General features: G+C 39.6%; 4 protein-coding genes across 6 annotated transcripts; 2 read left to right on the top strand and 2 right to left on the bottom strand.

Moving 5' to 3' along the window:
* The first annotated feature begins 27,532 nt into the window (after positions 1-27,532).
* Positions 27,533-29,266, top strand: igfals (insulin-like growth factor binding protein, acid labile subunit). The gene has a single exon (XM_071518669.1). It carries the CDS (start codon positions 27,533-27,535, stop codon positions 29,264-29,266), a length of 1,734 nt encoding a protein of 577 aa, XP_071374770.1.
* Positions 29,267-31,236: 1,970 nt separating this feature from the next.
* Positions 31,237-42,698, top strand: LOC139643488 (dynein axonemal assembly factor 8). Its single transcript, XM_071518636.1, is given in 24 exon segments — positions 31,237-31,323; positions 31,449-31,559; positions 31,731-31,871; positions 32,600-32,754; positions 32,820-33,044; positions 33,493-33,640; positions 33,723-33,968; positions 34,068-34,178; positions 34,275-34,466; positions 34,568-34,681; positions 34,830-35,006; positions 35,072-35,312; positions 36,400-36,554; positions 36,815-36,941; positions 37,153-37,284; positions 37,376-37,540; positions 38,004-38,297; positions 39,004-39,057; positions 39,565-39,713; positions 39,823-40,042; positions 40,151-40,245; positions 40,430-40,487; positions 42,277-42,473; positions 42,609-42,698. Coding segments are annotated over 24 exon segments (3,684 nt in total).
* An 805-nt stretch (positions 42,699-43,503) lies between these two features.
* On the bottom strand, positions 43,504-62,384 carry unkl (unk like zinc finger). 3 transcript variants are annotated; one of them, XM_071518653.1, is made up of 16 exons: positions 62,282-62,384; positions 61,422-61,631; positions 59,007-59,183; positions 57,702-57,835; positions 56,547-56,682; positions 56,338-56,455; positions 55,023-55,107; positions 54,747-54,913; positions 53,267-53,455; positions 52,332-52,382; positions 51,858-52,035; positions 51,654-51,761; positions 51,306-51,542; positions 50,621-50,808; positions 50,250-50,507; positions 43,504-50,077 (listed from the first exon to the last, which is right to left on the bottom strand). In XM_071518653.1, exons 1-16 carry the CDS (start codon positions 62,344-62,346, stop codon positions 49,922-49,924), a joined length of 2,457 nt encoding a protein of 818 aa, XP_071374754.1. In that variant the 5' UTR covers positions 62,347-62,384; the 3' UTR covers positions 43,504-49,921. The 3 variants fall into 3 exon arrangements, with proteins under 3 accessions (XP_071374754.1, XP_071374753.1, XP_071374755.1); XM_071518652.1 differs by having other exon boundaries at positions 51,654-51,743; XM_071518654.1 differs by lacking the exon at positions 53,267-53,455 and having other exon boundaries at positions 51,654-51,743.
* A 6,702-nt stretch (positions 62,385-69,086) lies between these two features.
* Positions 69,087-70,190, bottom strand: gper1 (G protein-coupled estrogen receptor 1). Its single transcript, XM_071518655.1, has one exon. It carries the CDS (start codon positions 70,188-70,190, stop codon positions 69,087-69,089), a length of 1,104 nt encoding a protein of 367 aa, XP_071374756.1.
* Positions 70,191-72,089: the final 1,899 nt, after the last annotated feature.

Below are 72,089 nucleotides of genomic sequence, written 5' to 3'. Positions count from 1 at the left end.
AGTCAGACAGAAGGGCATGGCTATGTCCTGGTGTGTGCAAAATCTTGACTCTGAAGCAATGACATGCTAAAATGGTGCATGGATATTCTTAATGTGATAAATCAGAAACATTAAATAATTGGAGGATTAATAGGATAACACTGGATTTTCACATGGACTAATAAACACCCAATCCATGAAGAAAATGCTGAAGCCATGATGATATTGTATTTTTATATTGACATCTGCACTGGAGTAAAAATGAACAGTATCTCTCAAGTTTTCATTCAAAGAATCCTTTGGGAGCTGACAACTCAAGTCAGCTCATGTTCAGTCCCACTGCATGTCATGATCATTTTCTTTGGTGAAAGCTTCTGTACTGTGGATTTAGTTACTACTCCCCTCTCTAAAGAAGTAACATTATTCCTGTGACACAAAGAAGTGGATGGTTTTAATGCAATAGTGTAACTTTATATATAGAATGAATTAGTTAATAGTCCCAAGATACTTACTGTAGGGAATCTTTCTCTTCTTATCAATGAAATCTTTAACTATAAAATCAGAGAGAGAGTGAACAGATTGACAGAGACATACAGACAGACAGAGAAGCAGACAAGCAGCAAGGCAGGCGCGAATAGAAGAGGCGTCTTTGTCTGGTCCCCCAGTGGCTTTTGCTCCCTGGCCCCCACATGGTTTATCATCGCTGTCGTGGTGTACTCATGCAGGGCTCACATCTGATTCGGACCAAGATGAAGGTTCTGCTCCATTTACTGAAGATTCAGTCCCTTACATTTGGCATCTCTTGGCGTTCTATCATTTCGTTAGACCCACTCACTTTCTGAAATAACCCTCCAGCAGTCTGTCGTAGGTTCACCCAAAGACAAACAACTGTCCAAATATCTTCAACATAAGACATGCTGATATATTGTTTTTCACTTTGGGGGAAAACCTGAGCTCAAATTGGGCCAAATTCAACAGTCTGTGATGGGAGGTACTCCCTTAATGAAAACTACTGACTCTCCTCTGTGCTATTCCTCTGACATCCAAAACAAGTTTCCAAGTAGGAGCTGACCTTACATAGCACAAGGCATTGGGCTCATATAGGAATGTAGTTGAATTGTCAATGCAGATAATGGTTGGAAAAACATTTTTTTTTAGCCATTAACACATTACAGTTGCACTATTTCTTTTTCAGTAACAAGTAGTTTTACTTTTATTTTCATTCCTCCTAAATATGTGAAGGATGTGAATGAATAACCACTACCAAGTGTCTCCTTAAAAGGATTGCAGTGGTCCAGGAAGAGATGAGTAGATAAATCACCTGTCAAGTAACTTAAAGGGGAGGCTATCAATCAGCTGGAGAGGTGGAACTGGAGGAATGATATTCTCAGCACAGATCTACCTTCGGTGGTGTTGTCCATGGTCCTGAAAACTGTGTCAATCCTGTATCTGAGAATTACATGGTAGGGTACAGGTTTGGATTAATTGGACATTCATAATGCTTTCACTACACACCTGGACTGGACTGTGACTTGTGAAACAGCATTATAACACATCCAGGACACTATAAACATGGAATTTTGGTTAATTTTCTGATTCTACCAATAGAGAGGATCAGATGTAATTATCCATTGTGCTATTAAAATACACTGAACAAAAACTATAATGCAACAAGCAACAATATCAAAGATTTTACATCGACAGAACACCCTAGGACAGAGGATGGACAGCAGCAGGACACCCCATTATAGTGGTGGGAAACACCCAAGGCCCTTGGCAGGACATTCCATGACAGTAGCTGGTCCCCCCAGATCCACACCTTATCTGCCTGCTTAGCCATGATCAGACCTACACTTATCTACACATCACATGCTACCTGCAGTTAGACTTAACCTTAGCCCACAACATCGCGCCCAATATTTTCCAAACTTACCATCAATCTCACCAACATTAGGCTAATGGAACAGCTGACTCAAAAAACGTAATTGTATAAAAGCAGTTACACCAGGGGCTATGGATTGTGTATGACAAAACACTCACTCATTACTTTCGTGTATGCATGCACTCAACAATCTGACATATAGCCTAGTTGATATGTAAGAGCATTTTAAAAATAAAATTGACACAAAAATAAAGTTTGGAGAGCAGTATGTGATTCTTGCTATGGAGGTATCCTGCCTATACTGTTGCTTATAAAAGCAAGGATAATAAGTTGCTTCATGAATTTGTGTCATCAGCCAAGGAAAAGAGGGACATTGCAACATACTACCGGAAAACTGTGTTGTGGAGTTGAAAGATTTAGGGGTGCCCTAGCAGTGACAGCATCTGTCGTGAATGGGGCTAAGTTGTTCTTCACTTAAATTTACCCAGAGTGCCTAGAAACTGTAAGAAATTATACATTCCAATGCAGTACTTATCTGTGAGGCCAAGGCTTCATATTCATCCATTCAGTTTTCACAGCTTCATAATTTAGTTATTTGGTAATGGAGAACATTTTACTGGGTGAGTGTGAGTGTGAGTGAGAGATTAAGAAAAATAAAGAGGGGTGGGGGTCCAATATCCTTGTGTGAAAGCTTGTTGTTGTAAATGCTGTAAAGTTTACCACAAATATTCACTGATTTACTGTACCGAGCAAACATTCTGCCACTGTAATCTACAAACATTGTGTAATGCTGCTGTGTCCTTCCTAAGTACTGTAAAATAAATGAAAAGCTATGGGCAAAATATGTTGAGTTGGAAAGCAGAGAAGACATCAATGGTCATAACTCTGACTGTATTGCAATCAAGCTACATGGTGGAAGAGGGAGAAATTTGCTTCACATAAACAGGCACCAGCAGGGCCAGAAGAGGCTGTCAATGTTCCAAATTTGAGTAACATAGCCCAGATCATTGTGCCACCACAAAAGCAAGTGAAGCAGCTTAGAGCAAAATCTGAGATATTCTGAAAGGAGGCACAGAGAGATTAGGAATGCAGAGCTCCTCAGAGAGATGCCTCTATAGTAGACAAAGACACTGGGAAGTTTTTCTTCCTGCTTGAGGCAGGAAGAAAAGGTCATCATCTGTTATCTGGGGATGGAGACTGTTTCCGGGGTGAAAAGTCTGTGATATTCTGATTATCTTCACAGAATAATCACGTCTCACTTTACCGGGTTTATTTTTCTTTGTATAATTAAAGTCCTTCACAGAATAGACTGAAAGGACTATTCCAAGTAAATACAGTTGTGGGAATTATAGTTTCACATTAAGTTGACATAATATGATTCACATTATTCAGTGGCCCCCACCAAACTTGGTGATTGTATTCCTTCAAATTAAAGTTTATATTTTGGTTTAAATTATCTTGTTTTCAGTTTTTGATTTCTTCCTACCCCATTTTTTACTCCATCTGTGAGGAGATCACACTGATGATGAATAGAGATCTCACAAACGGAAAGAAATATTAGAGGTCCACAGGGAGTTCTCTTCTCCAGCTCAAGGCTTTGAGTTTGAAGAAAAAAAGGTTACTTGGGAGGGGGGAATCTTCAACAGTCTCTGTTTCTCTCTGTTTGTGTGTTAGAGAAAGACGAGATAGACTTCAATGTCAATGTCAAGTTGATCTGTGTATCCAAATCCATCATGTAGTCGTTTCATTTATTTTTGTTTATTTGGGTGACCATTGCAGACGTTATTGCAGAGGCTCACAAGGCTGTATTTTTTTATTCACAAATTATGCATCACTCTCAAAGACCTTGTTTATTTCAATATAGCAAGCAAACCTTTACCAACATTCTGAAATTGCTACATGTATAATTTTTAAACATCAATATATAATTGTTTATTTGCCTTAGCCCGCCCAAGGTTTCTTCCAAGTTTTCCTACCAAGGTTTTTTCTTGGGAGTTTTTCCTTGTGTGCGTTTAGGGTCTAAGGCTGGGGTGCCGGGAGGGTTAGGCTATGCAGAATAGGTAGTTTGTTTTGTCTTGCTAAATCTGCTCTTGCCTACCTGTGTTTTTTTTGTTTGCTATGTTTGTCTTACATAACTTTGTTCACCATTGATTGTGTTTAATAGGTAGTTTGTTTTGTCTTGCTAAATCTGCTCTTGCCTACCTGTGTTTTTTTGTTTGCTATGTTTGTCTTACATAACTTTGTTCACCATTGATTGTGTTTAGTTAGACCTAGCTAGACACACTCTCTGTAAAGTCCTCAGAGACATGCTTGTGACAAAGGGCTAAATAAATATACTTGACTTGACTTGACTTGAATTGTAAAATTAATTGTGATACATTGGCATAATTATCGTAAACAAATGTGACCAGGGTTGAAATGATTGCTAATCCCTTTTCTCAGGGCAGTTGCATTGTTGTGTTTTTCAAAATTAAGACTACATTTCCCATAAACCCCTTTGCTTCCTGTCACAAAGACAATGTTACTACTCCTCCCCTCTCCCCTTCTTCAGCTTCACCTTGTGTGTGTTTGTTTTCTGTCTGCCTTTAGTGAAGATGATAAACATGCTGGAAGTGATTATTACACAGCCTCTAATTCATCAGCACATTGCAGTTTCTCAATGCAGTTGCTAGCAATGCATGTAAATTGTACACCAGTGTACAGGTCTGTCTCTATAGACTGAAATAGTTTGTTACGATCAAACAGTGCGAGCACATGGACATGGTTAGCGATAAACTGAAAGCCGGGCTCTGCAACAGCTTTCAGTAGGCCTAGGGCCTCAAGTTTTATATCTGTGCTATGTGTGCGTGTGCTTTCTATTTCGGTGAAAAGCTATGCTGCCCATAAATTTTAAAATGACAGACATTTTGGTAAAGTGATCTGAGTCTTGGCTCTCTTTTATTTCCAACTTTGGGAGAGACGTGCAAATTCTAGATTCAGCCCCATGCTTTCTTTCATTCTGTTTCAAAAGACTGGGCAAACCTGCCCGACTAGCCCGTTACAGAGGAGCAGAGACTTCTCACCAGCTAGCATGGCGTCATGTCTACGTTGGGCATTTGGTGGGAGGGGCACTGGTGATGTGCATCTTAACATTGTGCATAGTAGTGGAATGAGCTAGCCAAACTGACTCCATGCAGAACTACCTCTAAAGCTGTAGATGTTTGCTGCTGCTGTCAGGAGGGATATTCTATTGTAGTGGCTTCAGAGTTGATATTTGGTGAAGAGCACAAACCTGCAGCAAAACTTTCTCCATCATGCTTAGACAGCAACAGCTTAGCGAGCAGATCATGCCTATTTGTTTTATACATATAATGTTAGAGGTAGTTGAATATAATTATTTTTTGCAAACACTTTGTTCATAACACATTGCTAACAAATAAACAATCTTTGCTTCCAATATCTCAATAATGAAAACAGTGCTTTTTTTGATTATCTAAAAGCACTCACAGTTCATGATAAATGATTTCACTTGAACTATCTGTTAAAGATGTGAAAACACAAACTTATGGACTTATGGATATTATTTTTTCCCATTTTTGTTTCAGATGAATAGAATATGAAATTAAATCTGATATGATAAGGACACTATTTCTCTGAGTAATGGCCTCTGTGTCTAAAATCCCTATTAAATAGCTCAATGAAGTAGGAATTTCACTATCTAGGCCATCATTCTACTATGGCCATTTTATTCCCCCTCTCTCTTTTCCTATGGGCCTTTGGATCCCACCATCAGCCATCAGCAGACGTGATTAAGCTTCCAATTAAGCTGTCCGTACATCTTATCGCTGTCATAATAATGCAGGTCTCCGTCAGTCAGTCCCTCAGAGGATACTGACTGTGAAATGTATACTGGGAGTTGTAGCTGGGAGGAATAGCAAATATGGAAGATGAGAGGGAATGTGAATGTAAAATGACCTGATAAAACTGCTGCAGGGAAGGCACTACCAAGGGTTGTTCAACAGGTGAAGCTGGAGATTGGGAAATGAGTCAGACTGAGAAATGTGTAATAGATACTGGAGGCAGACATTGTGAAGAGCAGAACTCTTAGTTTGACCACCAGCTAATCAAGAAATGTCATGGAAAGGGTGAGTGATGGCAGAAAGCGAGCTGATGAAAAGTGAAATCAACTGTGGTTTAATAAGACTCTTTACAGCAGTGTTTTTCAAACACTTGGTTGGTAACCTTAGGGTCATGAGAAAAGGAAAATGGGCCCCAAAATTAGCTTGGAAAAATTGGTGACTTCAAAAACTGAAAACTCTGTAAACTCATACAATATACCCTTAGACAGGGGTAGATTTTATTTAGCAGTGCTGTAGTCAAGACCGCCTCAGTCAAGACCAAGATAAGACCAAGGCCCGGATCTACTAAAGCTTTGCACCACCGCAAATCGCGTTGCGGGTGCTAAAACCTTGTTTTCTGATCTACTAAGCCAGGTTGATCTGTCTGCGCCGTTTTTTGCGGTTTGGTCTAATTGCATATGCATTTGTGGGTGTTCCAAGGCTGAGGCACAAAATAAAGGGAGGAATGATGCAAATTGGCAGTGGACGTGATTTATCAAAAGGCGGTGGCCGTTAACACCTGCTGATTGCGCACGGAATTTAAGACCTGGGAAAAGCATGTCTTATCATTTTGCGCATAGGATAGCTCTGCTGAAACTGTCTCTGGAACCGGCTCTAAGATTGAAGTGACACAATCACCTACACAGCATAACATGCAGTCATTAGATCGCAGGGTTTAAACGAGTATGTTGACTTAAAAATTTACAATTTAAGCCTCATTGGCAGAGTAACAGAATACGCACTCAACATGCAGACTATTACCTAAATATACAAAAAAGAAAAGTTGCAGGCTCTTCTCTGGATTTGCTGACACTGACACCAATGTCTCTGCAGCATTGCCTTGATGAAAACAATGCAGCTAAAACGTGTGCGTAATAACTGTCACGACAGTGGAGAGGTGTGTGCGCGGCTTCTCCAGCTATATGTAACCGTACCTTCACCAGGTCTCCATCCCTCCCACACTGGCACCTGTGTCTCAGGCAGGCTCTCCTGCACTTGCTTGTTAAGGCTCCTCTGTGGCTTTATGGTCAGCATTTTGATTCACCTCCTCATATCATACCAGCGTTTTTTACCTCCACTAAATCGTGCTTGAGGTGCCCAAGTGCATTCACTTAAAGTCGTTCCAGAGTGACTTTTTACACGCTGGCAAATCATCTCTTCTCTGCAGCTCTTTGGGGTTTTCTCTGCCACCAACACTACCAGCTCCACTGGAGAGACATTTGCGCTTGCCCACCATTACGTTGCCGCTAATGGGCTATTTTGCGCATTAGGTGGCCCTTACATTAGCGCAGTCGCAATTCTAATTAATTATCTGCGCCTCCGCTCATTTGCGTGCCCTACTTTCCTAAATACCTTGTGCTGGCGGTACCAATTGCACCCGCAATTGCTTTTGCGCTGCACCAGGAATTGCGACATGTTAGTAGATCCTGGCCCAAGACTTTTTATGGTCAAGACCAAGACAAGACAGAGACTGAAAAAGTACGAGACCAAGATCAAGATTGAGACCGCTCGCAATTTACAATTGTAAATGTAACACCAGGCCATCCTATCTAGCTCTAAACACCATTAAAAATTGGCACACAGCCGAGTGTTTTTCTTTTACGCTGTTCACAAACTCCTTGGTTAGTAAATCCAAACCGGATTATCAGAGAGGACACAGACATTGCTGGCTGCTATGGATACCACCTTCCTGACAGTAAACAGTGCAGAGTGATCAAGCCGCAACACGCAGCAGCAGGTAGAGGTGGTCAGGTGACCGAGCTGAAGCGGGTAAAGTCATCCTTTCTGCAAAATAATAATAATGATAATAATAATTTTATTCACCATTTTGTTCATGATTCAAAGTTTTTATTCATCATTACAGACTAAAAATTGGTCTCGACCTCAAGACAAGACCAAGGCAAAATAGGTCCAAGACCAAGACCAAAACCGAGATCAGGCCTCGCTGGCTTACAACTCTGTTATTTAGCTAAGTTCACTGACATATTTGAAGTGAGTATTGGATTGTTTGTTTTACTCATAAAACGTCTTACAGTTGCTGGTCTTTTAGGATCAATAATGCTGAAATTGCCAGAACACAGTATTGACATGCATCATTTCTGTGGTGGTGTCTGAGATAAAATGTGTGATACATGGATGAATGACCCAACAATGTAACACCCCCTTGGGCCAGTCAGTGTAATTTTGAAAATACCAGAATGCAGTGGTGAGATGCAATTCTCACAAGTTTCCTTAAAGTCTGATAAGTGGTGTATGAGATACTAGATGACCGAATGAACAAACGGATGGACAGAGACCAATTCATAGTAAACCCACCTGAATTCAGTGTGAGGGACAAAAATGCAAAACAGTGCCACCACAGTCTGTATGGGCTAAAAAAAATCTGGTCATAGAAGGTATTAATTCCATTCCAGCTCCATTCTCTTGTCAGTCACTTCATTCCATTTATTGAATGATTACAGCCATTCAAGTCTCACAGACTAGGGTTATAATTTTTCTGTCTCTTTGTGCTTGCAGACTGGCTGGACCTCTTTATCTCACTTCTTTCTTTCATATCCATTCTGTAAGTGGCCTCTCACCTTTGCTTTGCCAACCTCTCAAACACCCTCAAAAGACCAGGTTTAGTTACAAAGTCACATCATACACTGACCAATATAAAGAGTTGAGGCTCTTTTTCTCTTATCTTATCTCTGGCCTAGTACATTAATTCCAAAAAGGCATTTATAAAGCCCTTTACTTCAATGCAAAATTCAAACCAACTGACCTATCTAGCACCACACTGATTTTAGCAACACTATTTTATGAAACGCTATACAATTAAATTTACACTATTAAAGCAAAATTCTATTCTACAAGAATTCACATTATTTCTATGATCTTAGGGGGTGATCACTAGAAATGTGTCGCCACCAAAACCATTGTTTCCCTATGGTATGGCGTGCCTGATGCGCGCTCCTCTCTTGCGATGCGCGCCGCATTTTTCTGGTGGTTTTTAGGCGCGCATAAAAGTTAAAATATCTCCAACTTTTCAGCGCAAGGTGCAGAGTCGCACCGCTCGTCAATGTCACAGTCAATGTCAATGTCATGCATTGCACAGTTGTCACAGCCAATCAAATCAAGCAGAAGGTGGGGCACGCAGCCCTGCTTCACAGGCGCACCAAGCTGTTTTGCCCGACGCGGTCTGCCTAGGTGTTTTTGAAGCGGCTGTGCCTGTAGTGACGCTTCTCGGTGTGATCGCCCCCTTACACAGCTCAGTCAATGAAGCAGTTGTCAATATGAGCAACAAAACATGTAACTGTACCAATGACAAGGAATTGGACATTGACTTTGACAAAATGAAAATGTTCTGCCAAAATGGAATATTATTTTAAACACCTTTGTTATGATCTTTGAAAGGACAATATATCAGTGTCATGTGATATGATTTGCAACAGTATGTCTTTAAAAATATGATGCAGCCCCAAAAAACTTGTTTGGGTACAAAGTCCTCATACCTTCTTTCACCTGCCAGGAAGTTACAGTAACATGATCCCAAAGTTGGAATTTTAGAAAAGATCACCTCCAGCAGCTCCACCAAACTCAAGGTTTACAGTTAGAACAATTAGGAAAATACTGTGTAATACATAAATTCCTTAATCTTTTAGTATCTTTTAGTAAATAGCTCAATAATCTAAAAGTGGCCCCCACCACCATCAATACCAATCTCCTTTTTAAATCAGTTTCAAGAAACATAAAGACAAAAACATGTTATTGCATGACCCTGAAATATGTACAAGAGAGAACAGTGCCCCTAGACTCTTCGTCTGTGTTACAGTAATGGACATCAAATGGACTTATGAGCTGCAAAGATTACGACCAAGCACACTTGCTTCACACTGGTGCACTGTCAGCAGCCAGCTACAGTAAACCATCCTCATTAAGGTTTCATCGAGAGACAGGAGAGCCCCAAAAATGTAGAGATTATAGCCTGGAAAATTCAGATGGAATGAAGCAGCCCTACATCTCTCCAGAGGAACAACACAGCAGTTGCCACTACTCAAATCGCAGAAACAAGACCCATGATATCAGCCATGATGAGTCCTTCTACTGCAAAACTACTGTCGGACTGCTTAATAATTAATTTATCCCTCATCTATTGTGCGTGCTGATTGGGGAGGGACTAGATCTGATCTGATGAAAAAGAAGGGTCTGGTGTTAGTAAACTGATGTGTCCTCTCTAACAATGTGAACATTAAGGAGCCTTTCCCTTTTCCTAAAACAAAGCCCCCCAGCTAGAGGGAATCAGGCCTGATCAATGGAAAAACTGTGTGTGTATTGGGTTGGATTGGATTCAATGTCCCATGTCATGACACCAAGGAGCTCACTCAGCACATGGGCAGTCTGACAATGTATGACCTGGACTGAATAAAGTACCAGCCCACCTGATTCAGCGTTGGAGCACTACTCGTTGAGAAATAATAACTTTTAATTTGCAGAGCACTTTTCTTAAAGGGGCAATAAGCAAGATTTTTAATGCCCCATAGCATAAAATGTCCATAATATATCTCAACAATTACCTCACCAGGTGCTGAGATTTCGGGCATTCAAATTTTGCAGCCCATATTCTATTTTGGAACAAAAACTGCCTGCCCAATGGATTTTTTTTTTTTAGGTCTCATTTCATTATCATAACAAAGGGTAATTAGCAATTAGCAATAATACTGACACCAATCTCCAATCCAATTTAAATAATACAGTACTCAGGTGAAAAAACCTCTAACAATATTGATAACAAATCATTAAAAAAAATAACTTGAGGATGAAAACTTCACCACCGATAACCACTTGCATAGTTAAATACATTTTGACGCATTTGTTCAAACATCATACAATTCATATAACTCATATGGCACACAACCACAGTATTCTTTTAACTAACTTTTTTTTTTTTTTAGAATAACGCACATTGGGGGAAAAAGTTTTTAACAATTGCCTGTGGAAAAACAAAATTTCTTGTTCTTTAAAAAGAGAATATTGCTTATTACTTTTTGTACAGGCTTTGTGGCTCATCAATAATGCTGAAGGGTAAGACAGAGGACATATTTTATAGAATGGCATTCAGTGTGTCAGAGCTAAAAGCGTGATATGTGAACTCACTCCATGAGCCGTTAGAAAAGCTTGTGAGAAGGGACATCTCCAACGAAGGACTTTGACTTTACAGACTCGCAATAAAACCTTGCCAAAGATATAAATGTGTGCTACAATCCCTGTCCAGGAAAAGGAACTATTAACAAAGTATTCCCCTCATCCCACAGGCACAGTGTTATTTTTTATTATTGACCTACACTTCTATCTACATTTATTCTCTGTCTCTACTCCCCTAAATCTGGAGCAGGAGCCCTGGGCCACAGATTGATAACACACAACCACTTTCATCACCTTGCAATGCCACACATTTTTATCTACTTATTTATTACTAAAAATTACGTATTATTTTCTAGTAAATATCTCAAAGGGTTTTGAGGAGGTGGGTATATTTCTTGTTTTACAAATATTCATGGAGTATAAATTAAGACAAGTTCTCAGGAATAATTTGCATGACATTCACTTACAGACTCCGTTTTTGTGCTGCTATGATGTGGAAGATTTAGGGCCCTATTTAAACGATCCAAGTAAGGCGCAAGGCGCAAGGCGCAAAGGGGTTGTACTAAGTCCCTTAATTAATCATAGGTGTGTTTTGGGGCGTAACATGAACTCAACCAATCAGAGTGTCATCTCCCATTCCCTTTAAGAGCCAGGTGCACCTTGGCGCATTGCTATTTAAATGGCGGATTCGGCAAGTTGGAGAAACAAACGGTTTTCTGCTGCTCGTGTGCGATGATCCTATGTTTCTATTTTGCATGGTAACGTTGTGTGGGCGTGTGTTTGAGAGAGAGAGAGAGAGAGAGAGAGAGAGAGAGAGAGAGAGAGAGAGAGAGAGAGAGAGAGAGAGAGACGCATCTTACTATCTGAATAATGCGGCCTTTAAATAGCAGGAAAATACTGCACCAGACTTTAGACCAGGTTTTTGTTGGTCAATGGCGCAATCGCTTTCCGCTGCCTCAAGATAGCAATGCGCCTGATCACACCTCATTTTAAGACCAACACGCCCATGGGCGCATCGATGGGCACAAGTACATTTGCTATTTAAACAACGTGGGCGCTGGGCGTGAAAATGACTGTGTCAGTCGAAAACTAGCAATGACACTTGCGGTGCGCTTTGCGCCGCTTTGCGCCGGGTGTAAGATACGGCCCTTAGTGTTCAAAATTGAAAAGTAAATAAAGTTTTTGTGTGTTGCCCTCATTGTTTTCCAAATCTTAAATTGTATCCTTATGAGGACATATAAGATGATAGTAAATGTAATTTAGCTGGAATGGAAAACAAGGGGGGGGAAATCTGTCTGTGTGCTAAAAAATAGATAGTTCTGCCGAGGAATATTGCTGCTGTAATATTTGAAAATCAGACTGAGGGGCACTGCCTTGCAAAGTAAAACCCCTAGCTGTTGACCTAGATAATCAATGTCCTTCTCCATCAGAAGGAGAACTCACTGTTCAGTATGTATGAAATGGATAGGGGGTAGAACTGACCTGGATAAATCTAGGCAAGAAATTGACAGACCATAGTCATGGAGGAAAACGTGGGTAATGTATAATGTGTAATGTAATATTTGGTGTATGCAGTATCATACAGTGGTATTATAGGCTTATTGTAGCTAAACTAAGACACAATCCATAAAATTAATAGGTATTGCTCAAGCATCTCCACAGAGACCTCTACATCAACATCTTTTCAAGGGTGAAATCAAAGTAGGTTGCATTCCACATTATTATTATACACTTGCTGATTGTCACTGTCTTTCAATTTAATTTATAGAGCCCTGTCAAGTTTGGCATGATGATCTCAAAAAATGATAGTACATTTATGACAACATAATGGAAGTTAAAATGGAAAATCCTCTCATTAACCGTGAGTGATACTGATGTAAAATGTTATATGCATAACTTTAAATAGCTTGTTAATCTAGTTAGAAGTCTTTGCATACAAAGATCTTTGTATCCTCTACCTCTACATTGGATGAGATCATAATACTTGAAACACCAATAGTATCTGAACTGTGTGACCTATGGTGATGCAAGTTAGTATGTAAAAATATGAACAGTCGATAGGGGAGAAAGGGCTAAGGTGAGTTTGTGGTTAAGATGAGCCACCCCTTGTATCTAGGCAACCACACACAAAATGCATCATGTGATCACAGAGTTAGGGGTTAGGAAGAGTAATTAATTCCCCTGAATATGAGAGAATATGGAGAAAGTGGTAAGAGAGTCAGGTCAAAAAATTAGATTTTTGCTATGTCAAGTGATTTCATTGTGGTAAAGATGTCATGATTCTTGTATGTTAATGGAGGTGGATTAGTAGAAGTACTTTGCTCCTGGAGCTTTGCTCCTGTTGTATCCATCCAATCAGAGCCTCCCACTGTGAAAACCAAAAGCTTTTTGTTTAGTTGTTACACACTGTGTTCCAGTGTGGTGGTAAATTAGCGTAGTTTACTTTTGTAACTCTAATCCTCTGAGATAGACGGTTTGGTCTACCCACTGTAATTAACGATCTATACATCTACCTCATACCTATTGTAGTTACTTCTTGCATACCAGTGCTCAATGTTCAACACTCATAATTAAACATTAAAATATAAACCATACCATGTTCTATTTTTTAGGGAAACACATTGAAATACTGAATAATGAAGAGGGGTATTGGAATCAAGGTGTCAGGATACATGAGAAGAAACCAAAATAAAGCTTGTTCCTAAAAAAAGTTCCCTCAGGATAGAAGAAAAAATTGCTCCATCAATCATCAATTTATCATCCATCTATCCATCCATCCATCAAGCACCTACACACAGACACACGCACACACACGCATAGCGCCACTTACTGAGAGTTGTTGTGATAGCTGTCGACCAGGTGGCTCGTTGTAGTGAAAGAATGCTCCAGAGCGTCACTGGGCATGATCCTCAGCGTCCATGTTAGCAGGCTTAAAAATGACCACATCCGCATATTCTGTCTTCTGTCGTCTCTGGGTAGAGCTGGATTTGGAAACAAAGTCAATGGCAGTTCAGTCAAATCCACTTCTTAGCTCATGGAAACGGAGCAAATGAGGACTATTAATTCTTCATTTGTACAAGTAAGGACCACCTTCCCCTACCAGGTCATCCAGACAATTGAAGATGCAGCCCCTACTCTCTTTGGAATGGATGCCTGTATCGTTCTTATACTCCACCGATGTCTAAAACATAGAATATAAATGAGATACTTCAGGAATTCATGTTTTCTCTCTAGCTAGGATCAAACCAGGAGGGTTATTGAATTGTTACTGACGGATAGATTTCTGTCCATTGGGCTGTTTCGGAACGTCAACATGGTGGGGCGCGTTATCCTCCAGACGTGGTGGATGGAGTCTGGGTCCCTGCTGAAAAAAGAGCTGGTTTTGATCCCAGCATTCAGCAGGTGCTCCTCTGGCTGACCCTGCATCTCTGCAATGAATCACATCTAAAGAGACAATACAGCATCACATCAGCCTCCATTCTACATCAAGTGTCAAGGCACAACTAAGTATAGGTATATTAGGTTACTGATACAGGCCATATTCACAGTGTGCAGGGTAGATGTGATAGTCCAGTTACATCGCTGCCATGACACAGCCAAGGGTATCAATGGGGTATCAATACAGACACAGGAACACACTATATCAGTACTAAACGTTGAGAGCACCTGTGAATTACATTGTCAAAGTCAATGTTTTTCCTAGTGGGTACACAGCAAAATTTTCAATGTTGATTTTTCAGTGAAAATTGTTGAATGGACAAGTGTTGAGTGGAGTGTTGTTTGCTCACTCATAGAACTGATATGGCTCTGGGGCAAGATCTAAAACAGTTAAATCAACTCTGATGGTGTGGACTTATATAAACACTGTCATGGTGTCGACTTTCACACTCTCAAGGATAACTTAACTCGGATGACTGTGCTGTGTGGAGAAGATTGACACAACCTCAGCTACTCATTTACAGTAGTGCTACGAAACTGCAAATACACACACCAACAGATGAGCTGTCTGGGTCTAAGTAGAACTCACCTGTAAAAAAGAGGCTGACGGATGCAGCCATACTCCACTTTTGTCAGCTCAATCAGTTGGGCGCTGAAGGACTCTTCAAGATGATTTACCAGCATGATGTTATTTGGTTTTAGGTCTGTACTCACACCTACTGTATGATCCTCCATGCCTTACAAGTGATGCCCAGCAGTATGTACAAAGGTAGAAATAAAGATCACATGACATAGTTGAAAATTAACAAAGGTTTTTTACATTTAATTTTGTTTTTCATGTGATAGTGAGTGAATAATTATGAGTATTAGATATTTAGCTCAATAGATATTTGTTTCCATATGTTGCCATTGCTTGGTAATAGAATTACCAAAGCCACATAGTCTATACCTGCTGGATGATGGGTCTTATCTCCTGTAGAGACAGAGGCTCTAAATCTCTCTCCAACATCAAGTAAAAAAGATGATGGAGAAACATTTCAAAGCAGACAAGCGCATCCTTGAAGCATGAGGCATTCATACCTCTGCAACAAGTTGCACTTATTTGGGCCATGCTGACTCTTTTCAGCATGGCCAACTGGGGGGAGAAGACAAGAAGTTAGATGGGTTCACAGAAAGCTAGCTAACAGGTAACAGGTATCAAGTATCAGGAAACATATGCCACCCAAACTTTCACAAGCATAGTCATCCAAAAGACAGAAAGAAAGAAAATGTTCCACCTGTTAATGGAACATTTTATAGTGTTCTAGTGTTATAGAATCTGGCCTCCTCTGAAGTGTCTTGATAGCCACTGTATCATCTGTGTCCAACTTAAAACCCTGGGTCACTTTTCCAAAACACCTCTCTCCCTTGAAGTGGAAAAATCCTTTGCGCTTTCCTTCGCTCTTGGACAGGCACCTTTTTTTCTCTCTGCACCTATGGTTGTTGGGACAGATGCTGGATATAGAGAGAATGTGTCAAAGCCATACAGTCAACACAGCACATACAAACATATATACAATTAATTATGCCCTTGCATTAAAATGTTTGCTTGTCATGCTAAGACCCTGTGAAGTAGATGAATGAAAGGACTATGAGAAGCTGTGGATTTTCTGTCTCTGTCTGATTTCTCATGGGATTCACCAGCTGCTTTTCTTTCTTTCTCTGACTGGGTGTCCTCCATCCTCCTCAGCCCAGCAGCTCATCCAGACACTCTCTTTATGTGTGTGTGTGTGTGTGTGTGTGTGCGTGTGTGTGTGTGTGTGAGAGAGAGAGAGAGAGAGCTGAGTTTCTCTCATCAGTCCTCCTCCAGGCCTTAGAGGCTGAGATCCTCTGGGTGTGTCGCTCAAAAGCACAAGTAGGACACCAAGATTTGGGTGATGGTAGGCAGTGAGTGGCTGGACACTGTGTATGTGTATTGTCCAAGCCTGCCTTCACAGTGGTCAGGATGAAAGAAAAAAGGGAAGGGGGGTCAATGGAGAATCAAGATAAATAATAAAAGTGATTACAATTGTACTGTTTACCTCAGAAACTGTATGGTTTACTTTCCAGTTGAATAATGAGTTGTTGTATTAAACACTGAGCATTTAGGCAGATGAATACAGGTTATGTAGATGAATAAACGTAGTAAATTACAGTAGGTAGATTCCTCTGTCTCATAAGACTGGAGCAACAAATGTAAACTACGCTAATTTACCACTAAACTGGAATGCCAATATGTAATGACTAAAGATGCAAACAATGCACCTTAACTGTGACATAATTTCAATATATCGGCCTGTTGTGGATTATGGATTAATTACTTGTCCTTACCTAGAGTGGTGTGTCCAGTCGAATCCAATGGTGAATAGGGGCAATATGCCAGTCTTTGTATTGGAATCATGTAAACTTTCTATCTGTGTTGGGTAGTTTTACATATCTCTGATAACTAAAAAGTGTCAAATTACTGTTTGCAAACACTGTTACAAACACATGCAAGGTTGGAGCAAATCGTAGAATTTTAGGTTTCACTTTGGTTTCCACAAAGGGAGACTTAGTAGTGGAAACCTGACAGAGATGTGCAATGGGAATACAGGCTCTGAATGGTCGATTGACAGCCATTATAAATGGTTTGCTTAAAAACTGCAACAAATTACACACTATCAGAAACATAAGTGTGACGAATTCCCTCCCCTCTCAAACAGCCAACCACAATAAGCCATTTGCCTACAACACAACCAATCCCAATAAATATTGGTCAATTGACAGCCAATCATTGACCAATATATAGTGGCTTGTTTCATAAACATTGGGATGAAAAGAAAGTGCAATTACCTTTTAGCCAACAAGTTGGCAGTTGCAGTAGTTTACTATGGCTAAAAATGACACTACTAAAAACACTATTCACATTTGAATTAAGTTGAACTACCACCAAGCTACTGCAAAATGTAGGTAAACTACTAGCTTAAGTACATGCAGTGAAACTTCTCCCCAATACTTACAATTGAAGTGAACAACGTTTGGTTTGTTTGGAGTTCCAAAGAGGGCAAACAAATGGCCTCCAACCCAAACCTCCTGTATTGGCCTTGGCCTCTAGCCTAGTTTGTCCATTACACAGCTTTAGAATAGTTTCTCATTTGAGTCCAAAACACTTTGTATTTGTTACCAGTCTTGAACATTATCTCTGCTACGATGCCCTTCAAGCGTTATCACCAGGAGGGGAGTCCATGCTCAATTATCTTTGTTATCTGCCTCCGACCTAAGCCAGCGCACTCTCGCCCCGCCCCCGAGCCCCTCTAAAGCCATTAGACTCCAGGCCATTTGATTAACTGTGGCCATTGATTCCCACAGCAAATTAGTCAAGTACAACATCACCTGATCAGAGCTGTCAGTTCTCTAATGGGGAGAGCGAGGTTGTGGAAAATTATTGTGGGAGGTATAGAGGCAGAGGGAGTCCACATTAAAGGATAAGGCTGGTGTTTTTTAATGCATTTCTTACCGTCAACAAATCCTATGAAAATAACAAAATCAACAAAGCGTTTGCTCTACTCCCATTACTTTCCGACTTCCCACGTACCCTTTTTAGCCTTCAGCCTGGAAGTCATTGGCTCCAATTGTAAGCTAAAAACCTTTAAATACAGCTCACAAAGACATAGTTTAAATTTTAAAAATATTTAACTGTTACCATGAAAAGTCAGACTATTGTAGTTATTATTACTTTCCTGAGATGGAAAACATATTTACTGGCCCGGTGCATCGCAATGATGAAATATGCTGCCCAGAGCAACGGCATCGCTCTTTGACATGTTTTTAATACAATGGAGTTTAACAGTGAAGGGATGGGAGGTGGGAGGTGATGACATAGCTTAATGTGAAATGCAAACGTTTACACACACACATACAATGTACAATGTAACATGTATTTTTATTCAAACCAATCTCTCTAAAAGGTCACCAAACACCGCCATCCACACAAAAACCTAAAACCTTCTTCATGAAGGTTTTACCACAGAAACATCAATAAATTTTCACTTGCAATGCAAGAACGCAGTGTGCGGGATTACATTTATTTTGTCCAAATTACAAAATAACCTCAAATTCGCATACTTGTTCAGTGTCAAACTCTCAAAGTAGCCTATTCTAAGCTGCTAGGTGATTTTTATGCGCACATTACTGTCTGAACAAATTGGTCAGTGAGTGAATGAATGCGCTAATAATTCAGTTACTGAATCAGATATTGGACAGACATTGTTTTAGTCAGGCCATATACACTTATCAAATTGCCTGTACTGAATGAATTGAGGATACTTGTATACTGTGAGATAACTGTTTTAGTGAGGCTTGAATAAGTCGCGCCATTATACAGTAGGTTGCATGGCTGCTGTCAATAGTTAAAATGAACCAATGCCAAACCACTATGACTGTGAGCACAGTGGTTGTCCGCCAATACAAGGCAAAACAATCTCTTAATTGAGTTTTTGTAGTTTGTAAATACAATAAAGTTTGTAAATACAATATGTTTGAAGTGATTATTTTCTGCCTTAAAACAATCCAGAGCTCAGAGACCCTAAGTCCCAGAGCCACCAAATTTAGCGAATAGGTTTCAAATCTCCACCACTACTCAGGCAAAACAAATTACACCTACTGGCCTGTTACAAGCAACTTTATGTTTTGGCCAACAACTGCTGAACCATATGGTGTACAATCTTTTTTTTTTCCCTTGGGCTCCTTGGCTCAAGACAATCCATTGTACATACTGGTTTTTATTTGCACCATGACAGTATTCCTGCTATTCTGATGTTTATGCAAAATCTATTTTTCGCTATTTCTCCTGTAAAGTTGATCAAATATCGGCAGCACTAAAACACTGCATAAATAAATTACTCATATGAACTTGAAACTTAAAGGAATAGTTCACCAAAAAAATGAAAATGCAGTCATTATCTACTCACCCCCATGCCAGTTGAAACACCGGTGAAGTTTGTTAGTCGTTAGGGGCCGATCTTTAGAGTTCAGAAAAGAGCAGAAACAGAACAGAAAATATCCATAAAATTACTCCATAGAGTTCTTGAAGCAGAGTCCCAAGTCTCCTGAAGCCAATGATCACACAGTGGAAAAAATTATATTGATGCCATTGTTTAGAGCACATCTTCACTCCAGCTCAAAATATCATGACACATTCATATTCATTATACAACGGCCTGAATGATTACTTTATTCTCATTGGCTGGAGAGGTGTTGATTAATTTCAGATAATGCCATGGCTCTGATGTACTCTTCATCACTTCTGAATTAATGCACCATGTTGAGACTTTTTTAGAAGTTGGCCATCACTTCTATATGATATGGCACCAACAACAGCTTTAACTTTTGTCTTAAGAAAAACAAGGATTACACTTAATTTATTTGGCTTTATTAACTTTCTTCATCACCTAATCATCTGAACTCCGCTGGCTTGTCTCCTGTCATCTAATCCTCCCGCCTCCGTTTGGCTCTGTTAGCATAGAGCAGAGCATTCAGAAATTACAGGAACGATGGCTGTCTGCAGGAAACTTTTTAAATGACTATATTCAGATTAACTCAAAGATAATATGATACACCACTGCAACATACAGTATTAAGCTACTGTTACAGTCAATCAAACAACGATTTAACGTTAGCTAGTACATGTTCCTCCACTCTCCTTGCCATGCTAGCTAGCAACCATTTAGGCTAATGTTAACGTTAGTCATTTCAGTTAACGATGGATAATGTGTTAGATAGCCGGTGCCTAGGGAAATGACAATGACAAATCTGTCTGTCTACATGGTAAATTCATTTTTTATTTTATCACTCACACACTGGGTTGAAAATAACCGAATGCACAGTTTCCTTTCTCGATATTTTCACAACACAAGCTGGAAGCTTCGCGGCTAAACCTTCTGCACCTGCACCCGTTATTTGATTGTGCGTTTGTTTAATGTGGCCCCGCTTCCCGGCTGGGTGGAGTTTCCCGTTTTCATTATGCATTGTGGTTGGCCCGAAGGTCCAAACACCGCGCAGCCGGCAAGAAAAGTCGGTGTCAAAAACGAAACGAACTAGTAGCGGGAAAGTGGTGGGGACAAAATCAAGTGGTGGTGGAATTTCAATTCTCATCCTCTTTGGGTGACATCTTACTGTAATACGTCCATGGGTGACATGGATGTCATGCCATGGCAACACTAGTTATGCTAATCAAATCCCCCTCTTACATGAGCAGACTACAGCTAAAATCTGAGTGAATCAGAGAAAATTAATTTCTTCCTCAAAACAAACTGGTGTCTTATAACTGAAATTCTTTATTACTATTCTTTACTGTAAGTATTCTTAAGTAGGCTATATATTACTTTATTTAACAATCAAATCAACAAAGAGGTTATATACAGGATGGTTATATACAGGAGGATACAACAAACAAAATATACTTACATAAATAATAAAAACATCTTACATTCAGTTCAGGATTGCAGAATGCAAAGATTATCATCCCACTCCCTGAGCAATTTGAACCTCATGATGTTAGCAATGGGTTAGCAACAGTATTAGTAACAAGTTAACAGTGAAAATGAACATACTCGCACTTCCGCAGGTGATTTCTAAAATTATCAATCATTGATTTCAAATTTTTTATTCTGCCATCAATGGCTGGATCAACGTCCCCATACTGTCTGTTACAGACCAAACAGGATGTGGCAGCAGTGCATCCCTCTACGGCTAACTGGCAGAACCAAAGGACTTAATTGGGTCATCAGCTGCATTGATTTTCTCTGGTCACAATGATCACAATCAATTAAGACATTGTGGCTGGGTTCCGGTGCCTTCCAGATGTCAAGACAAAGCCGATGCTTTCTCTCTCCCCCTGGAACGCTGTGAGTTGACTGGGAGCTGAGAGCGGTTATTAATAGCCACTGCAGGGGTGTGGAGGGTCTTTGGCTGTCAAAAGTGCTGAGGTGGTGCCAGGGTGCAGAGCAGCTCACAGCCACCATCACCTCAATGGGTGAAAGGCCACTGACTGTGTGCATGAGCTCAATTTTGAACCTCCCTGTTTGAAATTTGGCTCCGTCATAGAAGACATGATTCTCTTTGTTTTGCTAAAATAACTGTGAGGGGATTACAGCCAAACAATCAGCCAGTGGGTGGCAGTGTTGACTGTAAATGACTGAGCATGCTGACATTCAAAAGACAGGAAAGTAAGTGGGGTATTAAGGCTTTCAAATTCAACCTATTCAACCTGTCGTACTTCGCTTGGCTGGGGAAGCTGGATTGTTCTCACTTTACAACTGTGCAGGGACAAAGAAAACAATTTAGTTCAATTAAACCCCTCCGCTGAGCTGATAACAGAGTAAGAAAAGAGCTCCATCCTTTCGCCTTTCTCTTCCTTAGAGAGATGGCTTATGTGTGGGCCTTGTTAAAGTCATCACTTTGGCTCCCATGGCTGTTTCCACTGCTATGCACAACTGCTGGTCCGCTATAACATACTCATAGATGAGCAACACATGAGAGCAACACGTCCGACACTATGCATGTCCAAAGGCCCACTGCACCAGCACAGAAGGTGTGATCTGTCGCTTTATGGCTCTGTTGGTTGTAAAGCTCTTCGCCTGTAAAATATTTCATCTTGACGCTCAGTTTAATGCATTCAGCTGCTGGCTTTTATGTACTTGTTTCACATGGGTTCACATGAGAATGAGTGTGACTGTGGAGTCTACTGGTGTGTTTGGCTGTCTACGGTTAACAAATGTTATGGGTAATGCCTTAATGGATCCTTTAAGCACTTATTTATCACACAGTGTTTTATGTCTAACAAGGTGATGGGGAAAGTTCCTGGCATGGTCCCGAAGGTGAAGCTGAGTACACTGAGTGTGTGATGGCTCTGTGATCCAGCAGTGTGTATTCAACCCACGTAAAGCAATAGTCTTATAGTCTATCATCTCTGAGGTGCTTGATTATCAAGGCGCCCTGAAAATTGGAACTTGAAGGAGGCACTCTATTATTACCACAAACAGCGCATAAATGCTTTGCTTGTATGGCAGCCCAAAAAACCCCAAAACCTGACCAGGTATTATGTCAGTCGCTAGCACACATTTAAACAGGTCCAGTGCAGAAAAGCAGCTGCATGTAAAACATAACAACAACAATAGTAATAATAATGTGATACTCGATTGATCTTTAAAGGGAAATTCTACTTTGCTTGCCTTCCACTGGGAGGCAGGCTCAGATACACTGGCTAGGTAGCCTACTACTGTAATGTCTCAGTCTTTATTATTGTAACGAGGGCATTCTTAAATAGGTCGAGTGCAGAATTTTATGCACATCTTATTGCAGCAATATTACCTAGAACAGGTTGATTCAGTAAGAAAGTAACCACATGTCAACATAACAATAACAATTTAAGCAAGTTCAATAATAATAGTAATAGTAATAACAACAACAATAATAATAGGATACTTTATTGATCCCATAGAGAAATTCTATTTTTGCTTGCCCTGGTCCAGAGGAGGTCAGAACACAGGGTCAGATACAGAACACACACCTGAGCTGGTAGGGACTGTCTTGTTCAAGGATACTTGAGCAGGCTGGATGCCTGCCAATACAGCGGCTTCTACCCTGCTGCTCTGGTTGTAGCATCTCTGTATGCCACCCTGCTGCCCCAACATGCTGCCCTAGATGGTAAGAAAATAATAAAGTAAAAGGGAAATACTGGTTTGGTATGATGAGGCAGTCTACAGCCTGGCCTAATCACTGGTGTAAACTGTATGTCATTATTGTGCTCTAATCACAATGCTCCAACTGGTTCTGAATTGGAGCTCATTCATTGCAGTGTTTAGCTATCCACTATCCTTGGTAGCTGTGGATGAAACTGAATGATCATGTTCTCACAGCCAAATCACAGCCTCTCGGCTTTTTATGAAATGGCAGTTACACACCATTGTAAATAAAAGGACCACAAATGTTGAAAAAATCTCTTTAATCAATTATAATTACATTTTATTTTTACGCTAAGAAAATAAGGTCCTTTGTCCTACAGCAGCTAAACAATGCGGTTGCTAAGCAACACACACTCATACTGGTATGTACCAGTATGACAGTTGACTTTCCGGTTAGTGCATTTTTAAATTAACTGGTGTACAGTCACAGGTGTGAGCTTATCTGGCATTTTAGAACAGCTCAATGTGACTCAGCCAATCAAAATTGAGGACATGAATTATCCATTTTATAACATTTTTCCAACAGTGGGGACCTGTGTTTTTAATGATGTATAAGACTTGTGGTTACAGTATAGTGACTCCCCAACAAAACTGACAGTGCACTTCTGTATCACAATTTCCCCCCAAAAGGCTGCAGAGGTCTGATGAAAACCAAACTACAAATTACTGGATTGTTGCACACTTGGAAGTCTTTAATACACTAGATGTGTTGCATTGGGGAGGAGAGATTTGGAACTCAACACTGATAAATATTTCACAGGCTAATGTTACATTGCAAGCTACACTGCATAGTCATCACTGATTTGTAGATTTGTTCACTATGTGTGGGCTAAGTGGGGAGCGCAAAGTAAACAGTGTCAACACGAGGCAAACAGAGAGAGCCGAAGGGAAAAACATGGAGGGAGATGTGCTGATGACATTGAGTCCCAGGCAAAAGCTGTTGAAGAAAACTGAGGATAGTTGTGAAGTCAAGTAACAAATCATGTGTTTAACTATTCTGAAATCTAATTATGTCTATACAAAACAAAAGATAAGCAACAGGTGACTCTAACAAAGTCAGGCCTAACAAAGGAGCACACAAGCCACCCTCAGGATTATTATGTATAGATGGTGAACAGGCCTATTATGTACAGTTGTCTTAAAGGATGCAGGGAGTTTGTATTGGGCTTCCTTGGCATTATATATTTCAAGAATTCCCTGACACTCCTGAGCAAAACAGTAGAGGGAAGGAGGAGGGTATGGTGGGTTTCAACACTGATCAGCATGCATCCTTCCAATTTAGACTGACATAATGCCTTTCAGGCCTCCTCATCGCTGCTGAGGAAGCACAGAATTTATCCAGTATTATTTGAGGAATTTATCCCTCCTGAAGCAAGGCAGAACCCAGTCAAACATTTACAGCAGCAGGCTCTGCCACTCACCATTAATACTCCTCTCCTGCACTCACAGTAAGCCCACAGCAACTGACAAACCTGGAAACCTTTGTGTCTGGTTGAGTGCAGGGGAATGAGCCAATTAGAGGTGTTTGTCTGGGGAGTAGCAATCATGAAACGACTCACTGTGGCAGCCATTCAGTATGGCACTTTTTTTTTTTTACTGGAATAGTAATAAAAACGGTAGTTTTATTTTCTTTGTTTGTAAAATTATTTGTGTAATATTAACAAACAAGAACAACCCAACACCCTTTCCATATTTAGCATATTGTATTCTTTATTGGACAGCCTAAAGATCTTCTCATCAAGAAATATTATAGTGTTACCTAACAAGAGAAAACTCACTGAATGATCTATGTTAAAAAAAAATGCACTCCAGCCCATGCTCAACATAAAATGACTATTGTTTGCTTTAGAGGCTTTAGAGAATCCTTTGCAGACAAAGGACACAGTTTCACTAACTTGTTATGGCTGGTTGTGACAACAGATCAGCAGTGCTCTCTACTGGCAAGACAAGAAAATGAGAATTCATAAGGTTCCTCAGTCTCTACTACAAAGGTTCTGTAACGTCTACAAAACACTGAACCCCCACAGTAGATAATGGACGATATTAGGCAATACTTGCACAGTCAAATGGGAGGAGATACTTCTTTATGAGCAGAATAGAGCTGAGTGAACACACAAGGCTGTGCATGCAAGATCTGCTCTCCATTATTCATCTTCTGCTGCTCAGTTTCCCCCGCCCCAATCTGCCATAAATTGTTTACTTGCAAATACTGTTTGTTCATTGATGTTTCCATAGATTCTTATAAACGTATGTGTTCAGAGAAGAATTTGTCATTCAGGCATGATGCCATTATATATGATTATGACAAGATATTTCTCAGTAGTGACATAAATGTATTTTATAACCTAAATAACTTTACACTAATCAATACTACAGGAAAACAGAGGAACTGTGGCATTTAATTATGACGACTGATGATTATTTAATGTATAAAGGGACAATTAAACATGAATTACACATTAAAAATTATTACTTTTTAGACTTAAATGTCAAGAAATAAAATTGAGGCACACATTCCATTACATTTATCTGAGCCCATTACCTAAACAAAACCAAACAAAGCTATATGTCGCCTATGGGAACAGTTACAATCAACAGTTACCAACACTTTCATACAACATGGAAAATAAAGTAACATAATGCATTTCTCAATAAATGTATTCAACATAAACCTCCGGCTGTTGAGGCAGGCAAGGTTTGTACCATGCATCACATCCCCTGCCTACCTGAAGAGAGTAAGATGTGTATTTATTCACTACAAAAAACTGGATCACAGTTGAGTGCTAGATGTTAAAAACTTGGATGCACTGTGCTTCTTGCTCAAGTTAAATTAATAACGCTCCACTCCTCATTCTGTTTTGTTCACATGCTTTTTAATAAGATACTATACTTCACTGAATGAACAATGAACTGTTTAAAAACTATGCTAATGACATGCATTCCCAATATTTTAAAATGTAAGATGATGAGTTCTGCTTGATGCGTCAACAAGCCAATCACTGAAATTCATGTGCAAGGACACAGGTTTATCAGGATTTGGTTGTCCTTTAGAGCATGACCAGTTCATGGTTGTCTAAAAGAACCCAGATACCAAGAAAAAGAGTAAACAGCAAGTTAGTCATTACAGTCATAGACGTGATTCGGAAATGAACCTCTGGAACTGACCCCTATCCTGCATAGTTAGATAAGTAAATCAAATAAAAAATCCAATGTCGCTACCATTATAGTCTACATTAAGTCTCTAACACATAAGTCTAAGAGTGCTTGCTGATTTTATTCAAATAAAACAAAGGGTATAACAAGGGGGATGGTGGGGAGTTAAAATGTTTGTTGCCCTTACCCTAAAATCAACAGCAATGCTGCCCTCATTGTCTCCTGCCAAAGAGTGTGTTGTAAACCAGTAAACCATTAACATCATAGAAAAAGAAATATAATTTCAGCCACAGGTCGGTCCAGTGCACTGGGTTCATGTTATCTCTTTACCATAGTATATCAGTTAAAATCTACAGTAAATGCACTCAGTGACTGGACCCTGACTTTAGTAAACAGCAAAGGCCACTTAGACATGTTCCCTCATTAGTCTTTAAAATACAGCATGTAAGCTACATGAAGAACAAATTCAAGTCCATACATATAATTCTCATGGTAAGTAGCCTAAGAGACAACTTACTGAGGCTATGATCAGTTTGCCTTCATTTTTATGGCCTGATTACTGATCACTTAATGATAAGGGAAAACATGTTATTAAATTATTCACTGATAAAACCTGTTATGAATCATTATTACGTTATGTTTACAACTTCCAATGTCTTTTTGGGAAAAGAAAGTTCAATGCACCTAAACTTACTGGCAACAATCAATAGGAGCCAAATGGAAATTAACGGGTTAATTGTACAAATTCAGTGGGTCTGGCTTAAAAAAAAAAAAAAAAAGAAAAAAAAAAAGAAAAAACGTTTTGGGGCTTGGCAGACTTTCCATTCTGCAACAATTGCACAAAGGTCGGTCATTCAGTATTTCACTGCTTGTCCACGTAAATCAAGACCACTCAGATTTAAGGTAAGATAATACAATATAATTTAGGTCCTTAGGCATCCAAAACATTTAAAACAATGCAAAATTACAGAATAATTTGATTACACTAAAAGTGAGGCATCACATTCTAACAACCTGCTGCTCTTTATCACCTGATCTGAGTCTCAAAGAAGGCCAAGACTGAATTTACATGTATGTTTTGATTTTTAATACAGCTTGATACTCTACCCACAGCTGTTATGCACACCATTGTGCTGTTGGTGTTGTGGGTCCTGGGAACATCACTGGTGTTGCCAGACCCTGACACAGCTGGAGAGAAGGTGACCGAAGAGCCTATTCCATGTTCCAAGGAATGCACCTGTCTGCATGATGACTACAGCTTGGAGCTCAATGTGTACTGCAGCGCTCGTAACTTAACGCAAGTCCCATCGGACATGCCGCAGTCCGCGCATTCCCTCTGGCTGGATGCTAACCTGTTCACCTCCCTGCCAGCAGTCTCTTTTAAGGATCTTACCAACTTGGACTTTTTGAATCTACAGAGTGGCCAATTGGTGACACTTGACCCTCAGGTTTTCAAAGGGCTTAGGTCGCTAGCACACATCCACCTTGAGCGAAATCGCCTTCGGGCATTACCAGGTATAATCTTCCAGAACACACCTAACCTTGCCTCACTTAGTCTGCATAACAACCAGCTCTCTCGTATTGAGGAAAGGCTGTTTGCAGGCCTCTCACATATGTGGCTTCTCAATCTGGGGTGGAACTCGATAGCAGTCTTACCTGAAACAGCTTTCCATGACCTGAATGGCCTACGGGAGCTGGTTCTGGCAGGGAACAGGCTTGCTTACTTACAGCCGCAGCTCTTCCAAAGTCTCACTGAGCTTAAGGAGTTGGATCTAACTGGAAATTACCTCAAGGTTATCAAAGCGAATGTGTTTGTGAAACTCCCGAAACTGCAAAAGCTTTATCTGGCCCAGAACCAGATTGTGACAGTGGTACCCAGAGCCTTTGTAGGCATGAAGTCACTCAGATGGCTGGATCTCACAAACAACAGACTAACTGCTCTGCATGATGAGACTTTCCTGGGTCTCCACAGTCTTCACGTGTTGCGCCTTTCCAACAACTCCATCACTGGAATTAGGCCCAGGACCTTCCGCGATCTCCAGTACTTAGAAGAGCTACGTCTCAGTTACAACAAGATCCGAGCCTTGGGGGAGAGGATCTTTGAAGGGCTCGGTCACCTGGAGGTCCTCGAGCTAGAACACAACCAGGTGCAAGAGGCACAAGTGGGTAGTTTCACAGGCCTCTCTCACGTGGCTGTCATCAACCTGTCCGGAAGCTGTTTCCATGGTCTACCGGACCATGTGTTCAAAGGCTTGTCAAAGCTGCACAGCCTTCATCTGGACAGAGGCTGTCTAACAAAGGTCACGACCCAAGCTTTCATCGGACTCTCTGGTTTACGGCGGCTGTTCTTGCAGCACAACAACATCTCTGTGGTGGAACGGCAGAGCTTTGTGGACCTGGTGGGCCTGTTGGGGCTAGACATGAGTTTCAACAAGCTGGAGGTTCTCACAACCCACGCATTCTCTGGCCTCAAGAATCTGGAGTACTTGCTATTGTCCAACAATGTTTTTCGACAATTCTTGCAGAATGGCACAAAGCAGCTACTGCCCAGGCTGCACTACCTTGACCTGAGAGATAATGCTTTGACTAGCATTCTCCCTGATTTCCCAGAGAGTATGGAAAAACTGTTGCTTCCTGGGAACCAGTGGAAATGCGACTGCAGTGCCCTTCCACTCAGAAATTACAGCTTGAGGAATCCATTGGTGATACCTCGGCGAGTGGAGACCCACGCAGAGGGCGAAGAGCCTGACACTACCGTCACCATCTACAACAACATTACATGCAGCAGCCCACCAAGCCTAGTTGGTCAAGACCTACGGGATATTGACAATGAACACTTCCTTAGCTGCTGAGTGGACAAGTTACAGACATGGCCACAGAATCAGTTTGTTACTAGTAGAAAGTATTTTTGAATGGTTAACTTCAATATTTTCAACAACTAAAATTCAATTTCTGATCTCTAGCTTGAAACAGTTACATTGATGCATTGATTGGGATACTGTGAGTGGGTTTTAGTTATAGACTATAAAAATGCATACAATGTGATTCATGGTCTAATTTCACATACATCTTTAACAAACAATCAAATGCTGCCATTTTAAGGCTTGACAAGCCTTAAGATGGCGGTCTCTTCAGTGGAAAGACAACTGAAGAGACCAACAACATTTCTTTGCTTCAACTTTTTCAAGTTATGTTCAAAAAGTCAATGCTTTAGTTATAAGGAAATGTGACTTAGTATTTCTGCAGGAAAGGGAAAATCCAACAGAATTTTACTTTGGACCCAATCTTCAAGAAACATTTTGAGTTGATTCAGTTTATACTGACATAAAATATAAGGATGGACTGTATATATTTTCAATAATTATCAATTATTCAATTCAATATTATTCAATAATTATCAACAAATATTTGGGAGCCCGATACTAAGTCATATATGTAAAAATCATTAGGCTATAATTACTAATGTATACTTTATATAGAAACTGAAATGTGAGCATTATTTCACTTAATTTGAATGTTAACTTTAAGCCATTAGACTGTAAAAAAAAAAAAAAAAAAAAAAAAAAAATAGTTTGTCACAATCTAAAAGTTATGCAACTGGGCTGGATGGAATGATCTGAAAAAAAAGGAAAAAGTTTGGAAAAGTTACAGGCAGGGGGAAAAATCTATATAGCTCTGTGTCACTCAAAACTGTCTTCATGGATACTCTAGATGTGTGTGTTGGTGCATTAAAACCCCGTGTTGGCGACTTTAAATTCAGTTTGTACTGTTGTCAAATCACCAAAGTCCAATAAATTCACTAAACACATCTTTGCCTTCATTTTTACGGAAGAAAAAAAAACTGGTTTCGTGCAGCCACATTGTAAATAAGGTTTGACAAGTTTAGGCCAATCACATACTGGACACCGCCTGTTTATTGTGGTCATCCCACGTGTAAACTGTAAACAGGCTGTGTTGGACAGACGCTAGCATAAGAGAGGGGAAACAGTATGAATGCTATTATTTCCTGTGAATAAAAAGCGGTGGCTTCTTGCAGATAGTTACTTATTTGAGTTGACTGAAGGAATGGCTTCAAGTGTCACCTAGCAATCTTCAACGTCAAACGTCAAATTCAGAATACTTACAGACCCTCTGGAAATCTGCACTGTAGGAATGCTGAATCTAAACTGAGCAGTCCGATACTTGCCGTTGAAATAGCCAAGCTCAATGCTGATTTTCCTCTTGGGCCTTGAGGCTGACAACCTGGTAGCCCATTATGCAACGACGACTATCTGCCATGTTTGAGTGGTGATTTTGGCAGTCGGCCTACCTGAGATAATTAGCTTTTTCTGGTCGCAAGGTGAAGTTTGCAGGGAATGGTTTGACTCAAAATGTTAGGAGTCAAAATTTATTGTAATTCCTGATGCAAAATACGTCACGAATTTCACCCAATTTTAAAGATTTCCGCCATACAATGTTCATTTAAAATTTCACACAATCCGATTTTCAGTAGTCATTCACGCCAATATACAGCCCAAATGCCTGATAACCATGCAGAAAGCTGCAAATTCCATGTTTCTATGGACTGAGCAACTCTGTTGTTCATGTGCGGCTCAAGTCTTAATGACATAATTTCCGCACGGACGTTGGAGGCAGCAGTATTGACAAAGCACACGTGCTGCACAAGAAGCGTTCTGTTGCCATGGTAACCAAAGACGCTACTTTACTGAGAGCAAGAGCATGAACTCCCCTGCTAGCTAACTAATTAGCTGTACATAACATTATATAAAGTTAACCAACTTGATATATGTCTTTTGCAAACTTCTCCTGCTGACTTGGTGAAATGGATTTGAATCCTTCGTCGCACTGGAATGCACTTTTGGAGAGTGTAAAACCATTTATACCGTCCATCGATTCCGATTCTTCATCTGTAAGTTTCTTCGTTCCTAAAGGATGTGCTAGTATTATGTTAGCTAAGCTAACTGCCGACAACAGCATAGTCGAAAAGTCACTTTAACTAAAACAGCTAACATCAAATAATGTTACGCCTTACAGTCCGAGAATGAAGATAATATAACCATATTTCAACGACCAGCAGTCGTTTCCCCGAAGGTTCACATACAGGAGGACTTGCAGTGTCTTTCACTGGAAGATGCTGAAACAGAGGTCAGTCGATTTTAGTTTCATGTAAGTCAATGTGATCTCTAATAATGTGGACTTCCTGATGAATTGGCACAGCACCATCATAAACGAATCAGGAACACGAATGATGGTCAATGGTTTGGTTTGGTTCGGTTTGATGTGTGTGTGTGTGTGTGTGTGTGTTCCCTTGATCAGGCGCTGTGGATACCTGCAGCACAGACATGCCAGTCAGAAGAGACCTCTCGCCACCAGAGTGTGACGTTGTATGAAGGTGAAGCCGTGGAAAACACTGCTGTAGCTCAGCGGGGCACACTGCACTCCTCTGCTGATGGTGGGGTAAGCAGGTTGTATTAGCTGGCAGCCACACAAGGAGAATAAATTACACTAGAGCCATGTTACAGCAAACATGCCCAAATGTACGTCTGTGCCCTTTCCTTTCCTTTCCTTTCCTTTCCTTTCCTTTCCTTTCCTTTCCTTTCCTTTCCTTTCTTTACTTCTTTTCTTTTCTTTTCTTTGCCTTTCTTTGTACACCCATCGCAGACTGATGCTTGCGAGAACAAAATATTGGAGTTCAGAGGAGCCAAACTGAATGCCTCTGTAAAAACACATTTGGACAACAGAAAATCTGATGAGGGTTTCCCCATTCTCTCATTTTCGGTGAGTTTCCAGTTTGGGAAAACCATAAGGAAACATTTCTCCACCATTACTGAATATGCATGTTTGATGCAGGTGAAGACTCACCAGATTTTGCACTTTCTCATTCAACAAACTACTGCTTTTGCAATGTACATAAAATCAGCTGCTTGACCAATGGGATTTGGATGATATCCTCCAAACTCTCAGAGAGGATGGGCCGTCTGTGCGGGGATGTGTGTTGGGTGAACCTGCAAAAGCACATGCAGGTAAGTACAGTTATAACACAGGCCCCTATGCATGTACTGAATTAAAAATGCATGAGGGATGAATAGGTTAATAATTTGCATGTCATTTATGGTGAGTGTGTGTAAATTAATGTACTAGCTTGTGTTATAAATTCAAGATCAACCCTTATTTTGCTCATAGAGGGTGACAATGAAAGGTCCCAGGACGATATAATGGAGAGGCTAGTTGCTTACTGCAAGCACCAGTCTTCTGGGGCTGAATCAAAGCCTGTGTCTCAGTCAGAGCCTCTGCAAAGTCCCACCCATATCAAGTAAGTTAGAATCACTAATAAAGTTCTGTGAGCGTAATGGTAAAAATACAATAATCACCTTGTGTGTCATGCAGAAAGAATAGTGTATGGAGCAAATCATTGGAAAGGACGGCAGCAGAGTTGCAGCTGAGCCACCAGGAATGCACCACTGTGTATATTGACCTGCGTTGCCCTGATCCTTCAATAAAAACACCAAGAACATGCCCCACCATTTCATCAGAATCCAAGACAGTAGCCAAACCTAGCTCTCTCCAGGAAACACCTCCTGCAAAGAAACCCAATCTTAGAGTGCAGCCTGGATCAGGAACAGGGGACAGGTAAATATTTCCTGCATTAGAAATATTAGTCACGCTTCAGTCCAGTACATTCTATTTCAGGTCATATTGTCATTTTGCTCTTCTCCTAGGGAAGTAACTGGCAAGAGTATGTTACTTCGGAAATTAAGGGAGATGAATGGAAATGGGAACAAACATTCCAATAAGCCTCATGATTCAGAGCTGGGAAACCAAGGAGAGGAACTGAAAGACAAGCTTCCCCAGCCTTTAGCTCCTACATGTAGACATAAGTCGCTACCTCTGTCGGTAGATAAACAGTCTTCACCTGTACAGTCAGAGTCCAAAAAGCCTGAGGTGGAAAGCCCACCGTTAACTCAGCAAAGTACAACCAAAGAACCAAAGCAGCAGAGGTATGGATTCTCAAATTATTTCATTTAGCCAGTTCCACAACCTTGACATTAAACAAGCATCTTAACAATGCATTTGGTAGTTACCGACCACAGAAACAGCAAGTTAAGCAGACACTGCAACCAGAACAACACCAGAAAATTCTTAAGGAACTGGAAAGACATCGCCCAACCAAATCTGTCAATGACAAGCAGCCAGCTGCCGAGAAGACTGAGGTTCTTTATGATGCTGTAAGTGTCACAAAAGACAGCAAGAAATGAACACACTTTTTACAAAATTTCTACGTGCACTTATTGTGTTTTTTTTTTTCAGGAAGCCTCTCACCTACAGTCAATCAATAACCTACCAGCAGATATTGAAAATAAGGGATATGTGCTACTGACTGTCAGTCTACCCAGCCCCGGTGTGGTTGTAGGCAACAGTCATGGAAAAGCACAAAATCTGGATTCAGCTGTAACCAAATCACACATATACAATGCTTTAGTGGCGTGGTTTCTGTCTTTGGTTAGTGAATAATTTATTCTCCTTTCTGCCAATGTATTCCAGAGTTAGTTCTTTGTGACACTGAGTTGAAACCACAGCACATTGAGGTGACCGGTCTGTGTGTGCTAGGTCGGCCCGGGCCCCCGGTGTGATGAACACAAGGCTGGTGCACAGGTCCCATTCTGGGTTGCAGGACTTCAGCAGCTGTGGAGGGAGGATGGACTGGCGTTGCATGTATTAGCAGTTTCCCATGGAGAAAGCCATCAACACTGTTATAAACCAAGGGTGAATGGCAAAAAAAGAACAGTATGCTTAGTATTTAGGCTCCACCATGTCTGATGATCTGAGCACTGATGCTGTACTTCTCTTGTTTTTTCATAGAAATGGCATATGGATACCCGCAACACGTTCTATCACCGTGTGTGCAGGTTCCTCTCTCACACCTCGCTCAGTGTAACTGCCCACTGGCTACCTCAGCTCAAAATCTTGCTGGACCAGCAAGCCTACGCCCCACCCATCCACCTGCCATCATCCTGCTTAAATTGTTTTATCTCCATCAGCTCCGACAAAAACGTGTGTTGCTATAGACCGAACGAAGCTTGATACATTTCTAAGCACTCAGATGATTGTGTGTTCTGTTGACTATACTTTGTTCCCTTGGCTTTGTGTTTCAGGTAATAGATAGGACATTTGGTCTCAGTCCAGGCTTTTACTGGCAGACTGTGGAAACTCAGGAGCCTATTTGTCAGAGGAGAGAGACTATGGTCACACAGCAGTTGCACACAGAGGTGAGGCCGTTGTCCTTGAAGAGTGCTTTTCAAGAGTTGTTCCTTTCAAATAGTTGTTCCTCTGATGCCACAAAGCAGTGGGTCACGATCATGGCAGTAAATATGGATTAACTGAATTGATGTTACTTGTCATTGGTTCTTGTTGTAGGTAGTAGTTGCTCTGGGGTACAAATCGTTCTTCCTACAGCCCCTTGTAACTCACCACACCCTCCAGCTCCTCCTCAATTCAGGACTTGATGTGTGTGGCCTGCGGCTCCTCTATTCGCCACAGGGGTTACCAAGCGACAGTGCCGGTAAAACATAACTAAATCCTCCAGAGCCGTGTGTACTTGGTTATTACTAGATTAACAACTTTCCCTTTGTCTCATAGGGGGTGTACCTGATATCCAGAGTCAGCCTGTCCTTGCCCTAGCTGTTCGGGGTCCTTCTGCCCGCTCAGTGTGGCAGGATTTAACTGGTCCCTCAGATCCTCTACTGGCCAAGGAGACAAATCCAGCATCCATCAACGCTCTCCACTGCAGAAGCAAAGACCTTCCACTCTTCTACTCCCCTCACCTGGCCAAGCAAGTGCACAGGGAACTGTGCTTGTGGTTTTCAGGAAGACTTCAAGGAGGAAACTCACAGAATCACAGCCAACCTCTGAATAATAGGTTTGTTGTCAGAATGCCACTGGAGAGGTGCCTAAATCAAGCCTAGTTATAATGTAATAACTGGGGATAACCTGAAACTGTGTTTTTTGCATATTTTGAAAATGTAGTAACTTTAATGAAAAAAAATACTATGGGAGTTATGTGAAATTGATTTATTTTTGCTGTATCCACATTTCACCTAGTCAGAGTCATTTACAGTCAGAGATGTAGTCCATAATAAAACTAAGCACTTCAACAGGACATTCTACAACTCTACAACTGAAATCCCATAGAGTCAAGAATCTGTATATGGTACATGCTGGAAAATGTTAAAGAGTTACAAACATTTCTTGTATGTAAGAGGTATGTGACCAAATATCAACATTAGATGACTGTAGTTTACTTTAAGTTAATTTTTACCAATGCTTACGCCCAACTGGAGCAACAGATCACAACCGCTACCATTTTCCTGGCACGGTTTAACATGAAAGCAAATAGTCAGAATCAATAGCTGACAGTCTGTGTATTTGCCTCATGGTAGTCTTTTGATATGATTATAAAGCATACAGCCTTGATGAATACTGTTCAATCTGTTAAATCTGAATCTGTTCAAACACTGGTAGTAATCATTAAAAATTAACTCTGTATTGGAGTTAAGAATGTGCAGCTACTACCACTTGAAGTCTGGAACACGTCACGCAGTTAGGAGGCACCTCACTAAAGAAACAGATCCACATGACCATCCCAGTGCTTTTGCCTGTAACTCAGTGTCACCTACTAGATTATAGCCCTTTTATGATATTGACACTGATTCTTTGTTATTATAGTGTAATCAATCATTTTCAAACAATTACAAAAAAAATATCCCTTGTGTATGTAGAGTCGTACCTGCAGGGGATGGAGTGGGAGGCAGCCTGTCCAATTTAACCAGGTCATCTGCCTTTTTGTGTGCCACAACGAAAGGTAACTCAACAGTGAGCTGAAAAAAACATCATGAGGGGAAAAATGCTGGTTTGTGTCCACATTTGGTTTTAACAGAAGTAGAGCTGCTAAACCCTCTCTACCTGTCTCCTCTCCCCCCCTGCATAGCTGACGTGCTGCTGGTGGTGTCGCCTGTCGTGGCTCCATGTTGCTACAGCCAGGTGCTGGCTGTGTGCGACCGCAGAGGCTTCAGTCTGAGGGGGCTGCAGAGGCTGCAGCTCCACAGCAAGTGGGCCAAAACCCTCGGACTCACCAGCCGGCAGGTGCAACAAGAGGACTCTCTTTCATGGGCCAGACTGGCATCCAGTCTCAGCAGCTTTCATCAGAACAATATTTGACAGAATAGAATAGAATAGCATAGAATAGAATAGAATAGAATTGAATAGAAGTTTGACTGCTTTGTAGTGAATTTCAGTGTTTTCTGTAGAGTTTTTGTAGATGTGGAGAGTGAGGGTAGATGATTTGGTTCTTAGACTCAGGTTGACTGATGGGTCTTGAAGTCTACTTGTGTGTTTATCCCCAGGTACTTGTGTTCTGCAATCCTTCCACTGTAACCCTGGATCAGGAGGAGGTGCAGCTTTCCTCTCACTGTCTGATCTTACTACTGAGGAGGGAGAATGGCCTGCGCCACTGTGCAAGTCTGCCAGCAGGTAGCAAATCCCATCTCAAATCCCATCTATTGCATAATTCATCTCCTGAAACTATATGAAAAGTACACATTTGAAAGTAGCAAACCAAGGGCAAATGCATAAAAATACTTCTGATTGTCTAGAAACCGCAGGTAGATAATGTAGAAAAGCTGCATTGCCAATTTTTTCTTTCTCATTAAAGTAACCTTGGCCAGTTATCCTGTTGTTTCAGCCCTGATCAGGGAGTTTGAGGCACAAAAGCTGCTGGGTTGCCTCCACTCCAGGCTTAATGGTGTTGAAGCAGTGGAGCCAAGCTGCTGTTTCCACATCGTGCCCTACAGCGACAGCCTGCTCAATAACTTTGGTAAGCACTGTACACTCAATATCAGTGAAGATTCTAGTAGACGCTCCTTTCCCTGTTGCCTGGTCATGTTTCTCATACATTTCCTTTTTAGTTAAGTGTATGTGGGCAGTGCCAGACCCTTCTGGTGTGGTCCTGTCCCGTCAAAAGTATCCATCCAACCCTGAGATGGAGCAGGTGGTGATCTTTACCCTGTGTGGGAAGGATATGAGCCAGGGACTGAGCCTCCTACACAGAGTGCTGACAGGGGGACCAGAAGGTGGGTGAAGTTCACAAGTATTTCTCAGAACACAGCCTGTCCTGGGGTGCGGGGGCTGGAGGTGTTGGTAAATAAAAAAGAAGTGTAGCAACAGTCCAAACTAACTAAACACAGCAAAGAAGTTTGACCATTGTGTGATGTCAGCTAAATTCACTGCATATAAGGAGATGATTTAGGGAGTTGTGTGAAAATTTGCAGCTAAGATGTGATTCATAGTTAAATTTTCACTATGACACAACTTTTACTTGCTTTTATTAGTGAGATAGTACTCAATAAAGAACATACATGATTTGTTAAAAAACAAGTGCTGCTCATTGTAACAAAGTTTGATAGCTCACAGGTGTAGAGGAAAGAAGAGGATTGACCCTAATTTGACTCTTTTATAACTCAGATTTTTATTATACCAGAATTCTCTTCACTTACCTTGCCATCCCAGACTTGACTAATATATCAGGTGATATAGGGCACGCTGGATACGAGCTGCTCGGCCTGAAGTGGCTGCCTGCGCTGACTCGACCACAGGCCCAAGAGCTGAGTCCTTACGAGGCGGGAGAGCGGCTGTGGCGCGGCAGCCTGGTCAGCCTGATGTCATCCCCGGCCCTCAGCTGTGCTCTCAGGAGGGTGGATGCTTTTGCTTCACTGCGGAAACTCCTACCGCACGATTACCCCGGCAACCTGAGCATACTGATGTCACCCACCCCTGAACTGGCCTTCAGACAAGCCTCTGTCTTCTTTAATGAGGGAGAGATGATTCCGGGTAAATTCAATGAGCATTGCATAGAACACACAATCAAATATCAACTCTCTCAAGGGATGCTCCAATTAGAATTGTCTGAGCCTGTAACAACGCATTATGTAATAACACCGCATTATGTTATAACTCGATAAAACATCATAAAAAAAGTGCAATTCCTGTAATAACCACTGCAATATGTAATAATTTATTACAAAATGCGGGGAAATTTATTACATATTGCGTTCAGGCTGTGTATTACAAAATGCAGCAGATTATTACAAAATGCGGGTGTTATTACATAATGAAGTGAAAATGTATTACATTTTGTCAAGTTATTACATAATGCGTTGTTACAGAGCCTATACTAATCACCACTTTACATGAGAAACATAGATGTATGAATATCATCTACAGAATGCTTCTGAACTTTTCCTGAAAAAAGCATATTTGTTTATTTGTTTCACTTGGGAAGATATTTCTTGTTGAGCAGTTGAGACAGAAAAATGAATAAATAGGTACTTCTGATTGATGTGTGACTAAAACTGCAGTAGTAGATCCTGTGGGTGGATCTTATATTTCAAGTCAGTGTAGTCATTGGAGACAACTTAGGCAATGCAGTGCACTGCTTGGTGGCTAATAAAAGATGTAAATGGATCATGTTTTATGCTTCGTAAAAATAAATTCAAGTATCTGAATACGTTAATCACCATCGTTCTTTCCTCTCCAGATCACAGTGCGCGCCTATTACTGAAATTCCTGCCAAGAACCTGCAACACAACTGGTGTGTATTGCCAATCACAAGGGTGACACCCAAACTGAAGGATGGAAAGTAATTTTAACAGCTGTCATATTAGACTTGTTTAATATTGATTCCAGTACCAAATGAATTTCAGCGCATTGCAGTTACACACATGACTACAGTATCCATCACTTAACCATCCTTGCATATATATTTTAAATTGGTTTGGTACTGATTTGAAACATAATAGTAGTGCCAAAGTGGAGTGAATGGGCATATGTCAGGAGATAATCAAATCAAATGTTAGCTTTACACCATACTGTAAGATTTGATGTAATTGTTTGGCTTTCAAAACATGGATTGGCTTCATCAACAAAAAGAAAATATTTTAGTGAAGGAGTTGGTTTTCCATGGATATGAATTTGTATATGCTACTGTAACTGGGAAATGCGCCAAGTCATGAATGTAATACTTGAGGATCCTGAATATTAAGAGAACAGAGGTGGTGTCAGTTATCCTGCAGCAGAACCAATCAAACTTTCTGTTCAGATCCACAGATGCTGCTCACTCTGTGCCTGTTCAAGCCGAGAGTCTGGAATCATGCTCTTGCAAAAATACTCCTCCAAGTCCAGCTGAGTGGTTTCACTTTGGTGGGCCTGCGTGTGGTGACCCTGGACAAAACCAGTGCTGCATCACTGGTGTCTACAGAAAACGTAATGTGTGAAAACATCTGTAGAAACAGAACGAACAGCTTTCCATTGATGCAATTGTAAGCTTTAGTAATTCAGAAAATTCTTTAGTTTTCAGTTTTTTTCTCCCTCTGTTGTGCAGGACCCCTCAGACTTTGAAGCCCATGTGCAGTATCTGTGCTCTGGCCCCTCCTTGGCTCTCTGCCTCCAGAGGGAGAACGCTGTGAAGAGACTGCTGGATGTGCTGGGCCCTGAGGAGCAGGACCAGGCCCGTGCTCAGGACCAGTTTCTGTGGAGGGCCTGTTATGGTGCAGGTCATTTACACAGTGTCATCTATGGTCAGTGCCCTCAACCCCATACTGGTACACATTCAGAGATCAATCAGCATCTCAACAACAGAATGGCTTGCTATGCTATGTTTAATATGTCAGTAACCAATGTTGTAGGATCAGGATCATATCAGAGAGCAATTCAGGATGTGAAGACGCTTTTCCCTGAGGGGCTATGCTGCACTGAGACCAATACAATGAGACAGGAGCAGGTACAGTATATGTCACATACAGGGCTGCAGGTGACAAGACTTCAAACTTTTGGTTGAAAACCTACTCTGTGTGTGCATGGTCTGTATTTTCAAATTGATGAAAGACAAATATTGTTTTTTTGTTGCTATATTTCAGATACTCAGTATGTGCTCAGACCCTTTAGCCTCTCTGGCACGTGAACAGAGCAACACACTGGCTCCAGCATCACTATCACCCCCAATGGCATCAGGACTAAATGGAGGTTTGTACTATTTATCTTATTGGTTTTACTTTCATGAAAGAAATGAAACATTTCATGGCCTACTTTGAAATTCGACAAGGCCTGTCTGAGCACTTCTGAGAGTACAGAAAAAGTGATAACAGAGCAACATGTGGATTTTCTGAACACTGTAAATGTCTCACTTCACAAAATGCAATTTGGGTTCAGAAAACACCACTCAGCTGAGACTGAGATTGCTGTCTCACTGAGCAAATAAAATCCAGGCTGGCCAGAGGTGGTGTTGTAGGAGCCGTGTTTTTAGACCTACGTAAGCCACACTGTAAATCATAATGTCCTACTCTCCAAGCTCTCACATTTTAACTTTTCTGAAAATGCCATAAAATGGATGATTTCACACTAACAATGAGAGAGCCAATGCACATGGGTTGGAACAAGGCTGTCTTGACTGCTCTACTGGTGTCCCTCAGGGATCTATCCTGGGGCCTCTGCTCTTGGCAATGACCTTTTCCCAATGTAATGACCCAGATGTACACAGACAATACCATTATATATGTGCATGCCAAAAGAAGACACCCAAGTTAACAGCAGTCATGTGCAGCATCTCTGACTATTTCACGCAATCTTGTCTCACTTTAAATATTAGCGAGACTGCTTGCATGTATTTTTCAATCACCAGGAAGGATGTCCATCAGCCTGATATCTTTGTTAATGGTTAAAAGCTCCAAATTGTTTCAGATTTTAAATATCTTGGGATAGTCATTGATTCACACCTGATCTTTAAAAAGCAAGTAAAAAAGGTAGTATTAGTATAGCCACATTAAACGTCAGAAATTTTAGTTTAGTAGGGAAAAAAAGCCAGCAAGGTATCACCACTGTCACATAATTTCAAAGTACAACCTTCTGACCTTTGATAATTTTGTCTACTTTGCAAACATCTGCTTAATGTACAAAATCATCCCTAATCTTGCTCCTCCTCCACTGAAAGAATTTGCTTCAGTATGTCCAGACAACATCAGACAAACAAGAACCTCCACCAAGGCAACTGTGTAGTGCAACACAGCAGGTCCGCTGATATTGGCCGATCAGCTTTCTTTATTAGAGTCATCAGTTTTATGTCACAATTAAAATCATGGCTGAAATCAAATCAATCATGTGACCATTAGCCACTTCATGAAATCAAACACAGAGCACTTTTATATGACTTGTATGATGTAATATAGTGTAAAGTTATTTTTCTGCTAACTGTATTTTGTAAACATGCTTGCCTTTGTATCAGCTGCCCAGGTTGTTGTATAAATATTACTATACAACAAGTGGTTTCAAGCAAGCAATCTGATTGGTCAAAGATATGTTCCAACCCTACTGATAATTTGAATAAAGCATGGTAAGCTGTGCTTTACTGGCTGCTTTATCTTCTCTTGTAGTAACCAGAGATCTCTCTTGTTTTCTCCTGTTTTTTTACTTGTGTATGTTTACTACTGTGGAAGAAACAGACAGTACGTGTGTTGGTAACTGCTGTTTAATACCCTTGAGAACCTTGTGAGCTGCATCACTGTTGTATCCATAATCACAGTGAAGCACATCCTCTTGGGTATTAAACTCACTTGAAAATGTACAAATTGAACATTGCTCAATCTTTGATCAAAGATTCAGCCTGGTGCAAAATGGGACCCTTTAAATTATTTACTCATTTACTGGCACATTGGCAAGGATTCTTCTGGACTGGATGTTGAAATTTGTTATGACTCAGCTCCAGATGACCTTTGTAAACTGCTGAAAAAACAAACGCTCTGTTTTGCTTGTTTGTTAGTACCAGGGTCCTTGATACACAGTGCTGTCTGCCAGACAACCTGCCTGCTGCTACCCTCAAATGTTCTTCAGCTCAGCCAAATGCCATCCCACCTGGACCTGCTGGAGCAGCTGCTGAGGTCAGACTGCCATCTGGTGGCAGGGAGGCTGAGTGTACTGGATGACGAGCAGAGGCAACACATCGCCAAGACACTGGCAGTGCCATCAAAGAGAAATGGGAGGGTGAGCAACGTTGCTGTGAAACAGGTTGCTTTAAATTAACAGTACACTCTAGCTTCTTGCAGATGGTACAGTAAATGCCTATGCATGCCCGGTCTGTTGTGTCCTTTTAAGATGGCTCACCTTCACACGGGCCCCTGCCTCATTGTTGCTCTACAAAGGGATGACATTGTGACCCGATTTGACTTGCTCCTTGAAAGGTAAGGAAACAGGCTGGTCAAGGCATGCATTTAGGCTATCTGTATATCTGTATAAGACACCTTTTCTTATGCCTTCTATACTATAGCATTTACAGAGAGAGGTCAGACCTGGAAAAAGTGGGCGAAATGATCATCTATCCAAGCAGTGAGAAAGAGGTAATATCTGAGTGCATGATTAAGTTTTTGGCTCAACGTTTTGTTTTTCAAAGGGGTTAAAACAAATCCTCTCTTCAGCTACTCTTTGAAAACCAAGCAGCTGTAATATTGTTATAAGCTTTGTTGTACTGCCCAGAATGTTTTCAGTTGGTGTGTTAAATATTTCTTATTTTGTTATTCATAAACAAGGCACCTTTGACCTATTTATGTTTTGTCCGCTCCTCCAGGCCAAGCAGCTGATATGCTACCTATTTGATGTCTTGTCTCCTGAGAGCCATTATGCCATCGTGCCACAGGAATCGAAAATGCAACCTTCCTAATACATTGCCCACAAGCTAAGCAACTTGTTAAGCATTTTGAAGGACGCCTGTTCTCAAAAATGTAATTCACAATTCACATTGTTCAGCAAATGTTTCTGTTCTTCAAGACACCAGAATCCAATACATGTTAAAAATGTTTTTTAATGAAATAAAGTCTAATACTCTGTAGAGGGTCTTACCCATTTGCTTTTCTCTGGTGTCTCCTTGACTTTAATGGAACACGCAATATTAAAAGGCCTATTCTGTAGCTTGTGTTGGAGACAAAAAGTATTCCACACATTTCAGATGAAAAATTATTTTAATTCTCAAGATGATAAAAAATAATTTTGTGAATTCTGTAAACCATTGCATAACTGTAGTGTAACATTTTAACAAGTGTTAACAAACTAGTAATACGCTACAGAAAATATTATGCAGTACACAATTTTTAATGTAGAAAAAAAATCTAGTATTCTAAGAGACTTGCAGCTAGTTTTGTGTTTGTAACACAAAAATATCAATATACCAACAGAATATTTTCTACGATTATCAGGACATGTGTCCTACATATCCATACAGCTCGTCACAAAATAAGGGACATGTTTCTTATTTATAAATAAATGTCTAAATCCACTGACATCAAGGTAAATAAATCTGTGAAATGCAGTTTCCTCAGATTTAACACGTTGTTCTCCATTAAATCATTATATTACCCTGAGAAAAATACATTTCCTTCCTTACCCTTTCCTCATTATGCTGATGCATACAGAAACTTGAAAACTTGCATGTTTTAGTTCTTATAAATTTTATTGAATAGCAATTCACAACTAGATGCTACATCATAATGAATTAAACTGCTCTCCATAATATTCCAGTGACCTATTCTTTGAATATCTAATTTAGAACAATACATTCAATATTTCAGGGCTTCAATGTTAAAATAACATTTCTACTGAAATTATCTACGGTATATGGAACAACTGGTTCCACATTCAGATTATTTTATTTCTTTTTTGACAACACTTGTTGTACTAGTATTTTTACTAAATTTGAACAGCTCCATACATCATACTCATATACATGTACAAGATTGCATAAATCTTCAGGCTCCATTTCATAATATTAAAAACAAAAGACAACACAACAACTAACAATAATGCAAAATAGATTAAACTATTCCAATGCAGAGCATAATGATACATGTATTACAGTTCATTTACAAGAGTCTTCCTATTTGGTGCTTTTCTTTACAAATAATTGATTTTTTTGGTGCCAATAAATGACTAATTGAGATCAGAAGAAATTGTTTAGTCAATGGTAGGTATTGCTTTTGTTTTTGTTTTTTTTAAATGGAATGGCAAATACAGACTGAGATAGCAGATTATCAATTATAACCTTTGCTTCATCCCGTGGAACTGGTAAAGCAATTCCACCTGAATGTCCTTTCTCCTTCAGCTCAAGTGGCCTGAATGTGGAGGATCATTTAACAATGACATGTCTATAACACTTTATGGTCCACAAAAATATTTTAAGGCACTGGAATTTTGATTCTAATTAGGTATTTGTTATATTTTGTCATTTGTAGACTGGGAGAGTAAACAGTCTGAGAGCAATATTCCCTTGATACCAATCAAAATTGTGTAATTTCATCATAAAGGCACAGATGTACTTGAAAGTGTAATTGGTCCGTTATAGAGATAGATTTAACAAATGTAACAAAGAAATGTAAGCTGTGCTTACCAGGTGGAAGTCCATCTGATTACTAATTAGAAAAGTTGGATTAGGGCCACTAGAGAGATTGTGAGGGCCAACAACAAACTACCATAACAAACAACAAAATTTCAATTATGTCTGTATCTGCCATTGATGTGTGTCACAATCATCATTTGTCCCTTGTAATTTTACATAAAACAAACTAATTTTGACCATGACTAAGAAATAGAAATTTCATCATAAAGTAAAACCATTGAGCAAACAAAAAGTCAAATGGAAAGAAAGCACCTTACAGTCATTGTAGGCCTATCTTGACAGCATATAGTGCACAACCATCAATATTCCAAAATGATTGAAATTATGTAGTTAAGCAAAATCAACAAGAAAAAAAATAACTTCAGAATAGTACTATAGTGAAGTTTATATGGCCACTTCAGAAACACAAATGTCATTCACCTCTAACACTCCTTCACTGTAGACAACACTCATTTCAACTGACACTGAATCCTTGTTTACGGTCAGCCTGTGCTAGCCAATATTGCACAAACCTGCCATAAACATGAATGTATACTTAACGCAAAATCAAATATACAAATACACATTTAGTAAGGATTCGACCCATGCATTTTTGATCATTTGTGTATCAACTCACTACAGCTAACTTGTAAGTTAGAAAAAAAGATGCCATTAATTATTGTTAATGAACATGTCTATCTATTTAAGGTACTAGGTGATTTTTGTCAAATTAGGTGTCTTAACTGATGAAATAACAAAAATGAATGATGAAATGTAATACAAAAGAAATAACAACAGTACAGGTCTTTGGTAAAACTGCAAAATGGGCTTTAAGTCCATTAATGTTGTAAGCAAAAGCCATTGGCATAGTTCTGTCATTTACTCACTAAGAGAATATCACATCCTATTAAATGAAATATTAAAGCAAAAATCCACCCTGAAACAGAATTCAAGTCATTCATGATGTAAGACTTTTCTGTGAAGTCATTAAGACACAAAACACAGAGCTGTTCCATTGACAATCAATTTGAGATGCAATTTGTGGATTTAGAATGTTTGCCTGATCTTGTACATTCTAAAAAAGCTTTAATTCAGAGTGGTGCTGAGCGCAGTCAGTCTCCTATTTACCGTCAATGCAGCAACTCTTGAATGTGTCTCTTGATGTTAGCCATGGCTCTCTGTCTTGGCATTTCTAGCTTTGGGCAAGACTTAATGCTGTTTGCAAATCTACACTGATCTGCCCAAAATCTTAATAATAGTAACAATGTGAATTCTGTTGAAGGGTAAATTTTCCCCTTTAGAATACATATTTGGACAGTTACTAGACCACTTTGGTTCATTTTTAGAATTTCACACTAGACATCATGAATTTAGTTGGCTTCACAGGCAAAATAAAATAGACCAAAAGACCCTGTGATATTAGGAGTAAAGAGGAAACTATTCAGCTGCGCCACACACTGCAATTCAGTGGATGGGGAAAAAAGAAATGCAACAAAAACACATTTACCTTCAACCAATTGAAAAAATTGGGACATTCTACAGCAGTACAGGTCTGTGACATCATTCTAAGCGATTTACAAAAGTACCAAAATTTGACTTAAACGGATTTACAAAAGAATAATTCAATCAAACAAGGTTTAGTCGAGTTAGATGCAGAAGACTGATTATTTCATAGTTTCTGAAATCTGAGCTGTGTATGCACAACAACATTCAAACATCTAAATGTATTACAAGAAACTACATTAATACCTTTTCCAGTAGCAGCAAAGCTTGCAGAAGTGAAGTTAATAAGCCTTTACGCCTTTAGTACACTAAAAATAAGTCAATACAAATGTTCTGGCAGTGTGACAGTGCGAACTGATTTTTTTTTTTTTAGCTGGTTAACATATCGCATAATATAACACATGCAATACCAGAAGTGTTTAGCCTGCCTTTTATGCCGTAAGATAAACACGAAGAAGCTAAATACCATAATCTTTCTTGAAGATATTTTTTTTCCTCTGAGTTGCTTAATTGCCATTTATGTGAATGTAAACAATGCATTTTCCCATATTTGTAAGTAGCAAAAGGTGTACCTGGAGATACGTGGTTTTCTATTGAACTTAAAGTAAGAATAAAAAGAAAAATCTTTTTTTTTTAGTTTTTTTTTTTAAACACAGTAGAAGGTCATTTCAATTAGAGTAACCTAAGCACAATACACTGTCGTAATTGAAAACCCAACTTACATGTTAACCACAGAATTCTTCATTCATTGTAGAATTATGTATGACAATAAAACTAAAATCACTGAACTTTAAAAAAGCCTTTTTTGTTGTTGCTATACAAATCCATATAGTGAATACTATGTTTGCATACTCCCAAATGTTAAATTGAAAAACTTAATTTCAAAGACTGAAGCTGCACCAAAAGAGCACCACTGCCAAGAAATGGTGGGGGGATTCATTCTGAAGGTTGAAGTCAGGACACAGGCACTGACAAAATTTGTTTTCATATAATTATCATCCGTAGAAATACTTAAATTGGATTGGGCCAAAATACACTATGGTATATAGTGTGTATAAATCTATACACACACACATACAGTATGTGAACGCTTCTGCAAACTTAAACTCGACACATTTTGCAGAAAATTGTGCACAAGCTGTAACTACTTGTGTTTGCTCTGACAATCCTACACATAGCTTTTCATCTAAGGCAAGGCACTTGAGAGTGAGAGGCCGATATGTTCTAGACAAGGTCAAGAGGCTAGATTCCTACAAAATTCACCATTTCAGGCATTAGCAAATACAATACATGCTCCTCTAACGGCTAGGCTATATAAATCTCTAAAAGACAAAACTAACTGATTGAATAACTGCCTTAACATTTAGCATGTGCCTTACTGATATTACAGCTGCTGGTTATGCCTAAAATGCATTTTAAATTTGCACTTATTTGATTGAAATTTTATAAATTTAACTATGAAAGTAGAAACTATTAAGTACTTTTCTATGAAAGCTAACTAATATATAGAACCATACCATGATTTAACAATAGGAAACATGAAATATTCAAATTATGTTTCACAGTACACACAAAAGCGTCAGACATTAGCTTATATAGAAAAAAAAAAAAGTATAAATCTAAAAAAAGAAAAAAAACAAAACAAAACTACAAAGCAGCTTAAAGCAAATTTCTATATACCCTTTAACAAAGTCCCAGGTCAACAAAGTGCTTTAATAAGAAATCAAATTTCTTCAGAAAACTGGTCATAACTGATGCTTGACTGGTTGGTTAAAAGAATGAATCATGATATCTATGAAGATTTGGGGTTTAAAAAAATGAGCTTTAGTTGAAGAGGAATAGTGCAAAATTTTTGTGTATTTTTACCATTTCCTAGGTTAGTTTGGTGTGTATTACTGACCTTTCACTACTGAGGTACAGATGCATGTCTGGTTGAGCACTAAAGGTCATTTGGAAGTGAGTATTTGGACAAGCATTCTACAAATCTGCATATTCAGTTTCTACTGGAAATGGAGCAGCTCAGTCACAAATCGGCTGCTTGGATCTCTGGTTTCTAGCATTGAATATTTCTTCACAAATACTAATTGGACTGTCATAGGCCATATGAATGATGTGTGGTTTACAGGTATTCCCCTTTAAATAAAGAACAATCACTTTTGAGTTTTGCCCATTTAATGTTTCACATCGCCACTGGACTAGTTTGTGATGAATTTTATAATTTACTGGCAGTACTTTTTGCAAATTATACAGTGACTTCCTTGCACATAGCGCTTGAGGTCCCAATTTTTGATTGAGTTTGGCACCGCCTGTGGTGCTAAACTTGTCAATAATGTATTTGTGTATATTTCTGTATATTTATTTATTTTGTGGGAATCTATTGATCCCTAAAGATTAAATTTGTCTTGCATTCCCCCTCCACGGGGAGGTCAAAGGTCAGGGGCAGCTACAGAGCAGCACCCCTGGATATTATATGAAGGTTAATAAAAAAAAAAGCTTGATTTGTTTGACAACCTTTTCCACTCTCAAACTAACTGAGCAAATGATACAAAGACAGAGAGTAAGCAAGATAAAGATGTGTTTCAAGTATTTCAAATATTTTCAAACAAAAAAATCGCAGCCAAATGAATCTCTATTTTGAGCAAAGGTACATTATGAAAGTTAAAGAGATTTCTTTCATCTCCAAATATACGGATGTGTGATGTGATGTAACAGATTTACTCAAAAAAAAAAAAAAAAAAGCGCTTTTAGACTGAATAACTGCATCTATGATGTACTAAGCATTCTGTGTAAAGCAAGTACAAGGGCGTTTAAGTTTGGACTGAAATGCCTTAAAGCCCTGAGGCTGCTTTAAGTGTGAAGGAAAAAAAACAAAACAAAAGTTATCAAAAACAAACTCAGATCAGTTATTTCTGTCATTGTGCATTCAGCTGTGTTAACAAAACAAAATTTAAATAAATAAAATAAAATTTCATCACTGTAAGATTTTATCTGAAATAAATGATTTACAATTTTGCACTTACTGCAAGAGAAACTTGTCAGGCTGGCAATGCATGTTTGCATTTTGTTTGAGGAAAGCTCAATAGCACTGTATATGGTTAGTTGAGATGCATTTGTAAAACCAAGCGTAAATTAAATCTGATACGATACGGATACAAGACGCATGTACGTAGAGTGTCTGAATCATAATATTAAAGATTTGAGATACAACTCAGAATATGATGATGATCAAAAGAGCATCGCAAGGTGATATGATGTTCTTATCATTTCTAAATGGAGAACTTTTCCAACAGAAAGCTGTCGGAGTTATATTAGTAGTGCGCAAACGTTAAAATGAGCAAAAACTAAAATGATTGAATCCCCTTTTGCACAATCCAATTCATAATAGTGCTTGTTTTACCAGTCAAGCATCATTTATTTAACTCTAAATTATTAATTCAATCACTATATGAAACACAAATTGCTATTAAGAAAATGTAGCATAATATGTATTAGTAGTTTTCAAAGGGCTAATTCTTTAAATAGTACCTTGAATAATTGTACATCACCACTTCAATATTTTTTTTCTACAGTAGGGACATTCTGTTTTACTAGGTGCACAGTTCTCACATAGAACATAATGTTGGCAAGGCTGCAGAACAATGCAACGATCATGCTTTTGGCAAACTATACATTTCTTTGACTGAAGCTGATATATTACCTGTTGGGGGGAGAAAAGAATGAGTATCAGCTGCAACTTAGGAAAACAGAGTTCATGCAGACTTTTCAAATGAGCATGCTTGATGACATGGGTTTGAGTGATGGCCTGATAAACGGTTTTAATTATGCAGATGCTACAAATGAAATGCTATGTGTGATCTAGTCTTTCTTACCCCGTCGATAAGGTCGAGGTCATTACGCAGCTGACTCTGGATGGAGTGAAGCTTAGACAAGGGGAGCTGGTCCAGCTCTCCGTAGCTGCGTAATAGAGGTGTTCCAGGGGTGCGACAAAGCACATCAAAGTCCCCTTGGAGCTCTTTCAGCTTGCGTTCTGTCTCCTCCCATTTCTGTTCTGCCAGCTGCCGCTCTGCCTCGGCTGATTTTGCTTGTTCCTTTGCTTCGTGAGCGTCTTTCTGGCAAGCTTCACAAGCCTGGAACAAAATGGAATCTGACGATGTAAAAAAAACTTGCAACCGTTGAAAATGAAAAGGTATTGTGTTACACTGGGACATGTAATGCTGTGTGAATTCAAGAGGACACTGACTTGTTTGACCTGGTGCCAGGCCTCCTCCCACTGTTTGATCTTCCTCTTGGCCTCATCCAGCTCTCGAAACAGGCGGGCCAGATCTGCACTGCTGGTTGTGGATGTTACGCTGCTGAAAACTGGAGATGGACTAGGGGAAAAGCTGCCACTTACAAAGTCCCATATGTTGCTAGCTCCTCCATTCAAGCCTAGGTAGACGATGCGAGAAGATCACAAGACCAAGCACACCAAGTTAGTAGTGGCTCTACGCAGAAATGGAAATGATCATTTAGAGCAAGTTTAGATTGTGACAAGTCTGTCTGATGATTAACTGAAACTCCTTTTAATCCATAGTTATGAGAAACTGGGTACAGCCTCCTTTCAGTTTTCTTATTTTCTCAATTTATTCATTGAGAAATGTGCAATTTTTTCTCAAAATTAATAGCTGTATTTCCTAAGTCTATGATCTGACTATTATGTATGGGACTAGATTTAAATAAAGTGGAAGGAAGTACCGAATACTTCAAATACGTATATATATTATATATTTGTGTGTATATATATATATTATTTGTGAATGTACTAGTAATGAATAAGAATCTTTAGATATTCTTATTGAGATATTTCCGAGTAGATTTTCAAGTCAAATCTACTTTAAATGCTTTCCAGTTCACTTGAAGCTAAATATCTGATGCTATCAACTTACCCAGAGAGTTCTGGGAAGAGGAGTTAGGTGTTCCCAGGAGGCCGTGCTCTTGCTTGGCTAACATGGCTGAAGGTTGATTTGGCTGCGATACCATCCCAGACAGCAGGGACTGGGACAGGGACTGGGACAGGGAGCTCAGAGGGGAGGTGGAAAGCGATGATGAGGAATTAAACGAGGAGGATCTTGCAAGGGAGCCAGGAATGTTAACCGGGGCAGATCCAGCTAGCACCCTTTGACCTACAGGGAGAAACGAAATAGTGTTGTTACTCTTTTTTTAATATAAACATTGATTAGACTACTTCTGAAAAAGTCAAACAACAAGCAATTGTACAAACTAGGTGTTCTTACTTGCCAATCCTACGCTGTTGTCTTGCTCCTCTAACTCCTTATCAAGAGATGCAACATTAATGTCACTAAAGTTCAGGTCAAGCGCAGATCCTGTGGGGAAAAAAACATTGGACTGAGATTTGACAACAAACTACAGAATGGTGGATGTCAGGGTTCAGCACATCAAAGTTGACCCCATTTACAGTCGCCTTTGTGTCCACTTACCTATAACAGACTCCACTGTATTGCTCCCTGGATAGAAAGGGGTGGCTTTTGCATTCATTGTTGATAAGGTGGTGGGTGAAGAACTATCTGAGCCAATACTAGAGGCCAAGCTGGATGTTATACTGGAGGTAATGCTTGATGCCAAAGGGTTCACCACAGAGAATACAGTATTTTGTGTCTAAAAGGGAAGCACACAAAGGTGTTGTTTTACTAATGGCATTAATTACATTTTGAGTTAACTAGGAGGAAATCTGAGGCCCTTTACCAGGCATAAATAAGAGTCAAAACAGACAGGTCAGCTATTAACAGCTATCAACATTATATAGACAATCTATGACCTCGCACTCCGCAAGTGCTTATGGCAAATCTTCCTCATGGCTTGGTCAAGAAGTGCAGCATCTGTGTGATATTGCAGTGATATTGAGTGTCTACAGACACACAAAGTAACACAAAGTAACCTATATCAACACAAACCTGTTTGTCTTGGTCCATCAATTTCTGATCCACCAGTCCCTTATTCTTGATCTGAAAATGATTGAATAACACAGAAACAGCACATTTCAATGACAAAAATCTCAGGCACTTGAAATTAATCTAAATCTAGATTAACTTTTATCAACTAAAGTCATTTTTACACTGCATTTAGCCCGGGCTAACGGCCTTTTAGGAACCTATTCAAACCCAGGCATAGGGAGAACTATGACTTCAGCCCAGAGCTGGCTAGTCCGCTCTGGGTTAATCGCAACATGAGTGGCCCATCTTTGGACTACCTGGAAGAGGGTGGAAAGTAGCTAAATTAACCTTAGGGCAATTCTTAATGTAGAGCTAAGGACCGCCCTGGCCTAGTGTGCAGTGTGAAAATCACTTAGTAGTCTGACCCCAAAATTGTGCCTCTTAGAATGTATAAAAATGCAACCTTTATCATAAATATCACTCCAGAAAGGCACACCAAATGAAAAATATAAGGAAGTTCAAAGGCAAAAAGCAGCCACCCAGGCATAATATACTCAATACTGTTTAGACCTGGCATATTTTATGAAGAACCCACTTCAAATGCATTATCGAGTGCCACCTCAAACATCTCATCAATTCTGATTATGAATCAGAGGCATGTGGTGTTGGTAGAAAAAAGCAAAATCTGCACTACTTGTGAATATTCTACTGAAATGTGTTTTGTTAAGCAGTGAGGAAAATACTTTAACACATGAAATAGACTAAAAACTATGGCCTGAAATCAGAAAAACAAGGATTTATTAGCATGAAATTTCTAATGAAATGGAAAAGAATAAGACTAATGACAAATAATGAAACAATGAGTAAAAATGAATGAGCATGATAGAGTAAGTGTCAAGCCCTAGGTTATCTATGTGTAGTGGTCTTCCTGAAGCTGAAGAGAGCAGTCTGTGTACCTGATCCTCACGTTCAAAGCCCGGAGCTTTAGGATAGTTAGACGTCAGAGATGAGACACTGGATGTGGCGGACTCTGAACATAAACTACCATTAGTTAAGGGTTTGGGCCTGCTGATGGATCCCACTGGGGATAACAAACTGTTGCTTCCTGAGCTTGGCGTTACAGTTGGGCTATTAGAACATGAAACCTGAGGAAGAGAAGTGCACATGATCTTAATAAAATGATGATGATCCAAAAAAATAAAAAAAATCCATCATTCTGAGCGGAGTACGTAAGGTGACGACTGCTAGAATTATACTGATATCTACATCAGATTGGGAAAATAACATTAAAGTGCAGGCTTGCTGTTTTCCACTACTTAAAGGATAAGGCGGGTGTTTTTTAATGCATTGCTTACCGTCAACAAATCCAATGAAAATAACAAAATCAACAATGCGTTTGCTCTACTCCCGTTAATTTCTGACTTCCCACGTACCGTTTTTAGCTGTCAACCCGGAAGTCATTGGCTCCAGTTGTAAGCTAAAAACCTTGAAATACAGCTCACAAAGACATAGTTTCAATTTTAAAAATCGCTAACTGTTACCACGAAAAGTCAGGCTGTTGTAGTTATTACCAAATCAAATTCAAATGGGAACAAATTCTTCATTACGCTGGGGACTATTTTCGGTGCTACGGAACTACTTTCCTGAGATCGCAAAGTGTTTACAGCCGGCTTATTAAGTTGTTTGAGGAAAAAGTTGGCTGGCCCGATGCATCGCGATGATGAAATATGCTGCCCAGAGCAACAGCATGGCTCTTTGACATGTTTTTAATCGTTTTTTTTAATACAATGGAGTTCTATGGCTGCTGGGACATGGCTTCATTGGGCATCGGCTACATGGACGAGATTTGCTGGCAAAACAAAATCATTGCTGATTTTGTTATTTTCATAGGATTTGTTGACAGTAAGCAATGCATTAAAAAACACCGGCCTTATCCTTTAAGTATCCTCTTCAATTTTCCACTCTCTCTTTGAGACACAAGCTGCCTCTGTTCTCTAAAACTAACACAGTGATGAAATGTAAAGCAGCAAAAAGTAATAATGACGCATCGAGATGCAAAAAAGGAAATAGGGAAAATGACAAAATGTGAAACAATGTAGACAGATAAATGCCTGGCTTGCATCCTACTGATGGATTTCAAGGAAGAAATTCTGTTGAATTGACACTTAGGTAGTTACTCTACAAAAGAAGACATTTCCATAAGATTTTATAAAATTCTACATAATTAATGCAGAGGAAAATTCAAACCATCTCAGGCAATCCAATGCACTTTGATGATGTCATAGGATTGCATTTTCCTAGAGCTTGACAACTCGGAACTCAACAAAAATATTGGCAAATTCTAGGACAATGTCTTACTCTTGCAAGCCAACACCCTAAAAGTCAGTTTTGATATCAGACAGAGGATAGATGTATCAACAAAGGTCTGAAACATACACTTCCTACTTGGCCGTTGCTACTGGTTGCGCTGGTAGTGGAGTTTCCTCCACTGTTCCACTCACTGACTGGACACTCTGAATACTGCTGAGAGCCCAGCTGGGACTGTGAACCTGACTGTATCGCTGTCAGCAATGAGCTCATGGTCTCTTCTGTAGAGGGAATTCCTGAAAGGATTAAAACAAACATTCAAATGCACATGCTGCATAAACAAGTAGCTCATAACTAGCTCATGACTATTTAGACAGTAGTTGGTATTGACGGACCGCCACTTACTTTCTACATGTGCAAATGCACAAAACGGTCCTCTGGGGCAGTATCCAGTTTGCCTCATGTCATTGCATTTGGTAGATTTGTAGATCTTAAAAAAAAGAAGAATGAATCACAAGCCAATCAGATACAGAGTAGGATGTCTGCATAAAAAGAAAACACTGTCAATGCCAAATCTACCTGAATGGGACTGATTAGCTACAGTACTGCATCAGTGAAGCTATACTGTCATTAAAGGCCACAACAAACATTAAAGAGATTCACAAATACTTTTATATTTACATTTTGAGAACCAGAGCGTATAATCTACAAGGATCACATGGATGATTTCTGTGTGTATGTTCTCATCACTTCGGTCAAGTTAGCCAACAGCCAAATCTCAAAAATTCGATGTATTCTTTATAGAGTTATGACAGGTACGCATTTCTCTGTGTTTGTGTGGGCTGTTTTAATGAATTTACTAATCCTCTCTGGTGGCACACTGTTGTGTCACTTTCCATTTACAGCTACTTATAAACAAGGAATGCAACTGAAGTAAATTCAAAGGACTCAGATTTTAATCATGCAGGGTGGCACACAGGGGGCTTAACGGTATTATGCCATCATTGGGGAAAAAAAACCCTACTGAATAAGATTGAATCCATAACACACAGAGAATGATTCTATAATCAAATTGAAGCCCAATGAACTGAAACCTAATCACATCTTGCAGTCCCTGCTGATTTCCACAGTAGAGCCACCTCAGCATGAAAACCCTGGTGCCAACGATGCAAAGAGAAGTTGCTAAGTTACCATTATTACTAATTTTTGCTTGTTGGCATCCTTCTAGTCTGGCAGTGAACAACTTCAGTGGAAGGGAGATATGTCTACCCATCAAACAACTGAATGTGATTGTTTTGGGCCTGGATTCAATCAATATGTTTCAATGATTTTTATATGGTTAATATTTTAAAGTGAACCTTTTTGGTTGATACAAGCATTAAATTCTACATCCTTTGCAGTAAAATCTTTACCAAATTGTGTTGTTTGACTTTTGTCAAACAAACACTTAGATTTTAATTGTATTTTTAATTATAACTTCATTGTGTACCAGTAGGCGTATAAAAATCAAAACAATAATATCATACCAGATTTTTGTGGAATAAAATTAATAAAATAAATACATAAATATATTTGTACAATACATTCATAATACACTGAAATATTGAAAAATTGAAATCTATGAAAGATTATTTGACCATTCAATGTGACACCGATATGTAAAAAACAGTTGTGCTATATATACCCAATAATGTTGTGAGAGAAAAAACGATTCGCTCACCTCTGGGTGAAACTGCTGCTCGGTGCGAGAGTGACAATACTGGCAGCTGTCCCCGCTGTCACACTTGGAGGGCTCGCCCCACTCGTCCCCATGCTTCACATTAGGGCACGGAGTCGACCTATGAGTTAGGGTCAGAACGCCTTAAACACACTGCGGCTACATCACTTAATATCACATGTTATTTTAATTTAAATGGAGTCATGTCTCACCTGTACTTGAACTTTCGGGGATTTCGTCTTCGGTCTCTACTGTTATGGTAGTGGGGGCAGGCGTACCCCTGTCTGCATAGTCTTGGGGGTTTAGTACACTGATCCGTTTTATAGTTGGCTAAAACAAAATTGGTATCTGCAAGGAAGGCATCAAATATTAATGTCATTTTACCTTTCACCAGGCAAATAAAATTCTAGGTTAAAGGATAATTACGGTTATTGTCAACTTGGTCCTTATTTTCCTAGACTTTTGCCATCATGACAATTGATTGTGTTCAAAATGTCATCATTTACTTGACTGTAGAGCTTTATGTAGCCTACCTCCAGTTCCCCAGGAGCACTGCTCTACAATACACACTCAGAGGGGCCAACATAATCTCTAGCAGTTGAACCCAAAAAGCGATTAAAATACGTCCTTTCAACACAGCAACACACACAACACTCACACTGCAATGGGACCTGCCTACATCCAATTTCCAATTATCCATTGCCTGAATCTCTCACATTTTGCAGTATTAGATATGTTATTTTATGTTTATGTTATTTTATATTATTATTCGGGATTCCCAAATTGTGGAAGTGTGTCAACACAAATGGTAAACATAGCAGAGAATCCTCAATCCACCAAAGTCAGCAGTCTAAGGTATTAAAACTGTACTTATGTAAAGTGAGAACGAGCAGCCTAAAACGCATAAAGAACGCTTCCGAGCTCAAGCAACAAAATCCTGTTCTTCCACTTCTTCCAACATGACCTGAAGGCAGCAGAAGACTGGCAGCCAGAAAAGTAAACAAAGAAGTGTGTGAGCAACACTAAAAAAGTATCAAATGGACTATTATAATCAAAATGTTGTGTTAATTGTTCAATCATGGCTATTTAAAGATTGGAACTGCAGTGTGAGTGTTTGTGCTGTGACACTTTTTGGGTCCAACTGTTGGAGCTTGCTTTGGCCCTCTTGAGAGTGTATTGGAGAGCAACGCTCCCAGGGAGCTGGAAGAACAAAAAGCTCTACAGTGAAGTAAGTGATGAAATTTTTTATCACGATCAATCATCATGACATCAAAAACTAGGAAAATAAGGCCCAGGTTGAAATCAAAACAAAACACAGAATTATCCTTTAATTCCTGTTGTCTGGCACTAAAGTATCCATTTCTCACCCTGCCATCGGGGGTCTTCTGTCAGAGTCTTCTCTATCATAGCTTGGCTGGCCAGTACACCAGGTTGCAGATCAGGAATACCTTCCCCAGATCCCAACTGTCCATTTTGGAGGGCCTCTTGTGCTTGGATCTCTCTGTGCACACAAGATTATTTTAGTCTAATGCATAATTCCTCCAAAAACAAAACAAACAAAAAACCAGTGATGAATGACTTTCCTGATCTAGAATACAGAGCTAGATTCACCAGATATTATCTTTGGTTGGATTCCTTTGGATAGCAACTCGTTTCATGAGAGCTCCAAAAACTCCTTTAAAATAACCTTCAAGAACAAACGTTATTGATCCCTGAAGGAGAAATTTCTCTTTTCACTTGCACCGCTCCACAGGGAGGCGAGAGTGCAGGCAGGGTCATCTGTGACTCAGAGCCCCGGAGCTGGAAGAGATTCATTGTCTTGCTCAAGGAAACTTCATACTTCATGCTCGCTGTCACAGAGCCTTGAACCTGGTCCTGGTTAAAGGACAGACTCCCTAATTGGCTCCCCTATGATTGATTTTGCATGAAATTTGATGTGCATGCTCTTAATAGCAGTGTGTTGACCTGGTTTAATTGCACAAACCAACTATAGGTTATTAAACTTAATTGAACCTAATTATAACTATCAATACATTGTCAAATACAAAGACACAATACTAAGGCAAATCTCTATGTGTAGAAGAGACAGAGTCTATGAAGATCACTGCCTGACTGGTGAAATGAAAAAACACAAAACTAAGACAAACTCTGAGCACATTCATCAAATTTCATAAGACGCAGCAAACAGATACCAAGATAAATGACGCCCCCTATTGGTCCATTTGAAGGAAAGCTTGGCACTGTTGCTGGAGCGTAAAGAATATTTGAATACACTGGCTAAAAAAGGTCTGATAGGCGATCAGCTTGTTCACCAGTTGTAAGGCAACAACAGGTATTCTAGTCACAGGAATCGAGGTACACTCGACAGCGAGGACATTTTACAATATTTGATTCTATTTAATTTAGGAGAAAATGTTTTCTGACTCTGATGAACGCCGTAGGGCCAAAAACTTTTGTCCATCATGAAAATTAATTAAAAGCTGCAACATATCCTTGCTGTTGAGCGCCACCCCATTACTCTGAATAGACATTCTGAGTTAGAATAACGCACCAACTGGTCTGAGAGCTGTAACGAGCAATCTAAATTGGCTGAACTGTTCATGTTCTTGTGTGGCTCGTGAGTGAAAAGTTTGGCAGCGAGAAGAGAGGCTACTATTTGCTTTGTATGTCACCTGATATCATAGACTGGGGGTCGGAGATCATGTGGCCCATGAGCAAAAGCACAGTGTAGGCCATTCTTCACACAATGCCCTCGAGCATCTGTCTCATGGATACAAGTGCCAGTCTTGTAATAGCGTAGATGGTACTTGCGCTCTGTGTCACCAGTGGTCCGGTGTAAATAAGGACAGCTAAAGGGGCAAAGATACAACAGAAACATTTATCAATTCATCATTAATAAAATGATTTGGCAATACAGTGCAACCTTCCTTATCCAAACTGACCAGTTAACCAAATGGCTGTAATGAACAAAATATGCAGTGAGAGAGAACATTATTTTGTATTATTTGTGTGAACCTGATGCAAGTTAAAGAAAGGACTGTCAGTCATCTAAACATTTTATGCTGGTTCAAATAACGTCCATTCAGAGAGGTTAGTGGGTATTAGTGAGGTTCTACATAGGGTCTATCTGGATTTGCCAGAATAGGAGGAACATGGTGAAAAGGCTTTTTATAGATAAAGTCTTATTATATGTGTAATACTGCACCAATTATACAGCATTCCTTCAAACCCACTGTGAAAGGCCATTGTTCAGTATAATTACACGTGTAGGACTGTGAAACATATTGGAATACCAAGCTTCATGAAAAGCCTGAAACAGCCAAGCGTTGCACAGGCATTTTAAAAATTCTCCAAACAATGCATTATGAAGCACACAACGCTTTTAAATTGCATTAAAGAGTAAATTCTGACACATTTTCACTCATGAACAAGATTCTACTGTGAATTCAGCTTTGAGTCAGTGGCAATGCCTCAAGAAATGTATAGCCAATAAGCCTCTTGAATACACAAAAATTTTCCTTTCTTGAGTAGCAACAGTTGCTATAGCAACACATAAGGTCATACGAAAATAGCTGCCATTGGCAGAGGAGGAATGGGAAGAGTTGCAGTGGTTCATTCTCCAGAAGTTCAACATTTTCTTATTTCTCTGTGGAGCTGCATTAAGGGCTACACCATTTTCTCAATTAGAATTATACTTATGAGAATATATTCATATAGAAATAAATAAAATAGTTATATAATAACTAATAACTAATTTCACATCTTTCTTTTAAGGGATGTGAAAAACAGGACGCAAGTTCTAGTTTACATAATCAGTCTAGGCACGCTTATCAAACAACATCAATTATTAAATGACAGCAAAGACCAAAATATAACTACCAAAATAAAGAAACAAAAGTAGTTTGTCATTACAGGATGTTGGACCACCTTAAGCCACCAAGACAGCTTCACTGTGCCATGATGGACTGAAGTAGCTTGATCTCTGTTAAAGGGATCCAACACCATCCTACATGTGAAATCCCTTCACCTGGGCCCGTATTTACTAACCTAAACTTTGTGGTGGTTATGTGGTTACACACATAAAACTCAAAAACCAGATAATCTTACCATGCACAAAAATATATGGTGTGTGCGCAAAATAATATAATAATGATCCTAATTAACCTAAATTAATTAACCTAATTAACCTAATTAATATACATTTTGAAATAATAATTGAAAAAGTAATTTAAAACGTAAAAATGTGACTACTAGCAAACCAACATGTGTTGTAAGAATGATGTGAACTGAGCTGCCAAATTTACTTTTCATCAACTACTGCAGCAAACTCTTGATTTCTATTAAAACCCAATAACAAATTGATTTCAATAAGCAAGATATTCATTACGGTGTGTGACACTGTTAAGACAAAATTAAGCTTGGGACCAAAATATTTGTGCCATCAAATCATGTGCTGGAGACACCACATGAAAATGTTAGTGGCAGCAGTGGATGTATTCTTGGTGGGCAGCCGGACTAAACTTTCAAGTGTAGTCATGCCAACCAAGAGGTGTAGTCATGCCAACCAAGCGCAAGTACAATGAGAAATGTAGTTGAGAAATTGACAAATTAAGAAAATATTATACTCTCCAGCGTTTTAAGAGAAACATTATAGGCCACTACTGACAATAATTCCAGTAGCCCTACTCACCACTGCTATAAAACAATTACAGAGGAATCTATTAACACACAATCAAAGAGTCTATAGTTTGTTTCTAGGCCAGTGAGAGTAAACTGTGTGCAGACACGGTTCAAACCCGTTTCCCCCCATTTAACACACGTCACAGTATATAATATACTTACATGGCCAAACAGTGAACAACAACAGTGAACAAACACTTGCACACGTGTCCTGGGGAACTGATTTAAATGCTTTGGCGCTATTCATTTATCCTTGATTCAAGCACTGATTTGTTTTACCAAACGCGGCTTCAATAGTCTTCATGCCAAACACGTTTGCATTGCATTAGTAATCTGACAGCAGCAGCATCAACAAACTGACATGTTCAGGAAGCGGGAGGATATCAATAATTGAAACCCGCACTTACTCGTCTCCATCTGGGCAAATGCCTGTAGTCTCGTCGTATTTCGTGCAATAAACATCGGGGCTGTAGTTAAAAGTTCCGTCTCTTCTCCTGATCGGTCGTCTTCGCCGCTGGTTGAGAAAATGCCAATGAAAGCATGTAAAGGGTCTGTGCTGCGTGCACTTGTGCTGGAGGAACAACGGGCACTGCTCTGTCCTGAACTCCTTCAAGTAGCTGAAATAATGAGGGGAAACAAACACGTAGCATTAGGCACCAGATTTTATTATGAATACACTACCAGGTAAGTCGCGGGCAAAGAAAAAAGTTTAGCGATAGCGAGGTTTCGTGTTATGCTGCTAGTGGTGTAGCCTACAAAATGCCTTGGGTCACCAACGTTGTCTGGCTATTACCAGAAACAATACGCTTACATTTCTACGTAACACTGGTTGAATCAGCCAGAGCGTACGTCAACAATTGTGCGTAGCAAGAGGGAACTCAAAATAAGGCCGAGCTATTTACAAGCGGACTGGTTAGCGAGTTCCTGGCTAATCATTTAGCAAGGCAAGTTAACGGTATACTATTTAACAAATTATTCAAAACAAGTATTAAACTATATGAAACAATTATAAATAATTCTAATGACGGTTGGCTTGTCAATTTAACGATTTAACAGTTCTACGTCACCAACATCATGATTGATATCGTTAGCGTGCAATCGCTATTTGCTAATGTAGGTAGTCACAAAGCCAGGAAAAGCACCATGTTTTTAACGCAGAGAGAGGAGTTACGGAATGCAAGAATTGCAAATGCACATAGCTGCATGTTCAAAATAAAAATATTCGGTAATAGACGATTTCGTTGTTTATTGCGGTAGCTTTACTCACGTATAGTGGGTTGGTTTCTCTGTTTGAGGAGAAGCATTGGCCGCCGTTTTCGAAACCGACGGCATTTTCAGTCAAAACAATGGAATGCGCATGCGCGTGTATCTGTTGCTCGCATGCACGTCTTCCACGCCACCGCACAGCAGCAGCACGGTCACTACGGTGAAGTAGAGACCATGGTTGAGTGGCAGCGGGCGCCCCTGCCGGTTGGGTCTGTCACTTGGGTTAATTCCTGAGAGAATCCACACATTCATTTTCATATTGACAAATACTTAAGCAATAAACCACGAGGTCTTTTAGTTCTAATCGACAATAGTTGAAAAATAATCTATACCGTTTGTGTCAGTATAAATGCTGATTTAGGGTTTGCGTATTAATATTTAAATTAGCTCTTATACGTTGACAGGTGTGCGTTTATGGGTATTTTGTTTACAACGGCTTCGAACGCGACTCAGCCAATCAGAACTGACGCCTGGAACTATCCGCTCATAAACAGACTTCTGTCATGAACAAGACATGTGGTAACTTTACCAGAACGGCCATTTTTAAAATGCACAAGGTCGTAAAATATATAACGTACAACAAAGTTAATTACAGTAAAACCCAATTGTGTTTTTAGCAGCCCGGAACTAATTATAATCAATATAGGAAGATTATTATTGTGGACATGGAGTCATATTAAAATAGCCTGGCTAAAGCAAAACAATCCTGTTGTCTCCCATGTTTCTGCTATATAGTTGGAAGAGCTAGAACACAGTATAAAAGTTAGATAGATGACATGCATCTACATTTTTATACTGTGTTCTCTAAACACAAATTTTTCTCTCCTCAACACTGAGACATTTTACTTACGTAATATTTTTACATACACGGGGATTTTTGAATGTTCAGGACTACAGTTACACTACCAGCTCACATCGCTCCTTGCATTAAAAGCAGGACTTTTAACACCAAGAGTGTATTGATAGTGTTATTATAGTGTTGTGCTACTGAGTGTGTGTTGCTTTATCGCCACCCTGTGGAGTTCCCAGGACACAGACAGGCAAAGTGCAGTTTTTATCTCCTCAATGTCTAAATCCAATTAGAACTGTGATGGAAAAGTTGGGATAGGAGTTTCAGTAGTGTAGCCTATTCTCCCAGGCCATGGTTTAACATGAAATAATGTTGTTGTAGAATTGCCTCGTGGCCACTTAGAATGCACATTCTATGATTTTATTTTATTTTTTACATTTTAATGGCTACCTTATATATTTAGTGCTTATAACAACCACAAAGAATGATGTAATCAGTAGACAGATAAAGTAAATGTGTTCTGGTTTGGGAAATGATAAGAGACCTTATCATTTCCCAGGTCTCTACTCCTTGGTTAATGGCCTGTATGTTTGTTTATTATGATAAAATCTCAAACTTTTGCAGTGATTAGCTACATCTTTTTTATGGTTTACCAGAGGACACACACGTTACCTGTCTATCTCTGTTTTCTATCCATTTCAACTCCAGTATTTATTCTCTCTCTCTCTCTCTCTTTCTCGCTTTCTCTCCACCCCCCAAAACTCTTTGCGTTTTTGTGGATTTGCAAATTTGTGTTTAAGTTTTTGGTGAAGTTAACGATCAAGTTTAATATTGTGATACATTCCATCTCCTTGATATCAAGAATCTATTGGCCATGTAAACAATTGATTTGCCGATTAGCGAATCTCAAGATTAAATTCCTGCTTGCTTGCAGGATGTGTAATTCTAACCCCTTTTCTTTCCTACTGTATATCTGGGAAGCTAATCTACTTTCTTCAGCTCTTTTTTTTTCCTGTAAGGGATTTTAATTTACAAATGCAATTATAAGTCTAATCCATTATTCAGCTGCTGAGGTCCACAGCGTGCACTGCCTTGTAATTATGCATAAGCCCTGGACTATCTAGTTGTAATTACTTTGACATGTCCCACCCCCACTCAGTGTACAGGTTGATAATGTCCAGTACCTTTCTTATGTAAGTTTTTTTTTTTTTTTTGTACTCACCATTTTCATCCATGATGCAGCAATATTTTGCTTTCTCTGTTTCTGCATATTTTATATAGTATATGCAGTTCTAACAGATCGCAGACTTGTAAATTTAAAAAAAATCATCCTAAACCAGAATCCACATTATTTTGTTCACATATTGTTATTTTTGTGAACATGAATAATTATCTTTCAAGCTAGAAACCAGAGAACAATAACTCTCATCTGTGATGTCATCAACCTGGACCTGCTCCACTGAAAATGAATTGGAAACTGAATTTGGGGAATATTTGGTTGAGCTTCGGTGTCCAAATGTGCTGCATTGTCGGGTTAACAGGTATGAGCCTGAAAATGAGCCCATGTGCCTGTAAAATTGCTCTGTGTACAAAGTTGATCTGTCATTCACTGCCAGTGAACAAGCTTCAGGATTTGCCTCTTGATGACATCATCAAGGGTGATCAAGGGTCATCTCCACAAATATAGAATAAACAGCCCTAGATCATATAGGAATCACTTAAAGACACTGTTTCTAATCTGTTATTAAGTGCATTTTCACTTTAAATTGGTCACACACTGATTGTTTAATCCAGCATCGTCCAGAGGAAGTTTTGTAAATGTAAGCAAGGGGAAAAGTCACACCCTTTTTCCTTTCTATGACGTCTGTTACCACAAACCTTTAACCTTACTCAGTAGTCCCAGCTGTACACACAGTCCACTGTCAACCTCTTCTCACAGCGCCTTTGCATGTGTGTGTCTATACATGTGTGTGTGTGTGTGTGTGATACATGGGTGATCTTATGGGGTTATACTTGGTGGTTCTTGGCTCCAAGCGTCTAGGTGTTGCTTGTTTATATCAATGAACTTGACAGTCCTCATTGCATTATTACTTGCCCGACTTCCTGTCTGGGTGCCCTCCGTTGCTTTGCTCCAGTCACATCGATGTGCTGTTTACACAAGAGTATAGCTGTTACGCACGTTTGCATCCATGTGCCAAACACAAATCCATAAGCTTTACTCAACTCAGTGTGAAAGACAAAACTGTGAAAGGTAAAACATGTTGAATGCTTTCCTGCACAATGAGCATATACAAAATTCCTTGTAAAATTCTTGTACTTGAATTGTGCAAAAGAGAGCCTTTGGTATCATGATGCACCACAACAAGTTTGACATTTTTGCAGACCTCCTATAAACAATTGTTCAAACAATCCTCAAAGCTGGTTTCCCAGGCTGCTGGATTGTCACAGCTGGAATAACAGTTTGTGGTTTGGACTCCTGCTTTTCCCAGTCAAGCCGTTATCTCTCGCTGCCTCATCTACAAATACAGCTCAGGCCCACCGCAGTCTGGCCATAAACAAGTTTCATATATTGATACAGAATCTCCATTCTAGGTGTGATATATTTTCCTATACTCTCAATGAGTATAGGAGAGTATAGCTTCCTTATTCAGTGCTAAATAATGCAAAGCAACCTCTTTAACATTCCTAGTTCTTGTAAGAATGTGAATGTGCTGTATATTCAATATAATGTACATGACCATGAATTTTCCAAAACAGCACAATATTACAAAAAAGAATTTATAATGTTTGCTCTGACAGACAAAGAGGCTGTAAAACTTTATGACAGGTTACATGAACCTCTGTTAACAAGCCTCTGGTACTATTCAAAACTCTAACATTTTTAAACTGCACCTGTGTAGCCTGGTAATCTGCATCGCATTAACCTGCGATCAGTCTGTTAATGAGCCTCTTTGTTCTGTCAAAACCATTTTATCAAATGCAAGACATGATCCACCGTAGGAGAACCCCCAGCTCCAGAGATGGCCTTTAGGATCAGAGAGAGCCTGCTATCAAAATGTGTCATTGTTACAGATAAGCATCAGTTACAGATGACGCAAATGTCATACTGCGATACAGGAAACCGGTTTCATAGTACAGAACCACTTCAAGAGATGTCCAACATTACTGTCGCAAGGGCATGACTCAGTACCAGCCATTCACAGCTGCTTTGCTCTTGAATAGTATCTGACCACCAAAGAAAATCTCAACTCACTCTCCACTTGCCTGGTCTAGGTGATCTATAGTTATAAAAATAATCATTCAAATGATTGATATGTTGCAAATTTTGTTGCAAATTTGTGCTGCCCAAAGGATTCCAGATAGCATTTAATTAGGATTCAATATGTCTGGGCCCAGCCCCGTCCTCAATTCTACTGAAGAGAAAAGGAAGTGAAGATATAACATTTGAACAACCAATAAAAAAACTGGATATCATATTTGTTAGCAAGAAAGGCAGAGTTAAAAAAGAAGGGTAAGTATTGTTCATAATCTCTAACTACAACCTATTATGTCAGAGTAACAGAGAATATGAAATACTGAATTGATTTTCACCAGTGAGGAAATTTAGCCCAGAGGAAACAAAGGGTGAATAACTCCAAACTAGATTTTTTTCTCATGTGAATTTCGTACCCTTACAAAAAAATTAAGAAATCTGTTCTAAAGAAATAAGTTCTAAAGAAATAAGTTCTAAAGCAAAAATCTCCAAATCGTGAATAATTACATTCTGAAATTCTTTTTTTTTTTTTTTTTATCACAATGTGCAAAAAGTCAAGCAGTGAGAATAGCAACTGTGCAGTTTGTCTGTTTATATTTGACAACTCACTCACTGAGTGAATTCTAACCACCACTGAATGTTTGATTCTAGCCTTTGTGCTGATTGAATAAATAGTTTGAGTTGAATCAGTTCGATAACACCGGGGAACAGCAACACCACAGGCATCCTTTATATTCACTTCCCATTATTTCATTGTGCATGACTCAGAAATTGATTCTCAGTGGGTGGAACTGCTCCCATTAGGTTGCATTTGCTCAATAGTAGTTTATACAACATTAAGATTTATCAGTGTGGATAATATCTCTGACTTTGATTCACTGGAAGTTAAGCAAAAGCTAATAACATGAGTTTTAATTGGAATTGTGTTTGTCAGTAAATTCAAGAGCTCATAACTTTCCTCCGGTGTTGGTCAAGACTGTTCATTAGTGTAGGTTAGAGACTGGTAAGAACATAAGACTGAAGCAGCTCCATGTCGCCTAAATTGAATGATGTGTTTACCCAGTCTCATCTCCTCCTGGCAAAACAACACCTGCCTCTTTGCTCTACCATCATGCTAACGGGAACTGACAACTGGTGTAATAATACTGTGGGTCGCGGTCGTGATATGTCAAATGAGCACTCACTGATTCACACATTTGCCAGACTCCAAATATTCAGCTCTGACATTGGATATTGTTCTACTTATATGATTTAGTGAATGCAGTGATCTTAAATGTTCTTGACTCACCTCATGGCTTGATTGTGAAAAAATATATATATTATGAATGGTCATGCCATATATTACGAATGAAAATACTAAAATATCACTTTAATTCAATCTAATAGGTAAGAAATATTGGAAAGTAAAGGGTATAGCGATGGTAGCCACTTAATGCTTGAACACATGTACAAAATAGTAAGGTTTAATTTCTATGCTGATGTGGCTCTGTATAAGAAACACATTTGCAGTCATTGGAATTCATCAATAACTTTCTCTTCATATTCCTAGAAAAATGTGACATTTGCTTTATTTCTATGAATAAAACTAATTTGTGAACATTTGTTTGCATGGTTTACTATACATCCCCCTGAAATACAATGCTGCTTTCTTTACATAAACAAAGTACCTGAAAAGTACAAAGCAGTGGCACAGTAATATCTCTGATGGGGTCAAGGAGAAGCAAGTCCCTGGTACTTGATGTGTCCTCTAGTTTGTTCCCTCATGTGACGTCTTTGACTATTGTCCTGCAGTTTTATGTTGCTTTGCTGCTTTGATACATTAGAGCAATCATTTTGTATGGGTGGTCATGGTGGTTTCAGTGTGGATGGCAGATGGGTGGGAGTTTCTTGAGAACTTTTTTTTTTCTTTTTGTATTATACAAGCTACATTTGGGTATCAACTGAAATGATCCTAAATGAGTAGCATGACTAGATTTGAAGTGACACAAACTTTCTTCTAGGCATGCTGGCATTAGCTGTGCCGCACCCTCCCTCTCTTTGCAGTTGCTGCAAGTTATCCCAAATACCCAGGAGAGGCTTGTTCTGGAAGATTTGTTGTATTGATCACCCAATGTAAAACGTTTCAATATTGTATAACTTACACAAAGGCAGTTCTCTTGGATACTAATAAGACTCCTTAGACTCCTTTCTCTGTTAGGTAGCTTTGCCCGTTGGCTGTACCCCCAAGGCAGATGCTGACATTTAGCCTCTCAGCAGCATTTCATGTACTGTAGCTTGTATTGCCACCCAGCCCACTTTTTGAAACATAACACACCAAATACACTTAAGAAAAGTGCAACATGCAGTGATGCAAACATGGAAGTCTCTCTAAAAAAACTTTTGTCGGCGACCTATGTCCGCTTAAAGTAGCAATTTAATCAACAAAATAAAATGAAGTAAATTTTGCAGTGCAAATTTTGTATCTACTACCGAGGCATGTATCAAGTCATTTCCAACCTCCTTTGAATGTACGTTCTTAGTTTTCTCAGAAAGTAAGCAGGCTAACTGAGACACTGTTGGAAATCCCAGCGGGTACAGCTATCAGACAAAGCTAACTAACACTTAAAGAAAGCTGAGGTAATGTTTCACACTGGGTGACATGTCACTTTGATATGAGGACAACTCCTTAGCGTACTTTGTGGACTGAGCACTGGACCCCTGACTGCTGTGCATTCAAACCTTGATGAAATTGTCAATTTCACTGCAATTGTCACTCTTCAGCAGTCACACCTCTGACACTTCACTTCTGACAGCGATGTGTAAATCAAGGGTGTGGTGGCAGAAGCGGTTGAGTACGGACCAGCTGGCCTTCCGCTTAATGAAGAGACGCAGTTTGTCCCTGAAGGTTTCCCCGAGGAAGCTGTAGATAATAGGGTTGAGGCAGCTGTTGGAGAAGGCTGCCAGGTTGACAATGTGGCCTGTGAGCGGGTAGTCATGCCACAGGGTGGTAGCAGTTCGCTGCGCGGGGTCAGCTGTACCTTGGAGCAGCTGGATGCTGATGAAGACGTTCTCCGGCAGCCAGCAGATGAAGAACACCAGAACCACCACCACGATCATGCGCAGGGCCTTCTGCCGCCGTGGCCACAGTCCACGGTGCTTCTGGGCCTTCATGAGGATGCGCACGATCAGGGAGTAGCATAGACCAATGATGGAGAAGGGCACCAAAAAGCCAATGGTTACCTCCAGCCACTGGATCTCAAAGACGTTGGCGAAGCAGAAGTGCACCTCCCCCCTGTGCTGTGTCTGCACAATGGTGAAGGGGAGCAGAGTTGCCAAGATGGAGGCCATCCAGATGAGGCCACAGCTGAGCTTGGCGTGCTGCATCGTCCTCAGGGGGCTGCTGCTGATAGAGCTGGCCAAGGCAACGTAGCGGTCAAAGCTCATCCATGTAAGAAAGAAGATGCTGCTGTACATGTTGACCTGCAGGAAAAGGGACATGAAGGTACAAAGGACAGCGTAATCGTAATACTTCTCGTTCAGATTGAAGACCTCAATGAGGGAATCGGCCACCAAGATGAGGTCGGCTACAGCCAGGTTGACAAAGTAAAGGTCAGGGATGGTCATCTTCTCTCTGTGGTTCAGGTTCACCACCAGGATCAAGATGTTGCCAATAAATCCAATTGGAAAGAGGAGGATGGTGTAGAGGCAGGACAGGAAGAGGCCAATGACGTAATATTGGTATTTGTCTGAGTTTTCGATCAAATCCGTAGCATTATAGTCATATGAAGTGTTCAGTTGTTCTGTACTGTTTACATATATCCAAACCAAAGAGGTTGTCTGCACTTCCATACTGACTGTGGTTGGACTGTCTTGAATCATAGGCCACATATAGGTCACCTGTAGCTGCTACATCGTTTAATTGTGTCAGTTCCCAATTTTGCTTCTCAAAAGGGTGACTCATCTATGCTGCATTTGCATGCTGACAGAAGTCAGGTCATTCGAGTGAAGAGTTTACGGTTTGTTTGACCCCATGTTGATATCAAGCTTCATCTACCAATGGATGCCAAATAGAAGAGACACAACACAGCAGCTCCTCCATGTCTTAAAACAGCCTCGTCTTCTTATCTGATTAGACTCACATCATCCAGACTGCCCAACCTGTGGACCTGAGATTAGGGGCTGGACTTCTTTCTCCTTTTTTGAATAGGTTGTTTTTCACAGGTTCTGATTCCAGTGCTGCTTTGTCTCTTCAAGTCCATGTGCATCTTTATTCAGCAAACCTCGGCCAGTGACGCTATTGCTGTGACACCTGAGCTGTGAAGTGGAGAGAAGAGAAGAATCATTACATGAAAAAGAATTAGGTGCGCAGCCTCGGACCAAAAGCAATCTGCAATGTGCATCCAAATTAGAAGAATACATACGAGGTACATGTTTCACTTATCATCATTTACAGTATTTTGTTCAAGATGAAAACTGACAATGACATAATTCTACCTTTGTGAGAGTGGTTTCAAAGGGGTCTAAAATGGATTGCTGACCGCCAAGTAAGTACATTAAAATTCAAGCTTCAGACTTAAACAGATGCATTGAAATGCTCCTTTGAAATCCTCAGCCAATCCGAGCTCAGTCTAACCGGCTTGTCCGGACTTGATGACTATTAATTGGTGCGATGTGAAAAAAATATTTTTTCATTAACATTTAACAAAACCTCTAAATGTGTGTTGATGGTTCCAGTCAATGCACATCACCCTCAGCTTTTCTGATATATCACTGGATGTAAATGAGATAATCTATGTTGTACATTCATTGCATGTTCTTATACATTATATACTACATTAACTACCCTTTATTTTGCTTAACATTTTTATCTCATGTTGATTTGAAATAATATAACAGATGTACTGACTTTACTTGGTGATTGAAAGACTGATCTGGTTGGGCGAAGGCAACCATGACCTTTAGCGAACATTCACAGCCCTCTAGCTTTTACTTTCACCAGAGAAAAACCTCTGCAATATTAATGCCTTCCTATTAGCATCGGTCTTCACAGCAGTAATTCACTAATACAGCATGTATGCACATGGCATAAAAATGGGATAAATGAATGTATAGGCCAGTAATCTTACAGGGTGAAAAGGCTGCCATATTTTTAAAAGCTTTGCCAGTCCAGAGATGACATGACACTTCTGGTAAACAAACATTAATCGGCAGCTTTAATGAACTTCAAAAGACACTTTGAAGACTTATGAGCAATAAATTCTACAACGTTGCAAAGTGATGTCTCATATTTTTCTGATTTTGACCATTAATTTGCTATTCAGGTTTTTTTTTTTACTATGATGGTTAATAAATACCACAGGAAGAGAGTAGTGTTCAGCTTTTTCCACTTTAATTTTCAGGGAGAGTAAAAAAGTCCACAAAAATGATAGCAATGAGCTAAACTACTTTTTGATAGATTGAGCACGATATAGATGGGCCCAATCAATCTAAAAATGATCAAAACTCTTTCAACTACAGTCAGGTATTGCTGTTATTGAAAGATTTATATAGAAAAAAACTCCTGTCACTAAAATCTTGAGCTACCATCAAGTCTATAAACTTTTAGTCCAGTCTATTTGATACCTGAATCCTGAGTTATCCTTAATAAACTGGAGATGTTTTGGAACAGAAAAGGCTCTTTTTGTCTTTGATCAGCATGTTTTTTTGCCAACAGTAATGGGACCTGAGACTAAGATAAAAGCTCTCTTTAAGAAAATGGGCTCAGCCACTCCTCAGACTATGTAATGG

The sequence above is a fragment of the Centroberyx affinis genome, unplaced genomic scaffold (assembly GCF_046629955.1).
Source record: "Centroberyx affinis isolate AG114_WGS23_722 - 3 ecotype Tasmania unplaced genomic scaffold, CSIRO-AGI_Caff_v1 ptg000618l_1, whole genome shotgun sequence".
NCBI lineage: Eukaryota > Metazoa > Chordata > Actinopteri > Beryciformes > Berycidae > Centroberyx > Centroberyx affinis.
This window is presented reverse-complemented; position numbering and strand designations above follow the sequence as displayed.

What these genes read in the sequence shown, in the direction of transcription:
- igfals (XM_071518669.1), top strand. Translation starts at nt 27,533, where the DNA reads ATGCACACCATTGTGCTGTTGGTGTTGTGGGTCCTGGGAACATCACTG.
- unkl (XM_071518653.1), bottom strand. Translation starts at nt 62,346, where the DNA reads ATGCCGTCGGTTTCGAAAACGGCGGCCAATGCTTCTCCTCAAACAGAG. An exon ending in AGAAGACCCCCGATGGCAGG is followed by an intron (nt 56,683 to 57,701) that starts GTGAGAAATGGA and finishes CCTTCCTTGCAG; the next exon opens with ATACCAATTTTGTTTTAGCC. An exon ending in CCCCGAAAGTTCAAGTACAG is followed by an intron (nt 56,456 to 56,546) that starts GTGAGACATGAC and finishes CCTAACTCATAG; the next exon opens with GTCGACTCCGTGCCCTAATG.
- gper1 (XM_071518655.1), bottom strand. Translation starts at nt 70,190, where the DNA reads ATGTGGCCTATGATTCAAGACAGTCCAACCACAGTCAGTATGGAAGTG.